Source organism: Castor canadensis, chromosome 5 (genome assembly GCF_047511655.1).
Source record: "Castor canadensis chromosome 5, mCasCan1.hap1v2, whole genome shotgun sequence".
Lineage (NCBI taxonomy): Eukaryota > Metazoa > Chordata > Mammalia > Rodentia > Castoridae > Castor > Castor canadensis.
Window position 1 is genome coordinate 176,833,916 of NC_133390.1, and position 71,441 is coordinate 176,905,356.

The window sequence follows — 71,441 nt, forward strand, 5'->3', positions numbered from 1 at the left end:
AACATACAGCCTATTTCCTCTCAGGGCCGAACTTGCATTGCCCTTGGGACAGGTGAAAGCCAAGATATTTGACAGTGTTTTGGCAAATCTGGGTCTTTTTCCTAGAGACTTTGTATTCTGCCTCCCATAAAAGAGAAAGGAGAAGGCATGTCCCTCCATACAGTCCTCCTGAGTTGATACAGCCAGCAGGTCATCTATGTACTGGAGGAGAGTGCAGCTGTGCTGGTCAGCTGAGAAGGCTTTTAGGTCAGATGCCAAGGCAGTTCCGAAAATAGTGGGCAAATTTTTGAAACCTTGTGGCAACAAAGTCCAGGCTAGTTGCCCCTTTTCCCCACTATTGGGATTTTCCCATTTGGAAGGCAAAATAGGCTGTCTCTGTGGGGCCAGTTAGATGCAGAAAAATGTGTCCTTAAGATCTAGGCAGGTAAAAAACTTTGCCTCCATTGGAACAAGGCCTAAAAGCATGTATGGATTTGGAATTATGGGTTGCAAAGTGACAGTTGCTGATTTTATTGCCCGGAGGTTCCGCACTAGACTGAAATCCTCAGTCTCTGGTTTCTGGATTGTAATAAGGGGGTATTCCAGGATGACTGACAAGGTCTGAGGATCCCATATTTTAAGAGTGTGTCAAAGTGTTTTGAATTCTGGCCTGACCTTGTGAGGAATGAAGTACTGTTTCTGGCTGATGGGGGTGACTACCAGCTTTAGTTCCATCACTACTGGGGTGTATTTTGGGCCAGACCTGGGGGGTCATCTTCAGCCCATACACCCGGAATCTTGAAGGGAAGCTCAGGAATCTCAGGAGGCCTTCCCTCAGGAGCACAGAACTGCCATTCCTCTTCTTGTTCAAGTGTGAGGATTAGAGTCTTTGCCTCAGGTCCTCTCAACTTTAAGACTGATGTGCCATCTGAATTAAAGGTTATCTGTGCCCTCAGTTTACATAAAAATCCCTGCCCATCAGGCCCACAGGCCAATCAGGGAGATAGAGGAATTCATGCCTTACTTCATGACTCACAAGTTTGCATCATCTAGCCATTAAGAAGGGGTAGTGGGCCCAGTCCCTTTTAGCCCCAATAATAGTTGTATGTTTTTTAGAAAGAGGGCCCACTGGTTGGATCACAACTGAATGTTCAGTGCCTGTGTCCTCCATGAGATCAACAGGATGGCCCCCTATTTAAATTTGGACTATAGGCTCCTGGGGGCCCAGTAAAATGGAGCCTGGTCTGTCCTAGTCCTCCTCATAGCCTTCCAGTCCTGTCAGACTGACAATGTTTTCCTCCCAGGGGCTGGCTCCCCTGCAGGTGGGCTGATATTTTCCTTCAACACCTGGCCTCTGACTCTGGTCTGGGGGGGCCCTTTGGGAGTCCCTGACCCATTGGTGACATCCATTCTTCCAGTGCCCTTCCTGATGACAGTAGGCACATTGATTTCACCCTAGCACCTCCCTAGGGTGGGGGTGTCCTGGGGGCATTTGTTATGGTCCTTGGGGATTGCCTCTGCCTCTGCCTGGATTAGCTCATTGGGGCCCATCTGACTGTCCAGCAAGGGCCACTGTCAGCCTCCTGTTTAGCCTCCTGATCTCTATTGACAGAAACCTTTGCAACCACCTCCAGAAGCTGGCTGGCATTCATTCCAGTGACTCCTTCCAGTTTCTGCAATTTTCACCTTATGTCCCCCTGGGCCTGACCAACAAAAGCGTTAATCATCTACTGGTTTTCAGTGGCTTCTGGGTTGAAGGGGGTGTGCAAACAGAAGACTTCACACAAACACTCATAGAACTGGATGGGACTCTCATCTGGCCCTTGGAGGACTTCTGATATTTTGCTCATGTTCATCACTTTTTCCCTCCTTCCTTCATGCCTCCTTATACTACCTCCTGGTACCATTCAAGTCAATGGTAATCTCAGTCATCACTGGGGTCCCAATGGGGGTTGTCCTCGGGGAAATGAGCTTGAGGGTATGTTTGGGTGTTTAGGGTGCCCTCAGGGGCACGGTCTTCTAACTACTTTAGAGCTGCCAACTTTCTATGGCATCACTCTTCAGTATTGTATAGAGTCAGAAGAAGCTGTTGACAGTATGTCCAGGTGGGTTTGTGAGTCTGAATGATAGGCTGCATCAACTCAATCAGAGCCTGAGGTTTTCCTGTGAAGGATGGGGTATGAAGGTCTGTGGTGGTAAAGGGCTGATTGACAAATACCCATCTTCCTCCTTGTATTTGGCCTTCCTGGTCATAATATGTGGAGCTCTGGGCTTCCCTCAGGGGCGTCTGCAGGGCAGCAGGAATCTGAGGAGAGGAGGGGTCCTCACAGAGACTGGTTAGATGCCCCCAATCGAATGGGGGATGTGGAGTGAGAAGTGGTGGACTTAAAGAGGGCATGGGTTCCATAGGACTTGGGGAGGTCAAGGGAGTTGGAGTCCCAGGGGCTTCTGGGCCAGAGTTTACAGGTGTGACTGTCCCTCAAACTTCCCCATCCAATGTTGGAGGTGGGGGTGCAGAACTGGGTGCTGGTTTCAGAGGTGGATAGAGTAGCACATAGGACAGGGGTATTTCCTCGGGCTCCCTGGCCAGTATAGGCTCCTTTCTTTTCTCTCTACTTGGAAGTTGTGGCCACTCTGGCTACCATACTTCTACAGGCTTCTTCCAGACAGGGACTTAGTCATGTGGGCTGACTAAGGGCAGCATCCTGCCAAGAGTCAATATAGGGAAATTGATTTGGGTGCCCAGGCATTCCTACAATTACCCTATAAACTTCATTAACCCCAATTTTATCTACTGACCCTTCTGGGGGCCACCCTACACCAAGAACAGGCCAATCTACTTCACAAAGGGCCTTAAGCGTATTAGGAGTGAACTTAACTCTGTAGTTTCCATTAAATCTCTTTTTAAAATTTTTAACCATACACTCCATGGGAGTGTTTTTACTCAGATTCCCACCCATCTCCTCTTGTTACCAAATGGCAAGACAGACACAGAGGGGTAGGAGTTTTGGATGAGAGGTAAGGAGGCCTCTTCTCCGAAACAAAAGGGAGAACAATATGCACCCCTTATGGGTGACCAGGACATGGCCGCCCAGCCAGGAACTGCACCTACACAGGGTTCTCACTCGCTTCGTCTGTCTCCGGCTGCTCCCCTTGTGGGGATTTAGGTGTCTCTTTGGCTGTAGAGAGTCTGTATAAACCCTGCAACAGAGGCCCTGTTAGCGCTCACCCTTGATTGTGTGAATTCATCATGGACCTGAGGATTGCGACTCCTCACTGTCTTTGCAGCTGGGCTGCATCTCAGCTCGCACTTTCACGCACTCTCACACAGCGCAGTCGCACTTTCATGCACTCTCACACAGCGCAGTTGCACTTTCACGCACTCTCACACAGCACAGTACTTCCACTCTGCTCCCTGAACCTGAGAGACACAGTTTTACTCCAAAAGGCAGTTACTGGAGTTGCTGGGAGTTGATCAGACTCCTCTTCTGCCTCCAGAGGCAGGCCTGAATTCGAACCTGAGTTCTTACCAGTCTTGATGGGTGGTGCTCCCCTTGCTGGTTCCTGCACCTTACGGGGTTCTGTTGTGCATACGAGACCCTCGACCCAACTTGCCAGGAGGACGAGTCCCTTCTCTGGGTCAAACTGTCCATTGGTGCCTGGTGGGATCACTTCTCCCAGTGGTCCAGGGGGTGCATCCCGGTGACAAGGGACGTGAAAAACCACTGTCTCCACAATCTTGGCAGAGGGCTCCAGAAATGTTTTGGGAAACTCAAACAGAGACAGGGGACACTGAAGAAGGAAGCAATGTTTTATTGTGCTGGCACAGACTCCATGGACTCGTGTCCAAAGGCTGAGCCCCAAGAACAAAGGGATCTCACCTTATATACCCTTGCAAGCAGGTAACAGAGGCAAGAAAACAAGGTTTAACCCATATATGGTTACATGCTATTCTGTAGGCTACTTCACCCTAGTGCTAAGTGCCCCTCTTCCCCTAGTGCCACGTGACCATCTTCACGTTTGGATTCTTTAGGTTTTATCTCTCTGCTATGCCATCCCTTCCCTCCTGCTACTTTATCAGAGCACAGGCCTGTCTGTTTCTCTTCTGGCCCTCATCCCTGCTACAATCCCACTGGTTTCCACCTCCTACCCAAGGGCAGCCACACTTCTTTCAACTCCATACTTTGGCCTTTCCCATTGTGGACACCCCATGTGTGGAGGTACATGGTGTGTTTGTGGTCTGGCTTCTGCTCACAGGTCCCATCCAGACCTGTCAAGACATTCAGATTGTTCTGGTTTGGAATTGTACTACATAAAGGAAGAACATTCTTGAACCGCCCTGCTTTCAGTTTCATCTAGCACTCAAGGTTATCAAACTGTTCAGTGTTGCCTAACCCTGCTAACTGCAGGTAAGTCCCTGGGCCTCTGGGCGACCCTTGCACATTGCCTTTACACAGCAGGTGTTTCATGCACATCCGGGGGATAAAAAGGAAAGCAGCTTCCTCTCCCTGGAGGTCTGACTGCAGGAATCTCCAGGGACAGTGGCCACCGGGTTAAGCCCAGGCCACAGAGCATGGATTTGCATGCATTTGACTAAGGACTCCAGCAACTGCCAGGCAAATATTATGGAAATGGGGACCTTGGGCTCTGGGAGAAGAGCAACCAGACTAAAAGCTCAATCTGCAGCCACCTGCCAACTGGCTCCCACCCGCCCAGGATGTCCTATTTATAGCTGGCCACAGGTGACCTTGGCTCTCCCCTGACAGTCACCAGTGAGACATTCCTGGGGCTTCTCAAATGTCTCCAGTCACCCTCTCCCCAGGGTCCTGGGACTGGATGGTGCCGGATTCTGAGCGAAGCAGCCCCAGGCTCTGCAGACCCTCGCTGCCAGTGACCTGCAAGGACACCCCATTTCTGGAGAGTCTCAGCCATGGAAAGCCCCCAGGGAGGCACACTGTACTGAGGGGAACCAAGAGGGGACTCAGAACAGCTAATCCAGAGAGAGATGGGAGCCCACAACCAAATCCAGCTGCAGAAAGGGTCTCTGACAAACAGGGAAGTCTCTGTAGATTGCAAATTACAGCAGTGTAAGAATTGCACATGGCGTCTCCACGCCTCCCTTCTGTTCACCATCTGGGCTTCTGGTGCAGTGCTCTTGCCTGCCTGGCTGGGAAGGCCAAGAGCTTGAGCTGTGCTCCTGGCTGACTTGACCCCTGCCAGGTGGGCCTTGTTGCTTGAGGAGGGTCTTGGCAGGAATATGTCACACAATAGCCAGGTGTCTGTGGATGGCCAGGCTGCTTACATGTGAAATGAGGAGATTCACAGCTGAAGTCGGGTCCTACTGGGCAAGTAAGAGGACCTCCATTTGTGCCACTCTCCTCAGGTTTGCTTAGTCTCTCGTTCTTTGCTAAAGCATGTCAAACACTAATGTGACGCTTTTGAGGAGGTGTGATCCACACAGCAGCTCAGCTCTGTTCAACTTTGCATGTTCCCTTTCCACCTAGATGCAGTGCCTCCAGCCTGTCAAGGGGCCTCCCTGGGCCAGGAGGAGTTAGTGGTCCTGAAAGTGTGGTGGGGGTCATGACAGGAAGTACAATTCTGGCTGGCCTGGCTCGTATCCTTTTACAATGAACCAGGAGCAGCGCTGGCCTGTGCATCCCCGCAGCCATTACCACACTGGCAGGTCCCTCTATAACCAGAGGTGCATGTAGGGGTGGGCAGAGCAACCCCAGTCTCCCACCAAGCCGTCTTTCCTGATTCTGAGGCTGAAGAAAACAGTCTATGCCATTCCAGGTGCCGTCAGGGAGTCTGGTCTCCAGGATTTCGAAGACACCCCGGCTAGGGGACTCAGAGCAGAGAGCTGGATCCCCCTCTGCAGGAGGTCTGGCAGAAGCAGAGCCTGGGGATGAGACAGCTTATGTCTGTGCAGTGGAGCAGTAAAGGTGGGGGGGGCTCCTGACCCTAGGAGCTGGGCCATGGAGAGGGAAATGAAGGAAGGTCTGGCTGTGTAGCCTGTTCTGGACACCTGGACGGAGGAACCCTGGAGAACAGTGGATAGGACAGGGGCAGGGCTACCCAGTCCCTCTGCTTCCTGGCCAGGGCTCTGAGCCAGCCTCTTCCCACGCGGTGGCAGGGGCTGGGTGGGAAGCAGGACTCTAAAGCCCAGAGCCCTGGTGGGGCTTGTTCACCTGCTGAGGGGCCAGGTAGGACTTTAGCAGACACTAGCAAGCAGTGGGCTGAGCCTTGACTTTGGGGTTTAAATCTGGGGTGGCTTCTCACCAACTCAGCCAAGTCACTCCACCCTTGGGCCTCATCATCTGTGAGGCTGGTCCATAATCCTTGCCCACAGGGAGGAACATCCACATCTCTACCCCTCCCTAGAGACTTTGCATGTGCTTCCCCTCCCCCACGGCCCAGGATCCCCTCTAACATGACTTTCTCTTTTTGCTCAATTGCCAAATTCTCTAACCACCCTTCTCAGGCTCCCTGCCCCATCCCCGCCTCACTTTCTTCTGTGGCACCAACACAGACGCCCTTTGAGTCTCCTGAGCCCATGGCCTGGACGCAGGGCTAGCGCCGGCTCCTAACCTGGCTCTTAGATCAGCACTGCACTCCCAGGTGCTGCTCACACGAATCCTGTTTTCTAACTGGTGATGGATTGTTTGCCACTAGTAATGGGAGCTGTCACAAGTTGCCGGGACCCCCAGCCAACGGGGCAGCTGTAGCTCTCTCTGGAAGGCAGAGCAGGAAGGAGGACCAGGTCACTGGTGTGCCTGTGTCCTACTCCTGCTTCAGCCCGGGGAACCCCAGGACAGGACAGGACACTGCAAGCCACCACGGCGGCCCATGGAACCCAAGTCAGTCACTGTGCAGGTAACCTACGTATCGGGAGCTTCATGAAGCTCACTGCAGCCTCAGCCACCTGCAGCAGGAAAGGGATGTGTGGCAGGACAGCTCGCACGTCACCGTCACCGCCATGGGTTCCATTCATGTTTCACCTGCTCCACATTTGCCTCTTCCTCTCGGGAGGGAAGTCGGCGCTCAGCCTTGGCTGCAGTCGCCCTCTGTGGCTCTGTCTCTTTTCCTGTCTGTCTTTCTCTCACACTCTGTCTGTCTGTGTCTCTGTCTGTCTGTGTCTCTGTCTGTTTGGCTGCCTGTATCTCTCTCTCTTTCACTGTCTCTCTGCTCTGTCTCTGTCTCTTTCTATCTGTCTAGCTGTCTTTCGCTTATACTCTGCCTCTCTGTCCCTGTCTCTCTCTCTCTCGCTTTGCCCGTCTGTGTTTGTCTCTGTCTCTGGCTCTCTTTTTCTCTTACTGTCTCTGTCTCTAAGTGCCTATGTCTAAGACTATGTTTTTCTCCATCTCTCTCTAGCTCTCTTTCTCTCTCTTCCATCCCTGGGAAGCTCCTGCCACCCTGAGCCAGGCCCCTCCAAGGTTCTGGCATAGCCGGCATGACTGCAGCTTGGCACTAGAAGCCTTAGTTCCCTGGGGAATCTTACTGCACAGCCACACATTAGCATCCCTTGCTAGGGGGCCTTGACAGTGAAAGTGATAAAATTTGTCAGAATTAGCCATGTGCATCTGCCACAGACTCTTGGAATTTTAGGTGATTTTTTTTTTAGTATTAGTCAAACTGAAAGGCACAGTGAGTTTGGAAGATGTGATGGTCTTGTCTATAAAAAGAGTAGGGAGATCCCCGAAGCAGCGTTAAGTTCCTTTTTCAGGTGTCTTTTACCTGCTAGGTGCTTTTAGCAAATGTTACAACTAGGATCCCTCCAGGGATCAAGCAGGGGTGTACCTGGGGGAGAGGACTAAGCAGGAGACAGCAGGGACTGGAGTGACTGGGGTGACTGGTGACTGCCTGTCCTAGAGCGGCAGCCATGATGCAGGCCTGGGGAGTGAGACCTGATGAGCCAAGAGGAACAGGGGATCAGACTTTTAGTGTGAAATTAGCCAGCTTGAAAATGCCAGTCACTCATTTGATTAAAGAAGGGGTAAAGCAGTGGTGGCCAGGCCTGGCTGGCAGGTGGCCAGTGGTGCCCCTGTCCTCATGTACAGTTATTCCCTGCACTGCAGTATCAGTGGCAGTGGCAGGGCCAGATGTTGCTGCTCTGTTTAGAGATAAGGGAACAAACTTGGCACGGGGGGAGTGGTTGGGTCAAGGTGCTGTTTAGCAGAATGGGACTGTCGGGTGTCTGCATCCTGCCTGCTCCTCACATCCTGCAATGTCACCTTCCATCCAAGGGACCACCCAAGATGGATGGTTACCAGTCAATGTGGCCCATGTGACCAAAGGCATTTAGACATGGACAGGGGCTGGAGGACCACTCTGGCCTCTCCTGGCCCTGAAGGTCGGGGAAGAGCCCTGGGAGAAGTAACAGCAGCTTCTGGGAGCTGGAAAGGCTGGCGATGGCTTCCTCCCTGGAGCCTCTGGGACTGGCCTCACCCACACCTTGGGGACCATGTTGGACTCTGATGCGAGCTGCTGAGGCTGTGCTACTCATCACAGCAGCACCACACTGAGTGAGCAGCATGGCAGGTGGGAACCTCGGCAACCCCACGCCAGAGCCACGGTTGTAGCTGGGATGTGAACCTGTTGCCTCACAGAGAACCTGGGTCTTCGGGGACAGTCCTGACATCCATGTTTGGAGAAATATAGCCTTCTTCCTAGGGACACACAGGGGATCAGCTTATCAAACTCATTGCCAGCCAACAGCTGTCAAGTTCTCTGTGGACAGGACTCCTAGGTGTCTCCAAGGTCCTTCCCCACTCAGTGACAGGCCCCCAGTCATGAGCAGGTACTTGCCCTGCTTCCTGTGGTCAGGGAGGGTCATGTGACTGGTGTGAGGCTACTTGGGGTGCTCCTAGAGAGATGGAGTGGGCTGGGATGGAGGTGCCATCCTGGACCACGCAGACAGGCGTCACCTTGGGAAGGTGAAGCAGTGGGCCTGCCGGGAGGGAGGCTTCCATGAAAAGCATCTTTTTTTCTCCCCAGTACTGGGGATTGTACCTAGGACCTTGTGCTGGCTAGGCAAGTGCTCTCCTACTTGAACCAAACCCGTAGCCATTCTGTTTGTTTTTCAGACAGGATCTCCCTAGCTTTGCCCATTGTGGCCACAAACTTGAGATCCTCCTGCCTCTGTCTGGTATTACAAGCATGTGCCATCATGCCCAGCTATGAAAAGTGTATTTGAAACAGAAGGCGTGCTAGTGGCAGGCCTGTTCCCTTTATTATTTGGCTTCAAGTGACAGAAAACAAATGAAACAACCAAAATCCCCAACACCTTAAACAACAACAAAAAAGAGATAGGAATGTCTTTCTCCTCATATAATCTTCTTTCCTGTAGGTGAAGTCTGTGGGGCAGCATTCCAGGACTGGTAGGGAGGCTCCACAGAGTCGTTAGGATCTCAGGGCTTAACTTGTGGCTCTGGCATCTTCATGGTCCAAAACTGTTGCTTGATCGCCAGTCACTGTGTCTTCTTTTTTAACTATGAAGAAGATAGGAGCAAAGGAAGATGTCCTTTGCTTCTTTTAAGAAAATTTTCCGAAAACTTGTTCTCACTTCTCCATGTCACATGACCATACAGGGAAATATGGTCTTTTCCTGCGATGACCTGAAAACTGGGGATCTTACAACTGGAGCACAAGAGGGGAATGGACACGGGTGCAACCCAGTCTCTGCCGGTCTGCAAGGTCAGACCTGTTGGATGGCCTGACAATAGGCAGGAGCGTGTGTGACTGTGACATCAGTCATTCCACTTAAGGTAGCTAGCTGTGTGACAGGGGTCAAGCCACTCCACCCTCCAGACCCCTTTCTGCTCATTTTCAAAATAACTGATGGGAAGCCAGGCAGTGGTGGCTCATGTCTGCAATCCTAGCTACTTGGGAGGCTGAGATTAGGAGGAGATCAGCTTGAGGTCAGCTGGGCAGAGAGTTCTGGAGACCCCATTTCCAAAATCAGCAGAGAAAAATGGATTGGAGGTGTGGCTCAAGTGGTAGAGTGCCTGCTTTGTAAGTGTGAAGCCCTGAGTTCAAACCCCAGTCACACACATCTCACACACACACACAAACACACACACACACCCAACAGGAACGAGATGGTCTCTGTGCCTCTTTCCTCACATTCTCTGTGGCTCTGGGAAAGCTGTCATGTGTAGCTAGAGACCACTGCCCATGAACTGTGGTGACACTAGAGGCAGATGACTGCGTGTGGAGCCAGACTGGCCAGGTTCCATGTCCTGGGGGCCCTGGGACTGTCCTTCCAGCCTGAGTGAGGCAGGGACCCTCCTCCTGGCCAGACTCAGGCTGACTTTGGAAGGCAGCTACGTTCACTACATCAAAAATGTCGATGCTGTCTTTGGATGAGCCACCTGGAGCAAGGGCTACACTCATCGCAAACACCAAAGACACAAGCCCACAGTTCCTGCTGCTGCTGTACAAGTGACAGAAACACAGCCCAGACACCACACACTTATCCAGCGTGGCTCTGGAGGTTGGAAGGGTGGCCCAGACCTCCCTGCACCAAAGGCGAGGTGTGTGCAGTGCTGTCCTTGTCCCGATGGAGATTCTGCAGAGACCACCTCCTACTCACTGGGGCAGAGACGGTTTAGGCAACCATAGGACTGATGCCATCTTTGAGGCAATTTTTCTGTCTGTCCCAGGCATGAACTCCAGGGATGTTGAGTGACATTCGGACACTTATTCACAAACAGAATTGTCATTTGTGACTTTGCTGCACACTGCCCGGGGTCTGGATGTTTTTAAGTTGCCCACGGGGCCAGCTGTGGGCTGAGTGGTGAGGGACTTTGAGCCTGGAGTTGTCCAAGCTCCCCTGGCCCAGACTCGGCCATGGGCTCATTGCTGCTCCACGCAGCTCACCAAGGCCAGCCTGCTCCAGTCACCATGCTGAGGAGGTCTTTGGCCCCCTTGCATTCTGGTCCCTTTTCCCTGTTCCCTTCAGCAGGTCCCCCATTGTCACCAGCCCCTCCTGCCCTGAAGCCCTCTGAGCTACCCAAGTCCCTAGTGCTCCAGGGACCACCTACCTGACCTCCACTTGGAGCTCGTGCATGAACTGGGTCCCGCTGGCCACCCTCAGTTGTTCCACACCACTTGTGGCTGTGGTGGCCTTGTCCTCACATACAGCCAATGTTGATAATGCTGGTAAAAACATTCAGAGACTTCACTCAGCACTTACTAAGTACGTAGGTCAGAGCTGAACCGATTTCTCTCTGGTTTCCTGACCTCAACAGCTGGAGAAGTGGCCTGTTTACAGACAGGGAAACTGAGGCACAGAGCAGTGACACAGCCCACTTCTTATGTGAGCTCAGAGGTGGTCACTAGTATGGTTTTCCTCACCAGTGGGAGGCAGTGTTTGGATCTGTGGCCAGGGTCCTTATTACGGCTTTGGTCTCAAATGTTCCCCAAAGGCCAGATGCTAAAGGTTAAAGGCTTGGTCCCTGGCTGTGGTTATTGGGAGGTGGTGGAACCTTTAGGAGGTGGGGCCTAGTGGGAGGAAGTGAAGTCACTGGAGGCGTGTCCTTGAGGGGGATATTGGACCTTGGCCCTTTCTTTCTTTTTCTCTCCTTTCTGGCCACCATGATATAAGCAGCTCTGCTCCACACACTCCCCATCAGGACATGCCACCTCAACACAGGCCAAACCCTCTGACACCTGAACCAAAGTAAGCCTTTCCCTCTCTTGGGTGTTTTGTCACAGTGATGGAATGCTGACTGACACACTCCTCTGATTTAGAGTCTGGGCTCTTTCCTCTGTCACCTGGATTTTAACCCCTCCTCCTATTTCTTTATTGGCACTCTGCTTTACATGAGTGTAGGACACATTTGGAGGTGGAGAGAGATGAGAAAAAGTCTACCCTTTCTTGCTGTGCCCAATAGATTGTCTCAAAAAGCCACGAGGCTGCACTGAGAGGGACGTTGCCTGTCAAGTCACGCTTGGAAAGGCCCATGCTGTGAGGTGTGCTACTTGGAAATATCACTTATTGTTAAGTTGCTTGTGCCATGGGCTGAGAAGTTAAATCCCCCATGGGTAAATGAAGTGCTGTTGGTTGAAAGAACAGCCTTGCATCTCCGCCCCTTCCTAAGTAAGGCTCAGAACACCAGGGGGACATGTGACAGGTGGAGCCAGGGGCGATCACATAGATACTGACTTGGATCAACCTTTTGGTTCACCATTAAATTCTATTTATTTATTTGTTTTGAGACAGGATCTCATTCTGTAGCCCAGGCTGGCCTTGAACTTGTGATCCTCCTGATGCAGCCTCCTGAGTGCTGGGATTGCAGGTGTGTTTCACCATACCTGACTTTAAACTCACTTAAAAAAATGAAATAGATGAAATAGGACAGTGCAACAATAAGCGGAAGACCCTATCTCGTGCCAAAAAAATAGGAGTAGAAGTGATCACATTAGTGACATGTCAGTAACGATGTCACTGCCAGGGAAATCTCATCCACGAGGCCAGGGAGACCCCTCCCTTTCCCCACATGGGGTGAGCACCCGTGGAGTAATGCAGCAAGCAGATTCAGACTCAAGTCCACCCTGGAGGACACGCCCTGTGTGCACCAGGACCAAGTAGGCAGTCCCCTTCTTTGGCAATAACCTGAACCTCTGTCCTCACCTATAAAACAAAGCTACCAGGAGGAAGGGGACAGCACCGTGTCCCCCCAGAGCTGTGGCATGGATTCAATGAGGTGACATCAGAGAGAGTTAGAAGACCACCATTCTCTGAGAAATGCTCAAAAGTGTTACCAGTGACAATGGTTATATTTATTATTACACCTGATGTACATCGATGCCAAGTGGCACTGGCTTTCCACTTACTGTATGCTTATTGTATTTAAAATGAGCACATTTGATTTGTGTGTGTGTGTGTCTGTGTCTGTTTCCTTCTGGTGCTGGGGATCAAACCCGGGCCTCACACATTCTAGGCACATTCTATCACTGAGCTAGCTGCATCCCCAGCCCTGATGGTATTCGATTTCTTTAAAAGTGAGTTGAAGGCAAATGTCAGAGCTGCTGGTCCCCAGATGTGGTCCAGACCCAGAAGTGGTATCAAGCCCCAGGCAGAGAACAACAGGGAGGTTAACTCAGGGAGGTAGCTTCTTTGCTTTTTTTTTTTTTTTTTTGGCAGGAGAACACTAGGGATTGAACCCAGGGTCTCATGCATGCTAGGCAAACACTCTTCCATGGAGCCCCACCCCAGGAGTGAGGCAGCTTTTATAACCCACAGCCTGGCATCTAGTAACTCAGTAGTGTGGATGCCGGTGTGGAGAGCCTGTGGCTCTGTGGAGAACAAGACTTTCACCTGGGACCCCACACTTGCTCCCGTGGGTCTCTGGCCGCTGCTCTGTGTGCAGTCTCCACCCCAAGCCCAGCTGGTATTTTTAGCACGCAGGCACCCTGCACAGCCCTGCATGCTCTGACCAAATTTAGCAATCTCGGGAGTCTTTGCTGGAAGGCGCAATGAATGGAAGGCCTCCAGCCCCCAGCCATGCACGGAGAGCTTCGGGCGTGTGTGCAGGGCTGTCTGCCGACGTGGGGAAGCCCGGGGATCACGGGCAGTGAGGGAAAGCGAGGTGCAGAAATGAGCGTGTGTGTCACATCCACATAAACCTCAAACCCATGTGTGCCCCAGTCCACATGCCAGGATGTGGGTTGGAAGGCATCTGACAGGCTGCTGATGGCGGGCGAGGGAGAGAGGGGAGTGCGGAGGTGGGTCACCCGAGGTCACCAAGGTCACCCTGGAGCCAGCTCTTCCTTTGCCCCTTTGCAAAACCTTTGTTTACTGTTTCCCTTGTTAAAACAAGTGTGTATTTCTTTTGCAATGGAAAACCTTTAGCATCAAAAAATTAAAAACAACCGAGATTGAAAAGTGTCAAAGGAGATGCTTATACAGAACTTCCCATTGACCTGTGCCTTCATGGGTCTGTGACAAGTGACACTTATGTGTTTATCAGCTGGACATCTACACCCTTCTTCCCTAATGCCATCAGATGTCCCCCACTGTGACACTGTGGCTCTACCTGCAGCTCCAGGGTGGGGGTGTGACCAGGGCTAGCCAATCAGACAACTGCATGCCCCTGGCACTGCATATTGCCGGGAGCCAGAGGCCGGTGTCTTCTAGGGTCCCGGGGAGATGGGTGCAGCAGGGAGCTGCTGGTGGCCTCGGTGGACACCAGGAGGGAAGCCCAGTCAGGAGGGCTGGGGAAGATGTAGATTCAGCATCCTATGGACCTACCGTGCCACTTCCTGTCACACAGGCTACTTTATTCTGGTGGCCTGGACCAGACTGAGGCAGGGCTGTCTCTCTACAATGGAAGAAGCAGAGGTGTGCGGCAGGGGCTCCCATCACAGAGGCTGATGGCCAAATTATCAGGAATTGTGCATGTTTGTGATTAAGTTCTCATTATTATGAGATCTCAATTATATAAACTTATAATTAAAGCAGTTATTTTGGAGATGAAGGTAATGCATCATTGTACAAACCTTTCTGTGTTCCTTGCCTCTGAGGTTTTCTCACTGCATTGTGTCCCTAGGAAAGAAATACTGACACACACCTCCTAACGAGGAGTCTGTGGAATCTGTGGGATGACAGAAGTCTCAGTTTGTGAGAGCATAAGCTGAGCGTGTACAACTATCATCACAGCTGCTCAGATGGCATCCCCAAGGTGAAGCTTATGGCATGAACTACTGTGCTACTTAACACTCGCTCAGTGAGTGCTAGGTCAGCATGACAGCAGCCATGCGAGCATTTGCAAGAGGGAAACTGACAAATGCTGCCCATGAGCTCCCCCTGCCCCAAAACTGCTGTGACACACTTACCAGCAAGCCTGTGACAGGAGGCTGGTCACAGCACAGAAGGGGCAGGAGGGGCGAGTGAGCAGTGGGGAAAGGGTTTACTCACATTTTCTCTCTCTTGGTTTGCACAGCAGCCGGCATGGGCCCTCAGCTAATGTGCCCTGGTTGACTTGAAGAAATCAGGGTTCCAGAAGTCAATGGCTTTGCTAAAGGTCACCTCGTGGTGGGGCAGGGACCTGAGCACAGTTAGAATCCACTCCAGAACTTGAGGTCACCTTGGAGCCAGCTCTTCTTGAACAGCGTTGTCATCCTGTCCTGCAACAGCTGGGCAGCACTGCTCTGCATGAGCACCCCTAGCTCCCACACTTCTGTACCTGCACCCTTTGCTTAACGGTCTGATTTGAACACTCATTTCTCCACAGCTGGCACCCTGGTGTGATTTTTGGGAGGGTGTAGGCACAGAGTTTAGGAACACAGAGCCCCAAGTTGATGAGGGTCTGCCTTTTCCCACTGTCTGCTAATACTTAGTCATAGGAGAATGTCTTACTTGGGAGGAGCCTGGCTTGGACACTGGCACATCCCGGCCTGATGCTCCTTGGACATCAGTATCTAACCAGAAGCTGCAGGCACTCAAAGGGTTCCTAGAATTTCCCTGAGTGGAAAGGGTCAGTCCCCTCTGACCCACTGGTCTCTGAATGTGATGATGGCAGAGGTTTCTTCTATTATTTATTTAAGATTAATTAATAGTACAAGACAGTTTCATGTGGAAATTCCATAGATGTGAACAGCTTGTTTGAGGAAGTTCATCCCCTCTATGATATTCCCAAACCCCTCTCTCTTCCCTCCCTTTTAAAAGTAGTTTTTGGTGGGTTTCCCTATGTTATCTCCATATATATGTAAGTGATATCCTTTGATCCTCTTCACCCACTGGAGCCATCTCTACTTCCCTTTCCCCACCTATTGCCCCCACTGCCCCTGACAGTGGCCTCTTTCCACCAGAAGTTCCTTCTAAAATGACTGAAGTTAAACTGGGAAGTACCCAGTGGTGTGGGGAGGACTAGGGATGTCCCTAGCTGAGGGACAGTTGTTGGGTGTGGGAGAATCTCTGATCCAGTCAAGTTTCCAAGAGAATCCCAGGCCTGCTGAGGGAGGGTGGCAGGGTGAGGGGAGCCCAGGCTCCCTGCCCCATCTTTGCTCTAGAGCACCCTACTGCCTGAGTTTTCACAGTCAGAAGGCAGCCTGCCTTGGAAAATGCCACCATCCGTGAAGCAGGAAGAAAGGGACAGCTTTCCTTCTTCTTTCTGAGCTAGAGGAGAACGTGGAGCTGTGTATGAGGAGGGTTTGTAGTTTCTGCTGTCACTTGCTACCATGGGATTGAGGCGTATCTGGATCTGTTCCCAAACAGATGAGGGCAAGTGCTTATGCTAAGTCCCCTTTGATTCAGGCCTTGGGGCTAGGTCAGCCTTGGGGAACAGGGACAAACTAACCTTTAAAAGACTGGAGATGCTGGGAGCATGTGTCATGAGGTCTCCTCGACTTGCCTGTGGACCAGCTGGATCCAACTGAGCTGCTATTCTGAAGAAAGGTTCAGCAGAGTGGGCTGGACATGTTCACAAACAGCCTGGGAAAATTGTCACACCAGGGCCCCAGGCAGCTGGGGTGTGTTGGCTAGGAATCACCATTGCCAACCCCTCCTTATTTAGACTGAGTAAAAGCCAAATGACAAGTGAGACAACATGAAAGGACCCTTAGAAAACATCAAAATGAGCCCATAAATCCACGGGAAGGACAATACATCATGTCCAGGCAAGGTCTATCTTGAATGCAAGGTTGGTTCAATCCCTCCACGTGCTCCACCAGCCCAGCAGACTGTAGACAAAGCCCACAGCTATCTTAAGGCAGAAAAAACACCTGGCAAACTGTGACATCCATTCACAGCAAACTCTCACCAAACTAGTGGCAGCAAGATGTCCTCAGCGCGTCAAAGTACACGCACGAAACCTATGGCCAGCCTTGTGCTTTCTGAGAGCACCCTGTGCTCTTCCCTGACTTGGGAACAAGGGAAAGTCAAGCACTGTCATTCTCCCCACCACCCCCACTCCATTCCAGAGTCTTGCTGGAGATCCTAGCAGGGCCACAAGGCAAGGCAAACAGCAACCAAAACAGAGACACATACCTTGGGAAGGGAAAAATAAAACTGCCTCTGCTTGTAGATGGCATGACTGCACACAAAGAAAACCCCAAGGAATCCACAAAGAAACTATCAGAACTAAGAGGTAAATCCAGCAAAACTGCAGGATACATGGTCCATCTATATCCATCACCTGTGTTTCTCCATGCTAGCACAGAACAACTGAGAATTAAAATCTCAAAAGCAGTACAGTTTATTATTTTACCGACCCCTGCCCCAATCCTGGAAAACTTTGATATAAATCCAAGATCAGCTTGCTGAATACTACAAAAGAATGAAGAAAGAAGTCAAAGGAAACGTAAATAAATGGGGGGATTAATTCCTGTGTTCATGGATGGGAACACTCAGCATTGTTAAAGTATAAAATTCTGCCCATACTGACCTAGAAATGCATCCCTCCAAAAGTCCCACCAATAATTTTTTTTTTGCACAAATCAGCAAAGAGGATTTGAGAAATTGTATGGAAAGGCAGAGAATCTAGAATAACTGGATTCTAAAATGAATATAATTCTATAACTAAAATGATTTTGGAAAAGAACAATATTGGAAAATCTGAGTTACCTGATTGTGGTGTTTAGCACAAAGTTCCAGTAATCAAGGCCATGACAGAGGACAGGCTCCAAACAGAAAGGACCCCACATGGTCAGTGCATGTCAACCAGCTGCAAGGAAACCCAATGAGAAAGGATAGGGGCTTTCAATTGATGGTGCTGGATCAATAGGTCATCCATATGGGAAAAACAAATCTTGACTCACACCTCACACCATAAGTGAAATTTGACTCAAAATGGATCAGAATGAAGTGTAAAACATAAAATTATAAAACTAGTAGAAGGGAAAAATCTTCCTGACCTTAGGTTATGCAAGAATTTCTTAGATATGACACCAAAAGAATGGCTCATCAAAAAAAAAAAAAAAGGACAAATTTAGACGTCATCAAAATTTTTAAAAATCTCCTCTTGGGCTGGAGGAGTGGCTCAAGTGGTAGAGCACCTGCCTAGCAAGCTCGAGGCCCTGAGTTCAAACCCCAGCACCACCAAGAAAATAAATCTCTTTGAAAGACACTGTTAAGAGAATGGAAAGACTGTGTCGAGAATGTTGAAACAACTTTCAAACAATCCAGAGTAAAAATAGCTGAAAGAGACAAAGATATTTCACAAGAAAGACATGCAGACGGCAAATAAACCCTTAAAGAGCTTTCCAGAATCATTGGTTATCAGTGGAGTGTGACTGACCCCAGCGGTGAGCTCCACTATGCCTATTGGGATGGGCAAAATTGAAAATCAAAGTTGCACCTGACCATAGCAAGGTGTGGTGAGTGTGCGGAAGAACACTCGCAGTGCTGCTGCTACCTGGCTGGTGGAAGCACAGAAGGCCGAGCTCACTTCGGAAGCAGTTTGGTCCTTACACAGTGAGACCTGTGACCGGAAGTCTCGTCCCATCTGCTTAAGAGAAATGCAAAAACGTTTACACAGTGCCTGTATTGATGTTGCTAATGACTAACCAGAACTCTTCCAAACCGGAAGCAGTGCAAATATCCTTAAGGGGGTGCTATGGTATGGATCTGAAGTGTGCACCCCAAAGGCTTGTCCTATTGGGAGGTGATGGGACCGTCAGCAGGTGGGGCTTTGTGGAAGGAAGTGAGGTCATGTCTTTGAAGGAGATGTTGGGATCCCAGCCCAACTGTCTCTCTTTGCTTCCCAGCCTCCGTGAGGTGAATATTCTTCACCACACGCTCCCACCATGATGTGCAGTGCTTCCACAGGCCCAAAGCAACGGGGCCATGGACTGAAATCTCGACACCATGGGCCAAAATCAACCTTTCCTTCTGTTAGGTTGATGATCTCAGGCATTTGTCACAGTGATGGGGAGGAAACAAAGACAGTTGGCGAGTGGACGGACAGCATCCACACACTGGTGTGTGACTCAGCAGCACAAAGAAAGAACCGTGACCGCCAAGGAGCAGAGAGGACACTCAGAGTTGGCACACTCCATGCATCCTGCACGATTCTATAGCTGGATATTCCGAAAAAGACAAAACCATAGAGACAGGAACCGAACCAAGGTTGCCAGGAGCTGGGAGCTGGTGGGAGCTGGGGTGGGATTTGAGGGGAGAGGCCCTGCCTCTAGGTTGTTAGTGGGGGTGCAATGGCAGAGCCCACGGACACCTCAAAGGGAATTTCACAAAACATTTAAGTTAAAAATATGCAAGAAAATCTCCCTGTTGGAAAACAGTCCCAAGAATAATTCTGGTGCCCAGTCCCTTAGATAAAAAGCTGTGTTCTTTCTCACTAATTTCCATTGGGCCAATATTTGGGCCAATATTTCCTTCTCTTGACTAATTTCTGATTCTTTTTGGATTTTTTTTACTGCCAGCACAGTTGTCCACCCAAACACCTGAAGTCATTGCCTGTCACAGTGAATGGCAGGAATGAGTTTTGGAAATCACTGGCTACTCTTATCCTGAAACGGGTCTGTCTTACTGGAAGTGGAAGTCCAGACAGGGGAGGACACAGTGGGTTTGCAGAGTCAAGGACTTTTCTCCACTTTTCCCAGATGGTGGCTTTACATGTCCCTGTGCCCTGCAGTGCAGGATGTGAAACCCTGTGCAGCCAGATCAGCTTTGTCTCTGTCAGCTCATCTGCTGTCACCTGAATGGTCAATGGCTGTGGTCACACTGTGGAAGAGGCCGGCAAATTCCACAACTCAGGTCACATGTCACACACAGGTCCTCTGTCTTCTTCTGTTTCTCTGGAACAAGGCCAGGTGACAGACCACTGGAAAGAGGCCACAGTGCCCTTTCGGGTAGAACCTCCCAGAACAAAATGTCAGGGGCCTGGCCAGCAAAGGGATCTTCAGTTTTCTCAGCATCTGTGGATGGTAGACGGGAGGGCAGGTGACCCTGGAGCAAATTCTTGAGTGCCACTCCAGATTCTCATTCTGTAGCCTTGGGGAAGGCAGGGATGTGTCCTGGAGACAATTCTTTTGACAAGCTCTCTGTAGGATCCTGACGCCCACAGAGGTGCATAGCTGTCAGTGTTGAGGCAGCTGGGACATCTGGCAAAAGAGCTGGGCTCACACCCCAGGATCGGCGGACGTGATGAAGGCCAGGGTGTCATGTGGCCAGATATAAGCAAAGCCATGGATTAGGAGGGTATGTTTGTCCACTGACACACAGAGTGACCAGTGACCAGCAGAGTGAGAGGTGCACACCCAAGTGAGGGACCCTGCGGCTCTGCCTAGGGTGCCCCTAGAGCAGGAAGCTCCCCAAAGGACTGGGTGCTGCCAGGGGACCAAAATGAGCCCGATCAAAGCCAGATTCTCACCCTATCTCCCACCTCTGCCTAGCCCTGACCTGCCTTGAAGATGCTCTCCCCTGCGCCCACCCTTCCTGCAGAGGCAGCAGATCACCACCTGCAGCTCCCCGTGCTCCTGCACGCCTAAGAGTTCCTTACGAATTAACTGCACGGGCTGTGGCGTGTCTGTGGGATCTGCACATGCAGTAATCAGACAGAACCTGGGGAAAACACACCGTACTCAATCGCAGACCAGCTTCCTTTCATCATGGTTCCAAATCGCAGGACCTGAGGACCATAAAGAGTGGGGTTAGTGGCCACAGTCATTTTTAGGGAGACAGCTTGGTTTTGATGTGTGGGGCTGGCCTGTCTGTCCTGGAGTCAATGTGCAGAGAGCCAACTGCTAAACTGGCCGTACCAATCATGACTCCCAAAGTCATCATCCAGCAGCTGAAGCCTCACTTCCCACTGCAAAAAAAAAGGCTGTATCTGGATTGGCTTTTGGGGTTTTATGGACTCAAAGCCCTCAGTTGAGTCCATCCATTGGGGAAGGGTCCAACTTCCCCACCTCTGCTCTCAAATACAAGCTCTTTCTGGAGTTGGTTGCAGGGTGGGGGGCTCTAGAGCAAAAGCCCTGTTTTAAAGTGATCTTGAATTCCCAGGGCAGCCATGTTTAAATCTTTCTAGGCCAGCAAACCTGAGTATGCCTCGGTGAACTTTTTTTTTTTCTCCTGATTAAAATTATTTAACTGACAAAATGTTTGTTTGTTTTTTTTTTAATCTAGTTGAAAACTCCTTGGATCTCTTTAAAACTATTTGTCACTACTCACAGATGTCCCAACACTGCAGCCTGTGTCCCCTTTCTCAGGGGAACGGCTTTGCTTGTGAGGGTAGTGGCTTTCTACTGGGCGTGTGGTTCAGGTTTCAAGAGCTCTAAGTGAAGGTGCTCCCAGGGGAAAGCAGAGAAAAAAAAAATCAGCTTTCTGCCAAATATAGTGACCGATGCTGACGATTTGAAGGCCCCTCTCCTCCCCTCCGGCCTGGCCCAGGGGTACAGGGGTACAGGCACATGCACTAACCCTGTACCACACCTCCAGCCCTATTTCACTGCTTTTGATAGCTCAGGCCTTGGAGTACAATTAGTTATTATCAGGATGTGGCTTTTAATCAACGACCTTTGGACTCAGATGCAAACTGCCATGCTTCCACACCTTGTTAACAGGAAATGGCAGTGACAGCCAGTCATGTGTCCTTTCAGCTCTTTTGGATGCTCCTGAGAGAACAGCTGACTGAGGGCTACCCGCCTGCAGCCTTTCTGCGAGATCTCATGGTGGGCTTCCACACTGGGGCTCACTTAAGATTTTTACAGCACTTTTTGTCCGGGTGCTTGTGTAGAACCCCACCTGCACTGTGCAGGAGCAGAGGAGCAGAAGTATGGGCGTCTTCCGAAAGCCTGAATTGTGCAAACGCTACAGATGATTCACAGGGCCGAGCCTGGGATTCAGCAGCGATGCAGGGCTGCAATCTGCGCGAGAATCCTGCGTCTGCCTGATACACCCCATAAAAACAAACCTCGGGGAAAGGAAGGGGAAGTGTGCAACAGCGGCTTCGTGTGTCACCCGTTCTAAGGCTTTAACTGAACGTGTGTGAGTAGAAATAACACCTACGAAAGCCAGAGACTCATGAAAAGTGACACGTGTGGAGGCTACTCAGAAAGACGAGCAAAGGCTGCCAGGAAATTAAACGTGTACGCTGCAAGACTCACCGGGAACTAAGACGTTCTTGCCATTTCACAAAGGTGGGCGGTCAGCTTCATCAGGACATGCCACTGCACCCACCTCATCGCCGGCCGATCTCAGGACCAGAGACTGTTAACACACACCCGCCACCTCTCAGGTTTGTTTAAAAACATCCTTTATACAAGAGAGCTGTTGTCAAACAGTGCTGTCATTTAAATGCTGTCTCCTGGCAAAAGAGACTAAACTGGGCAAGAAACGCTCCTTCTTGTGGCCAAGAATAACTGTTGGCTCTCAGGACTGTCTTCCTGGGAAGCCTCTGGAAGGCAGGTCCCTCACAGAGCACCCTGACTCGGGGCCAGGGGACGCAGCCCCTCGGCCAGGTTCTGTAAGTCCTCTGCACCCTCTAAGGCCGTTTACCATTAAACACAGGCACCTTCTACTTCTCTGTTGTTATGGCACAAAGGGAACAAAATTGCCAGGACTCAGCTGTAACTGCACTCCAGAGAGTGAACCTGTGCCCACGTTCCGAAAGAAGGCGACGCCTGCCCTCTTGTGGGCCTCATGGGCACTGTCTCTATCCCAGAGCCAGATGCACCAGAAAGGGGTCAGCGTCCAGGTGTTGGTCAGGCTCCGGGCACAGAACAGAACCAATGTCGACCATGCCAGGTGAACCCTCTCTGTATCATCTCCTACACAGGGGTTACCCACGTGCAGTCTCTTGTAGAGACTGGTTTTATAGCGTTTGGAGACCAACTTGCATTTAAAAACCACGTTTCTTGTATTATCTATCCCTAAATTAAAAAAAAAATCAATTGCCATAAAGTACACATAAAATAAAATTTACCATCTTAGCCATTTCTGTTTGTCTGAGGCAGAGTCTCACTCTGTAGCAGAGGCTGGTCTGTATCCTCCAGCCTCCACCTCCTGAGTGCTGCAGAGGCAAGGGTAGGTCAGGGAAATCGAGGCACAGGAAACAAGAGCCAGCCACTCAGGATCAGCGAGTGAGCACTGCATCAGAAATGGCTTGGATCACTCAGCACGACTTTCTTTGCTTTAAGCTTCACACTCCCTCACCGAGCTGAGGGGACAGTTAAAAACGAGCAGCTCTCTCCCTCTGACCTGTCCTAGTCACCCAAAGGATTACTACACTGGAGGAATTGAGCAAGAATATCTTAGAGAAAGACGCTGATCCTTGATAAAATGACTCCTTTGATCACAAAAGCATTTGCAAAACAATATGTGTCTTTTTTATGGTTTTTACATTTACTCACATTGTTTGGGCCACCTCCCCCCCCCAATATTTGTCTTAAGGACAGACATCTGTCTTGAAAGGAGCATCTGATGAAACATGACCTCTGTTTAAAGGGTCATCTTTGTCACAATGACTCGGGTTTGGTATATTGGCCAGACTCACTACCTTTGGGTCCAAGTGATGATGTCAGAACAGTGCAGAAGCAAGAGTGAGGTGTCCAGAACAAAGGAGCGCACTCGTTCCCAGGAGTTTAATCCAAACCCCCACCACTCTGTCACTACAAACTCCCCTGACAGCGGGAGCGCTCGGCATGTCCCTTCCTTTGCCCACGCCCGGGCCCACGCCCGCGCCCGCGCCCGGGTTCTGGGTGTGTGCTGTCCTTTGCTTTGCTTTGCTAATACGCTTGCTTGTCTCTACTTCAATGTGTCCTAAGGTTCTTTTTTTGTGACATCACAAACCTCTCCACTGGGGACCTACCTCGATCCTGGTGACACTGGGATTACAGGCCATTTCTGAGTTTTTTGGGATTACAGGCCATTTCTGAGTTTTTTGGGATTACAGGCCATTTCTGAGCAGACAATTCAGTGGTGTTAGGTGTCCTCACTACAGTGCAGCCGTCACCCCCATCCACCTCCAGGTTTTTTTTCTTTATTTGGCAGTACAGGACATTGAACTCAGGACCTTGTGCCATACCCCAGTCTCTTCCACTTTCATTGTTTTTCAAACAGGGTCTCACCAAATTTACCTGGGCTGAGCACATACCCTCCTGTCTCTGCCTTCCACCCAGAACTCTTTTCATCTTGCAAAACTGAAACCCTGTCCCCACTAAATACCAACTCTCAATTCTTCCTCCTCCCAGACCCTTGCCACCACCATTCTATTTCCTGTCTCTGCATCTGACTCCTCCAAGGACCTTCCATCAATGGAATCTGGCGACATACTTTGGTGACTGGCTCATTTCACTGAAAATAATGTCCTCAAGGATTAACCAGGTCATAGTGGGATTTTATTCCTCTTTAAGGCTGTATAGTGTTCCCTGTGTGTACAGAGCACATCTCATTTATCTCTTCACCAGTGATTGACTTTGGTTGGTTCCACTTTGGTGAATAATATGACTGTGAAGGTGAGAGTGGAGTCTTTGAAATCCTGGTTTCAATTTTTTGGGGGTATAAGCCCAGAAGTGGAGATCCTCTGGGAATTCTATTTTGAATTTTCTGAGGAAGAGCCACACTGATTTCATGGTAGCAGAATTATTTTATATTCATGCCCAGAGTGCACAGGGTTCCAGTTTCTCCACATCCTCACTTGACAAAGAAGACATTTTTAAAGACCACCACTCATATATAACAAAGATAGCAATTTTAAGTCATTTCATTTTATTGAGTTATGCAAAAAATCTTTAGAATAAAAAAAATAAGAAACTACACAAAAATTCAAACCATTACAATGACAGCACACCACAGACACAAAATTTAAATCTTAGTATGTAAACTGAATTCATTTACTGGCACAAAGAGAGCGCAATGTCCTTCCTGCTGGAAAGTCACTTCCACTTGGCCACAAGGCACAAGGCTCTAACTTGGGATATGTTTTTTTTTTTTTTTTTAACAGATCAACATTGTAAGAATTTGAATTTGGGGCTTACCAATGATTTTGAAATATGGGGGCATGGGAAAGGTCACAGCAGAAGTGAGCTAAGCAGAGGACACCTCTGGCACATGCCAAGCCCCTACTGTCACCTAAGCCACTCAAGGCAGGTCACTCGTGCTGGGGTTGTGACTGGCAAAAGAGGGGTTCTCATTATTGCTGGTTTAAGAAAAGGCACAGATTTCTTACAAGAATACATTTTCATCACATTTTTTTTATGTTTCTTCTCCCTCTGCCAATAATTAAAAATTGTAAATAAAATTGTTTTAGCAAAATAAAAGATGTTATAAATTAGAGTATTTATGAGCAGTAATGGTAACATCAGGGCAATTTCATACCTGCCAAAGAACATAATTAAAAGAGAATGCAAAATGTGAAGGTGAACCCTGCTCAGACCCCAGGCTGACACAGATGGCTCGTCATTCCCTTCTCATGTCAGCTTTCATTATCCACTCAAATTTCTCTTTTATATCTTTAAGGTCTTTTGGGTTGGATTTAGAACTAATTAAAAGCACTATGGTAGCTTTAAATTTTATGGAAAATTCATTTGTATAAAAAGGATATAAAATCAATCTGTAGTGTTTAAAATGATAGTATTAGGAACATCGTGGGTGTGTGCAATTTCACGTACAGCTCTCTAGTACTGTGGAAGCAGCAGCTGGTCTAAACTCCTACAGAAATAACTATTCCCCAAAACTCATTGCTCCCTCCTTGGGGGCCACCCTGCTGGTAGCAAGGGAACTAATTCATAGGTGTGAGGTGTTCCCTTCTGATTTAAGTTTAAGCCTTTAGTCAAATACCTACAACTTTTGTTTTTGAGATATCCGGCCCCTAATGGGCAAACGACTCCACACCACTTCTCTAACTTGGGAGAACTAGTGACCATCTTGTCATGAACGTGTTTCAAAGAAGATGCTAAGTGTTTCTACCTGGCTTTAGAACTAAAGAGTGTAAGGTGGAGAGGCTGTCACTTATCCATCAGGTTAAGGATCATCTCACAGGTCATGGCTTCTGGCAGGGACCCGCTCCCAGCCGAGCCGTCTTCACAGTGGACAGGAGACATCTCCCCTGGGAGCTGTGTCCCCCTCATGGTGGTGGCCTCCCCGGCAGCAGCGTCTTGGAAAGAAGACACAGGGCAAGGAAATTCAAATGAAAGCAGAGACATGTGAGCTGGTAAACGTGCAGACGGATTTTGGAGACAATCATCACTTGAGTTTTACGTGGCAGTGAGTGTGAGGAAGCGAGAATATGTGGGGCTGGAGATGTTCTGATGTGAGCTGTCAGCTCTAAATCAGGGATGCCCAGCCTCCACCTGAGAGACACTGGGCCAGGGAGTCCTTTGTGGGGCCTCGTGGGCACTAGAGGAAGAGACCATGAAATGCCCACGGCACGCTCCTGCTCACCCAGCCTTGTTTCACAGTCCCCAGAACACTGCTCCCAGGACACCTGTCCCCTCGAACACAGACTGAGGACTTGTTCTGGTCAAGGTCCTGACAAAGGTGAGGCAAGCAGTGGGATGGGGGGCATGCTAGGGCTGCAGGAGCTGAAGTCCGAGGTCAGGTGACTCAGATGCATGGGTGGAGCAGCCCACAGGTGGCCGTGGGTGAGTCTGCAGGAGAACGGTGGAGGTTGAGGGATGAGCTTTCCATTTTGGATGGACTGAGCCTGGGGCACAGGAGAGCAGCTCCTCTGCTGAGGAACGCTCTCTCTTGTCCTCAGAGCAGGAGGGAGGGAGCTCCAAGTCACCAGCAACCCACCCTAGGCATCACCGGGACCACAGAGAGGGTGTGGGCGGACTGTGGGTGCAATGTGGACCAGGTGTAGGTGTATGACACAGGTGTGTATGGTGCAGGTACCCATGGCACAGGTGTGTGCATGCTGTAGGTGTCTGTGTGAGACTCAGGTGTGCATGGTGCAGGTGTGTGTGTGGCACAGGTGTGTGAGGCACAGAGGTGTGGTGCAGGTGTAAGCAGGGTATGAGAGAGAATGTGTGTTGTGTGCGCACATACACAGGTGCGTCAGTCAGCATGTGGACATGGCTCAAAAGGACCCATGTGACAGGGCTGTGCCCACCCAGGTTCTCATGCTTTCTCCTTCCACACCACTGCCATCTAAGAGGAGAGCTGTTCTGCCTCACTGGCCACCAACACGGCCCAACATGGCGGGGAGCGGTAAAGAGCCCGACCACGGCCAGGTGTTCCAGGTTTGGGTGGGGGGACTGCCTCAGACTGACCACTGGGCAGATGCATATTTGACCCCTGCACTCAGTTGGGAAATCACTGCCAAATTAAAAACTAATTTATTTAAAATGAGGTACCGTCATCCTTTCCTGCTTCTTTCGAGAATGTCTGCTTTTTCTTTCTCATTCGCCTTCCTTTTCCTGAGGTGCTCACCCTCTTTTCCTCCAATACACACTTCTCAGCGTGTCGGTTCATGTTATTCTGTGGGAGAGATGACACATCACACAATGAGCGTCTGTGTCCCTAACTGTAGTTCACAACACATGGTTTATAGACTGACAGGACAACAGCAGGCAACATTACCTTTTATGATCTCAGATAAAAAAATAATCACATTTTTCAGATGACCCTTCCTACTGTGTTTAGGTCTAGAAAAAAAACTAGCTTGTTTTCAGTTTTTTAAATAGAAGTCAGTAAGAGAGGCAAGACGGTGGGTTGTTGATAGATACCACTTTCCTGAGTCTCTAAGAATTTGAAAGAAAACCTCAGGTTTGTGGCTGCAAGGGTAGGTGGGCAAGTTAGTATGCTAAAAAAGAGGGTGCCCGTATAAGGACAACCTGTAGCTAGTGTTACTAACTTCTAACTAAGCTTCTAAAAGTGCAAAAATCCACTGTGGACTCATGGACATGGACTGGGACCTGCTCCATTTGCACCCAACCTGAGTTCTGCTGTTTGTTTGGCTTTTTTTTTTTCTCCATCTGGACATGAACTGCTTCCTGCTCACCAGGACTACCCTGAGTGCAAAATCACAACATGAAGGGACAGTAGCTGACCACTGACCTGAGTCCCCTCTAATACAAACCAATCAGGTGAGTTAACTGTTTTCAGTCCTGAGGGCTGCGCAGGCCAGCTCAGTGGGTGGGAGCAAATTAAGCCGACCTCTGAGAAATCTGGTGACTAAACTGGCTGAATCGGTACCACCCCCTACCCCACCAATTCCAAGAAATCCTTTGGCTAAGTGGGCAGATTGAAGACTCCCAGACTGGCCTGACAAGGGTGGGAGAAAGCCACTTAGTCCAGCATCTCTATCCCAAGGAGGGGCAGGGCCAGCAGGCTAACTGGCTAGAGCTCAGCATCCAGGTCTGGATCCCAAAACAAGGAGCTGGCCAGGTAGCTAGAGCCCTAACTTACCAGCCAACCCAGCAGCGTACACACACACACAAGTGACAGGGGTCATTCACCCATTACTCCCCAGGTGAAATGTTGTCCTGGAGGACTAGGGGGGAAAGAGCAAAAAGCTCATCACTGACAAGGTTTCCTAACCCACTAGCTGTGCTTGGAGAACTCGCAACTGAGAATGTCTGCTTTTTCTTTCTCATTTGCCATAATGGCTAACTCACACACTCTGAGCTGCCTAACTTCACTCCAGCAGCTTTCCTAATCCACAGTCCCCCTGGGGACATGTGAGTAAATACAACAGAAGTACGGATGAAACACTGAGGACCAGAGACCAGAGGGGAGCATCCAGTGTACAAACAGAGCACAGAAGACATACATTCTTCTCTGTAACAAGGAAGAAATTCAGACTTTGAATGTTTTTGTTTTCTTTTGTCTATCCCTCATATATTGCCAACTTTTTTCACCTTATTCATTTTTAATTTTTTTCTCTTTTTCCCTTCACTTTTCCTATCTCTTGCTTACAAACCAATCAACAGGTGGTTTACTCTACCTCCTTCTTGCATTACTCTTGATCTGTCTATCCTTCCATCATCCCTGGAAATAGCACCTTTCTCACAACAACTGAACTGTCCCTCTCACAGCAGGGTCTTGTTTACTTGCAGCCCTCCCATCTTCTCTCCCCCTTCCATTTTCCTTGTTCCTTATCTCCTTCCCACTCTCTTTATTTTTAGTACCCTAGGTTTTAACTTGCAAAACAAGTTTTATTTTTCTAACTCCCTACCATACAAGAATTCTAGTCTTCTTTGTATATAACATGACGGGACAGAGAATACTGCAAAGGTATTCTGCTTCATGTACGTACCTGGACTGGTATTGATGAGTTTGTGACTGCTAAGTTTTACCCCCAGAAATAACACAACTTAGCTAATAACCAGTCCTGCTAGAACACAGAAAATAATTCAAGGGAAAGACTTCAGGTGACAAAAACCCCCAACCAGCTAATAAACTGCAGATGAGAAAATCTCAAAATAGAGGCACAAGAACTATGAAAAGGCAGGGGAATATGACTCCTCAAAAGGTCAACAATCATACAACAGAGGATATTGGATAGTGAGGAGGATGGAACCTCAATTTCTAACTCAAAATAATGATGGTAAGAACAATTAATGAGATTAAAGAAGACATGCAAAAACAAGTCCATGAGATCAAAGAGACTGAATAAACAGCTAAATGAGTTCAATGAAAAGGCAGAGAAGCAAATGAATGGACTCTAAGAGTATACAAACAGCTTAATAAATGCAAGGAGGATGCAAATAAACAGCTAAATGAAATAATGAAGACAATATAAGACATAAAAGGGGAATTTAATAAGGACATAAAAAGCCTCAAAAAATCCAAATTGAAGCTCTGGAAATAAAAAGCGTCTTAAGTCAAATAAAAAAACTCAACGGAAAGCCTCTCCAGCAAACTGGAACAAATGGAAGACAGAATTTCAGGGCTTGAAGACAAAGTACATATAACAGAAACAAACCAGATGAATACATAGAAAAAAATAAAGAAATACAAAAAGAACAGGCAAGAATTCTATGTCTCCATTAAAAGATCAAACCTATGCATCATGGGTGTTGAAGAAGAGGTGAAAGCAAAGGCATAGGAAATATATTCAACAAAACAGTAGAAAACTTCCAAGATCTTGAGGCCTCCAGTGCTCCAAACAGACACGACCAAAATAGAAACTCTCCACAGCATATTATAGTTAAAACATTAAGTATAGAACAAGGTTAGAATTTTGAAAGTTGCAAGGGAGAAATGCCAGGTCACCTATAAAGGCAAATCCATCAATGTATGGATTTTTCAACAGAAACATTAAAAGTAAGGAGGGCATGGAATGAGGTTATTTCAAGTAATGAAAGAAAATAATTTCAAACCTAGATTACTCTATCCAGCAAAGCTATCATTCCTAATTGAAGGAGAAATAAAAACTTTCCATAATAACAGAAACTAAACCACTAAAACTATACTCCAGAAGATACTGAAAGGAATTTTACACGCAGAAAATGAAGGTAAATATAGCCAGGAAAGTATGGGAATAACTCAATCTCACTAATGAACAGATATGTGAATGGAGAGTAGTAACACTAAAAAAAGCAACAAAATGGCAGGAGTTATCACATACCTTGCAATACTAACACTGAATGTTATAGTCTCAACTCTCCAATCAAAAGACAAAGATTGGTGAGCTGGATTAAAAAGTAAGACCCCCAAATTTGTTGCCTGTAAGAAATGCATCTCACCGACAAAAACAAACATTGGCTTAGGGTGAAAGGGTAGAAAAAGATTTTCCAAGCAAATGGACCCTGAAAACAGACAGGAGTAGCTATACTTACATTGGATCAAACAGACTACAAATCTAAAATAGTCAGAAGAGACAAAGAAGGTACTCCATACTAATAAAAGGATCAACACATAAAGAGGAAATGGCAATGGTTCACTGAGGTGTGCCAGCTTCATTAAACGAACACTCCTGGACTTAAAAGCACAGATAGACCCCAACACACTGATAGCGGAAGACTTCAATACCCATTGCCACCAATGCATAGGTCATCCAGACAAAAAAATCAACAAAGAAACCTCAGAATTACATGATACCATAGACCAAATGGACTTAACAGACATCTACAGAGTATTTCATCCAGTAGCAGCACGATATACATTCTTCTCAGCAGCTCACGGAACTTTCTCCAAGATATATCATATTTTAGGACACAAAGCAAGTCTTCTCAAATACAAGAAAACTGAAAATATCAGACACAATGAAATAAGACTAGAACTCAGCAACAAAAGAAACTACAGAAAATATTCCAACACACAGAGACTGAACAACATAGTGGGTCACTGAAGAAATAAGAGGTGGGGTGGGAATAAAAAAAGTTCCTGGAATCTAATGAAAATGAAAACACAACCTACCAGAACCATGGGACACAGCAAAGGCAGTGCTAAGGGGTAAGTTTAGAGCTATGAGTGCCTACTTTCAAAAACAGAGATCATAAATGAGCAACCTGAAGCTATACCACAAGCTCCTAGAAAAATAAGAACAAGCTAAACCTAAAATTAGTAGAGGAAAGAAATAATAAAAATGGGGTCTGAAATCAATGAAACAGAGACCAAAAAAACTATACAAAGAATCAATGAAACAAAGAAAGTTGATTCTTTGAAAAGATAAATAAAATTGGCAAACCCATAACCATTCTGATTAGAAGGAAAGACCCAAATTAATAAGATTAGAAATGAAAAAGGGGATATCACAACAAATACCAATGAAACCCAGAGGATCACAGGGAACACTGTGAAGCTTGTATTTAAATAAACTGGAAAATTCAAAAGAAATGGATAGATTTCTAGATGCATTTAACCAACCAAAATCGAACCAAGAGGATATAAGCCACCTAAATAGATCTATAATAAGCAATGATATTGAATAAGTAATAAAAAGTCTCCCAATGAAGAAAAGCCCAGGACCCAAAGGATTCACTTCTGAATTCTGCCAGACCTATAAAGAAGACTTACACGCCAGGCGCTGGTGGCTCACACCTGTAATCCTAGCTACTCAGGAGGCAGAGATCAGTAGGATCGCCATTTGAAGCCAACCTGGGCAAATAGTTTGTGAGACTGTATAGTGAAAAAAAACCTTAACAAAAAAGGGCTAGTGGAGTGGCTCAAAGTGCAGGCCCTGAGTTCAAATCCCAGTACTGCCAAAAAAAAAAAAAGACTTAGAGCTGTGATGTAGCTCAGTGGTAAAGCACTTGCCTAGCATGCAAGGCCCTGGGTTTGATTCCCAGCACCAAAAAAGAAAACATACCACCACCACCAACAACAAAAGAACAACAAGAAGAAGTAATACCAATATTCCTGAAACTCCTCCAGGAAATAGAAAAGGAAGCTACATTACCAAATTCATTCTATTAAGCCAGTATTATACTCATTCCAAAACCAGATGAGGATGAAACAAAAAAAGATAACCACAGGTCAATCTCGTTAATGAACACAGATGCAAAAATTCTCCACAAAATGCTGGTAAACCAAATTCAACGACATATCAAAAAGATCAGACACTACGATCAAGTTGCTTTTATTCCAGGGATGCAGAAATGGTGCAATATATACAAATCAATAAATGTAACATAGCACAGAAGCAGGAACAAGGACAAAATCACATGATCCTCTCAACAGACACAGACAATGCAGTATGACAAAATTCAGCATGGCTTCAAGATAAAAGCTCTGAAGAAACTAGTAACAGAAGGAATGTTCCTCACCATAATAAAGTCCATATAAGACAGTCCTATAGCCAGCATCATGCTAAATGGGGAAAACTGAAACCATTTCCTATAAAGGCAGGAATGAGACAAGGGTGTCCACTCTTCTCACTCTATACAATATTTGTACTAGCTAGACAAATAAGACGGAAGAAATAAAAGGGATTCAAGTAGAGAAGAAGTCATATTATCCCTATTTGTAGATGACACCTAAAAGACTAAAAATTCCAGCAAAAAACTCTCAAAGAGAGTTTGTCTTTACTCTGAGCAAAGTAGCAGGATACAAAATGAACATACAAAAATCATTAGTTTTTTTACGTACCAACAATGAACAGACTGAGAATGAAATCAAGAAAATAATCTAATTTATAATAGCCTCAAAAAACCCAAAATACCTAGGAATAAATTGCATGAAGGAAGTGAGGGACCTATATACAATGAAAACTATAAATCACTGAATAAAGAAATTGAATGCTGTGAATATGGCTATATTACCAAAAGCAATCTACGTGTTCAATGCAATTCCCATCAAAATGCCAATGAGGTTCATCACAGCGACAGAAAAGCCAATCCTCAAGTTCATATGGAAGCACAAAGACCTCGAATAGCCAAGGCAATCCCGAGCAAAAAGAGCAATGCAGGAGGCATCACAATACCTGACTTCAAACTACACTACAGCGCCATAGCAGGAAAACCAGTATGGGACTGGCACAGAAACAGACATGAAGACAGTGGATCAGAAGACCCAGACACAAACCCACAGGTGCAGTCACTTGATTTTTGTTGAAGGAATTGAAAATGTGCATTGCAGAAAATGTCAGTCTCTTCAACAAATGGTACTGGGAAAACTGGATATTCCCCTGTAGAAGACTGAAATTAGATCCCTGTCTCTCACCTTGTACTAATACAATTCCAAGTGGATCAAATATCTTAATGTGAGATCTGACACTGCTACAGGAAAGAAGGAAAACACTGGAAGCTGTGGGCACAGGCAGTAGAGCTCCAAAAGGTCAGGTAATTAAGAGAAAGTTTCACAAATGGAAACATGCATCTATGGAAAGCATACATGGAAATGTCACCACGAACACCCTGGATAACTAATCTGTGCTAATAAAAATGTTTAAAACAAAAAGAAGTTGTAATTTATTTTTCTAAAACACTTCTATACCCTTTAATGTGAGCACTCGTATTAAGCTGGAAATACAACACATCCACCAAATTTTACAGCAATGACAGACCATGGAGATGGCCTGTCCTACTGGCTGCTCCCCTGACCCCACTGAGCTCCAAGGATACAGATGGCAGCTGCTAAACCTGCATGTGACATTGAGAACAGAGGAAAGCAAGGATGTCCTAGCCAAGCCCATTGGTGACATTCTTGTGTAGTGAACATCACAATTAAAATCAGCTGCAAAAGAGAATCTTGCAATATGTGGCCTTCTGAGTGTCTGGTTTCTCTCAAGGTGCACTGTAGCAAGAATCAGCTCTTTGCTCCTTTTCATGGCCAAGTATTTCATCGGATGGACAGACCATATGTACTGTAGCTATTCGTCACTTGATAGACATCAGGATAATTCACACTTTTTGGCTATTTGGAAAGTTCATGTGCAAAGCTGAAAAGCGATCTTGGCTCTGAATTTGCTGATTATGTAACCCTGGCCCCTAAAGTTTTAGTCTGACCTTGGCCTGTGCCTGGCAGGACCGTCCTGCTTCCTGGCGGGAGGGTGGAGTTAACAGGTAAGCAGGCAAGTGCAGGTCACCTCAGTCCTCCCACTTGTGCTTAGCCATTGGGGTTGGCCTGCAGCAGGTTTCATCAGAGCACAGCCACAGTGGTCACTTACAGACTGTCCGTTAGCGGCTGCTCTGTGGACAATGAAGGATTTAAGGTGGGCCAGAGGCCATCTGGCCTGAGAAGCTGGGGACCTTCCCTCTGGGGCCCTTGACGAAAAGTTTGTCATCTTGTTTTCCAGGATGATTAGGAATAAACCGAGTCTCTTGGGAGGTTAAGAGCTCCTTTCAGAACATGAAGGAAGCCATGGTCTGTTCCCTGGTGAAATGCATACGTGACCACACAGTGGCCCCAAGATGCCACCATGCTGAGGGCTGAGAGCTCCTGACACAGCTCTGTATTAACAAAACACAGACATGAACACTCATGGCCTTTAAAAGTAGCTGGGCTGGGGATGCAGCTCAGAGGACAAGCTGTTGCCAGCAGGCGTGAGGCCTAGTTCCATTCCCAGCACCATAAATAAGCAATAAATAGATAAATGGTTGGGTGAAGGTTTTAGGTCAACCTACATTTAGTGCAGTCTGGACTTCAGAGGGTGAATGAATGTGACAAACCCAAGCCTAAAAGAAAACCAAGAAGCCAGCACCGAGTGTACACCAGGGCCCTCACTGGGAGGGACAGCGTCTGGCCTGTGACATTCTGGGAGCCAAACTGTGCATTTGTGTGTGTGTGTGTGTGTGTGTGTGAAAACTTTTACTTTTAGAGAAGTTAAGTTGAATTTGAGATCCAGATAGGCTTTATTTTTAACAGCTTTGTGAAGATGTGGGCCAGGTAACAAGACGATTCACCTGCTTAAAACATGGTTCTTCCAGTGTTCACAGACCTACTTTTATAGCATTTTGTTACCCCCAAAGGAAACCCCATACCCCATCAGCAGCCCTCTGACCACCCCCTCACTCCTCCATCCTGGCAGCAGCTGACCGATTTTTTCAGTGGAAAACAGAATCTTGCAATATGTGGCCTTCTGTGTCTGGTTTCTCTCAAGGTGCACTGTAGTAAGAATCAGCTCTTTGCTCCTTTTCATAGCCAAGTATTTCATCGGATGGACAGACCACATGTTCTGTAGCTATTCGTCACTTGATGGACATCGGGATAATTCACACTTCTTGGCTGTATTGTGAATAGTGCTACTGTTAACATTTGTGCGTGAGGTTCCATGTGCCATAAACGTTTTCAATTCTTTTGAGTATCTATCTGGAAACTGGTCATTTGGTCACTCATTTTTTGAGGCCCTGCCACTTTCCAAGGTGACTTCAGCATACAACAATCCCATGAGTGATTTATGAGGCCCCGATTTTCCAGTCTTCATGGAGGCTTCAATTTCTGTTTCCATCACGACCGATGGTGCTGCACGGCCTTCCACATGCTCCTCAGTGATCTGAATGGTTTCCTTGGAGAAATGTCTGTTTAGGTATTTTTGACTGAGTTGTAGCTTTTTGTTTTGTTTTATTTTGAGACAGGGTTGTGCTGTGCAGCCCAGGCTGACCTGGAACTCTCAATCCCCCTGTCTCAGCCTCCCAAGTGCTGGCATTACACGTGTGAACACCACGTCCAGCTTGCCTGTTTTCAATTGGGTATTTGTCTAATTATTATTAGGCTGGGAGAGCTCCTCACCCATTCTCAATACCAGTCCAGATGTTCTCTCTTGAACGGAAGAACCGTCTGGAGACTTCCGATTGTCCCAGGGGATGGTGTGAGGCCTACTCAGTCTTCTCTCTGCTTCCGTTTCTCACATGGAAAGGCAGCTTCTGCCTGAGGTCTCCACTGCCACCACCTCACTTCTCACTTTGATTCGGTTGTGACACTGTTCTGCTCCAGAGCCACATGTAGACCTGAAGTTTTGTGCCAACAGGGTCAAGCTTCCCCGGCTATCCCACTCTGACACTCGGGAAATGCAGCTAGTTACCCTGTTACTTCCTTTTAAGAGAAAAGATAAAGCTTCCACCACAAAAAGTCAACTCCAGGGCGGGGGCTGTGGCTCAAGTGGTAGAGCACCTGCCTCACAGATGAGTCCCAGAATTCAAATCCCAGTCAACTCCACATAACTCAGAACTTTATAAAACTGGGATGGAGCACAGACCACCCATGGATGCGTTGGTTGCAAAACGTCCACAGGTTCTCTGACGCTCTTGAGCTTGCACTGGATTATGGATTTGTCCTAATACATAGAAATGACCTGTGTCACTTTAGGACTAGAACATCAAGACCCTGGGTTTCCTCCTCCTCTCCCTTTTCTGGTCCCAACGATACCTGAGTAGCTCCATGGGGAGGTCTTGTGCCCACAGCTACTGGGAGCATGGTGGAGGATGATCCTCGGGCCGGCCCGGCACTGCCACATCACAGCCCCTGGGCACATTCTGCCAGCAACCTGATGGACCCGAATCAGAGCCACCCAGCCGACCCCCCCCACCCCGCCACTGCCTAGTTCCCGACCCCTGGAAACCAAGAGCGAAGTTTTGAGGAGCTATACACTATCTAGGAAAATACAAGCCTGCACAGGCAACTGGGGTCTCAGAGCATCTGAGCCACGTGTGACAGCCATGTTTCTCTGGGAAGCTATGTCCTACATTGGGTTCATAGGAGCCATTTAACCTCACCCTTCAAACCTGAGGTTGCCCCAAAATGACTTGCAAGATCCTGTGGCAGGGAAGACCACCTACTCACCAAATCCTTCAAGTTTCTCGGCTCCAAAATGCTAAGCATTTTGTGCAGTGCAGGAGGTGCTTGCTACCTTGAGGGCTGGTCAGCCCTCCTGGAGTGGCCCTGGCTTCTGGGATGGAGGGATCTTTTCTGGGATTTGCTGCAGCTGAGGAAGCTTACCCAGCGGGAAAAGCCTTTGCCACACTTAGGGCATTTGTGCACAGTGGGGACGAAGCTGGCGTCGTGGCATCTCTTCCAGTGCACACTCAGCAGCTGCTTCTGCCGGAAACACTTGGGGCAGGATGGGCAGGTGAAGGGCTTCTCTCCCGTGTGCGTGCGCACATGGATCGTCATATGCCGCTCCTGGAGAAGGGGAGGAACACGCTGACCCAGGGAAGAGCTCCAACATTTATCCTACAAAATGCTCATCCTCCCCCAGGACATCGTATGCCAAGCTAGACACCCGGAGCCCATCTCCAAGCCGCAGGAGGGTCTCCTCGTGGTGTCTGAGACAGGCTGGCACTTAGCCGCCACTGTCACAGAGTTCTCGTCACTAATTCCTTCTGGATTTTCAGGCCTGCGGGAGAGCACACTCTGGAAGTGACAAGATGACCATCCCGGCCCCTCCCAGGACGCCGGGTATCTGGAGGATCATCACATAGGAACATTTGTGGTTACCTGGTTCATGGGGCAGGGCGGGGTTGGGGGGAGGGCGGAGGGGATGGGGGACAGAGAGAGCCCGCAGACTCACAGGTCTAAGGTGGAGAGTTTAAAGCAGCAGATGTGTGAGGCCAAAGTGTGTTAATTATCTAAATAGTTTTCCTTCCATCTACATCCCATACAATGATGTCAGATATTAGCACTGATTTTTAAAACATAATGGTGAAAATAACTGTTCTTAGCAAAGATGCAACCTAAGGTTTAAAAGAAGACTTGTAAGAACTTGGGAAATCAGGACCAAAACCAGGTGTAAAGCTACCTAAAAGCACACACTTGCTGCTTCACTTCAAATGCTGCGGTTTTTCTAATTAAATGCACGGTCACTTCCACATTGTGGTCACTTCTGCATTACGGTTACCAACTTAATTGGTGCTCTTGCTTCCCATCTCTCTACTCTGACTCCTGCAGCACATCCACTCCACCCCCCACCTACACATTTCTCATTCAGTTTCCAGGACCTTGTCCCCCGAGTTCCAGCTAGGAGCCTGGCTCTCCAGGACCTGGCGCTGGGATCCCCCAGCTGGTTCCAGTCTCAGGCCCCTGGTTGGCCTCCTCACGCCTGGCTGCTCTCTGCTTCTCACGCCCCCCTCCTATTTGGCCTCCAGGGCCTGCTCTGCTCAGTCTGGGTCCATAATGCCCCCTCTGCTTTAGCAACTCTGATCTGGAGCCTCAGAATACTCTAATGTTCAAAACCTACCTGAAAACCCTTTTTATCAAAGCATTCCCTACTTACGGCCCACACTGTGAACCATAGTAGCCTTGGCTAACCCGTGGTAAACCTGTCACACTAGCTCCAAGCCCTTGGAAGTATCCTGGGGCCACTGTGCTCTTAAAGATTACAGCAAGCCGGGTGTGGTGGCTCTCACCTGTAATCCTAGCTATGTGGGAGGCTGAGATTAATTCGAGGCCAGCCTGGAAAAAACAGTTTGTGAGACTCCATTTCCAAAATAACCAGAGCAAAATGGACTGGAGGTGTGGCTCAGTGGTACAGCGCTTGCTCAGTGTGTTTCACGCCCCGAGTTCAAACCTCAGTCCTCTCCTCCCCCCCGCCAAAAACTTACTGCAGACTCCTAAGAGCTTTTGTTCATATGGTGACATGTAATATTTACTGTTAAAATTCCAAAAAAGTTTTTTTGAAAAGTTAAGAAAATCAATTCATTTAAAAATGATCTAACTGCATGCTAATTTACTTCTGTAAAAGTAGATTATCTTTCTTCAAATCAAAACAACAAAAAGCAATGTCTTTGTTCGTAATTAAAAGATGGCTAGTTAAGATATAGGTTGCAGAATTTAGGTCTACTTATATGCAAAACTATTCACAGTTCTCTGGAGTTCAACTGTCCTGTGTCTTCATTTCCTGAGCCTGGAAACTTCCTAAAAGAACCCGGGTGGACCCCAGCTGGGCTTCTGTCTGTCCATCTGTGGGCTGGGCTGAGGGCGATAAGGAGACCTGGACTCCCAGCACACAGTTAGGAAAGCAGGCAGGATTTCAACTGTTTTTCCAAATAACTGTGGACACTGTTCTTGGCTGTGACACCAAAACATAAGTTTAGTTTGCAATGTTGAATGTGAAAACATGCCAGTCACCTTTGTCCCCCCATTGCGGTAAGATGTGTTTATCTGCCTGGGGTGTTGCATGGCTCTTCCGCCCGTGCACGACCCTGTGACATCACAGACTGGTCACTGGGAAGGTATGGCTGTACTGAGCCATGAAGATTTTGTGAAGATAGACATCACACAATATATAAAAAAACCCAGCTTTCTTAAAATCACCCCCACCTATCAGAAAAGTCTTTAAGGACTAGAAAACTGTAAAGCTCAGTGGTGAATACATATTTTCCAAAATTCTAATTTCCTTTTGAAAGCTGAAATTCTAACAGTGGGAACACATTTCCCTTAAAGGGACAAGATTACATTTTTCTTTGTCAAGAAAACATCTTCCAAACGCCTAGTCACTACATGTATAGAGTTCACCTACCACCTGCTCTTTCCATTGAAAATGGTGACCATCCCAGGAAAGTGGCTAGTTGAGCCACAAATTTAAACAATCCCCCAAGGCTTTCACTGCAAGATCCTGAGGCTTCTGGAGGCAGCAGCAGTGCTTTCCGACATTTCTTGTCACACAGGACATTAAGGAGAAAGTATTCAGGATGAAGATTTAGTAAGCTCACAGTTCTACTATGTCACCAAGGGCATTCTTGAGTGACATGGACCTTTGTTTCTGCTGCTAGACCACAGTGACAGCCAGTCCTGTGGAGTGTCACTGCTGCAATCGGTATGAAGGCACCTACACTGCTCTGACACCAAATGACAAAACAGCAAAAAGGGTGAGGACTGCTGGTATGGCTCGAGTGGTGGAGTGATTGCCTAGCTTGCTCGAGGGTCTGGGCTCAACCCCCACACCGCAAACACAGAACAAGAAAAAGGGCAAAGTAACGGGACACCCTGGCATTACTGGGACAGTGGTTTAGCTGGTTGGGCCATCTGGTCTCAGGGCCTTGGGCTGTGAACACTGCTGCCTTTCCCTGCTGGCTTCTGGCTGCTCCTAGTTGTCCTGACCAGGAAACAACTTTTCAAAGTGACAGAACCTACTCCAGCCTCCCTCCACCCAAATGTGCCTTCCCGAGTCCACCCGAGCCCAGTACCTGCTTGCAGGCATAGCCACAGTGCTCGCACTTGAACCTCTTCTCGTTCTTGTGGCCTTTCTGGTGCTGCAGGAGGGCGTAGCGCTCGTGGAAGACGGCCGTGCAGTAGCGGCACTTCATCTCTGCAGTGCTGTAGGTGTGCAGATTACGCATGTGCACGTCTGAAATGGGCAGAACAGCACAGTGGGGGCTGCAGCTGGCAGTCAGGCCGACCCCACCCCCATCCATCCCACTCCACCCCAATCCATCCCACTCCACCCCAGGTCTCTCAGCCTCAGCACTACAAATGCCAGCCTGAGCCTTCCACGCAAGGTGGGCAGACGTCCCCACCTGCAGGGTACTCAGCAGTGTCCCAGGCCTCCACCCACCATAGACCTGCTGTACCCGGAGGGGAGAGGGGATGACAAATGCCTCCAAGATGCTGGCCCACGCTGCCCAGGGGTCCCAGCATCTCAGCTCAGAGCTGCTGCTGTCACTCCTTCAAGCTGGAGTTGGAGGATCTGTAAGTTTGGCCCTATTGGACCCCAAGTATGCATTTAACAAGCCCTCTGAGAACTTCAGCCCCGAGTGGAGAATTTAGGAAAATACCACTTTTTTTTCACAACAAAGATACAACCTGTATTTCTGACTTAAAAACTTGAGTCCAGATGTTTGCTGGGAGTCAGTGCCGTAATTCCCCACCTTACACCTGACCTGAGAGGGAAACAAAGGACCTGACAGGGGACACTCCCTCCTTGCTCAACTGGGTCTCGGCGTGGTGGCTCAGTGGCACCGTGTGAGGTAGGCAGCTCCCATCTGTGTGATGGGGAGCACCCTGCACATCTGACTCAGATACCCCAAGAGTGCAGTTTCCCAGAGCAAGTGTCTGCACAGCCTCCGACAGTCATGTAGAGCATGTCAGCCCCCAGCATGTGACACAGTGTACTACTTTGTTGAAGAGTCAAGGAAGTCTCACATTGGTCATTCTCACTGTGGAGGCAATCCGCTTTCAGTATATTAAAAGTGTATTCTTTTCCTCAAGAATTTTACTTTTACTACTTAAAGAAGTCTCACATCCTTTGCTGGCAAGTGGCTCATTATCCTTGTGTCCTACTGAGTCCCACGGGCTGCTTGGTGGTGTGCGGGTAACCAAGGCAACACTGACAGGAAGTTCTCGATGAAAAACAGAAGCTAGGTTCTGTCAACGCCTTCACCTTTTTAAAAATTATTTCAGAACCGTTCATCCTGTCTCTGGAATTTCTCAGGACAAAGTGAGGGAGTTTTTACTTTTGTGAAGATGTGTTGAGTGTCACGAAATCATACATTTGGGAAAGAGAGAAAAGGTCACAGAAGAGAGAGGCCTGGGATCTAGAAACAGGGTGCGGCTCCCTGGCCCAGGCTCATGCTGGCCGCCCACCCACAGGCTCTTGAGCGTGTGAACTCTTAGCCACAGTAATTCCACTCCTGTTCTGAGCTGTCCCTGTGTCTGGGGTGCTCACCAAGGAGAAAGTGACTTCATGTCACAATCTGCATCTTCCTGAAGTGAGGACTCACGTACTCTGGACTCTTGGTTCCCTGAAGGTTGTGTGCAGGGCTTGTTGATGTGATCAGAGAGAGGCGGGGACACCTGAACTATGACCCACCTGCCTACTCGTACCCTGGTCATGGGACCCTCCAACAGGTGGCTGTCTCTGAGCTCCACTGTTCTCATCTGTAGTAACAGGCCCAGCGTGGACTAAAACAATACTGTGAAAGTGTTTTGAGCACAAATATCCCTGACATCTCACATGTATAGGAACAGGCTTAGACCAGGACCCTGACATCATTCTGGGAAACAGCACTTATTCAGCTGGGCCACCAGATGGCACCACAGGACCTCTGAAAAACACTCGACCCCAGGAATAGTTCCTGGGGACCAGAAGCCACCTCCAGGGCTCTGGCAGGCTCAGCGGGTTGGCAGGCCCCAAGGGTTGGTCATAGATAATATGGCCCAGGAAAGAGGGTTAAACCAGACACTCACGCAGGTCGCTCTTCCTTGCAATGATGGTGGCACAATGGGGACACTGGAATTTGGGGACATTCTCACTGTGCTTCTGTGTAACATGTATCTTCATTGTCCCGCTCTGGGTGAACCGGGCGTGGCAGACTGGGCACTCGTAGGGCTTCTCACCTGCGACATGGACACCAGATGAGCCTGTGGGAGTGGCTTCACCCCTCAAGCCCGGTCCTCCCTGGTCCTTTCCACAGGACATCTGGTACTGGGGACTTCTGTCCCGTCAACCCCCTCCTCATAGGTTTAGGTGTCTGACTGGCATCCAGCCCCTAAGTCAAGTCACACAGCACGATGTGAGCATAGCAGGGTCCTTGTGGCCCAGAACTGCTCCCTGACGCCTGGGGCACCCTGCCAGCCTGGGGTGGGTATGACTGCTCATCTGTGAGTTATGTAAGTGGAGAAACACACACAAACAACCCCCCACACATGTTCCTCACACGGCACACGAAACATGAATACGTCTGTTGTATGTTGGACGGTGAATTAACTGGCAGACTCTTTAATCACCGTCAAGGCCACAGAGCCAAAGGCTCTACATGGCTTGTGTGTCAAAGGGAGCTGCTGCAAGGTCATTATGTGTCTTCCTTGTTGCTAACAGAGGCTAAAGTACAGATCAAAACACCATGGCAAAAAGACCTGAGCAGGCTGGGGGCATGACTCAAGAGGCAGCATAGCTGCCAGCAAACCCAAGGCCCTGGGCTCAAACCCAAGGCAGATAGGAGCTGACCTGAAGAGTACATTCTAGAGGCTCAGATGCTTCCACAAGCAGAGCTCTGCCTTCCGGTCGGGCTGTGTGGGGCTCTCACCTGAGTGTGTCCGCATGTGACGTTTCAGCTTATAGGTGTCCTTGCTGGCATAGCTGCAGAGGCAGCACTGGAAGGGACGCTCGCCCGTGTGGGAGCGGATGTGGCGTTTCAGTTTGCTGGCCTGGGACACATGGGGGACAGGAACTCAGCACAGGCAGGGGCTTCAGTTAGACAGCTTCACAGGAGGGGCTTAAGTTAACCAGATTTGAACATCTGGGTATGTTTTTGCATGCTGAAAACACGAAGACCCCTTTCCCTCCCGCTCTCTGTTGTGGGCGAGGCTTTTTCCTTTGATCCGTGTGTAGAAGGCCCTTTTGGGGACAATGAGCAGCACTGTCCTCACTGAGAGGCTGGCATTCAACTTTGCTTTACAAAGGGAGAAGTGAAACCTTGCCACTCAACACCATATGTGGTTTTATTTCCAGGCCACATAAACTCAATGGCAGCAGAGTTTAGCTCGCAGTGCGGTGGCACAAAGACCAGAAACACCTGGCTGGGGGCCGGTGGCTCACGCCTGTAATCCTAGCTACTTGGGAGGCAGAGATCAGGAGAACTGCAGTTCAAGGCCAGCCTAGGCAAATAGTTCTTGAGACTCCCCGCTCCCCATCTCCAAAATAACCAGAGCAAAATGGACCAAAGACATGGCTCAAGTGGTAGAGCACCTGCTTTGCAAGTGTGAAGCCCTGAGTTCAAACCTCAGTTCCACCAAAAAGAAAAAAAAAAAAACGGCCAGAAAACCTGCTTTCACATGAAGTATCTTAAGCATTAGTTGTCAAATGGGGAGGGAGGGGAAATCCACAAAGGATGTCGCTATCTGAGTCTCACTGGCCCAAGAGCAGAGGCAGGCGGATGGAGCCAGGCCTCCTGTGTGAAGTATGTATCTCTGCGTTAGTGGTTCCTTCATAAGAAGTTCTAATTTGATTAATTCTGTCCCCCAGACCATTAGTTAAATGGCAAGCATGTCCTCCAGCAGTCACTCCAGCTGTCCACTGCCTTCTAGAACTGCTCCCGCTGCGTGTGCTCTCCGCCACCGCAGGCCCCCATGTGCACTTTGCAGGAAGTAGGGTGTTAGGCCACGTGGGAGCTGTGGATCTGGGAGGAAACGCACGTCCACCCGGCCCGTGATCTCAGGAAGGCTACACCACATCTGCCTCCCCCATACGTGGAGAACACACCTAGCCTCAAAGAACATTCAAGAACAGAAGGAGGTGGGGGGGTGCTGAAAGCAAGACTGAGGCCCAACACTTTAGCTAAGAGTCGTAGAAGAATGGTGGATGTCTGTAAGTATTTTAGAAAGCCAAGCAAAATAATTTTTAACACTGCAGCACACAAGGCTGCAGTAAGGTGAGAGGCGAGGCTTCCAAGTGGGATGCAGGCAGTGGAGCTGGCCTATCTGGCTCGGTTCCTCCCGCCTGTGTTGGAAGGGATGGGATGGGAGGGCACGGGCACCAGTCCCCATGCAGACCAGTGGGCCAAAAACTGCTGAAATGGGGCAAGGGCAGCAGCAGAGGCCCAGCACCCTGTAGACCGTCCCCAGGCTGCACGGGGGCTCTGATACTAGGGCAGGGGTCTCAAGGGGTGGGAATTCCAGCTGAGAACTGGTGGGACACCAACAGAAAGTGGTTCCCAGCTTAGGGTCCTCAGCTGGGACCCTAACCTTCTGCCTGTGCTGCCTTAACCTTCTGTGTGTGATCTCACACCACCACCACAACCTTTAACTCAGATGAAAAACAGTCTTTAAAAATAGCAAGAGCTGAAAAACGTTCTTGGAGTCAAACTCTGCCTGGTCTGTGAAATCTCATTTATGAAACAAGGTTGCCTCATTACTAGAGTCAAACTTTCGCTGTCCCCTTTAACTCAGTCCCCTGGAGTGCAGTTCATCCCCTTCCCAACTGGGCTTGCCACCAGGGCCCAGTGCGCTCCCAACACAAACTGACTGGCAGAAGAGTGACAATTCACGTGCCATTGCTTAATTTAGGGGACTGGCGAGCCAGTCACAAGTAAAGTGACCTCTTTTAATGACCGTGACCTGGAACTGAAGTCTGAGGGGCCTAAGAAAGCCTGACACCGGACATCTGACTGAGAGGCACTATAGTAAGCTCAACATCTCAGCAGAACCTCTGATGGGGTCTGTGCCACGTTGAGCAAATATATTTTGATTCTGTGCACTGAGTGAGACACAAGATAGACCGCATCAGCAGGTCTGGGAATTATTTCTTGTCCACCAGTAATTTTATTTGTGACTGGTACAACTTTAAATACTATTACCACTAAGAAATAATAAAAGAAAAATAGAAATCTGATTTTCGAGTTTAAATTTGGAAAACAGAATGCATATTATTGCCTGCACAGATCTAAAATAAATCCTGTCTTTAGTAAAACTGGTTCTGTGCCAGGTTCTACCGGTAGAGCTGACCGCAACTCTCACAGTGATTTTTCTTTCACCTTATTTTCACTTTTTTTTTTTGGTGGGACTGGGGTTTGAACTCAGGGCCTTGTGCTTGCAAAGCTTGCATTCTACCACTTAAGCCAAACCAAGAGTCTTCTTTTTTTTTTTTTTTTTTTTTAATTTTTAGTTTTAATTTTTTTGGTGGCATGGGGTTTAAACTCAGGGCTTCACCCTTGCTAAGCAGGCACTCTTACCACTTGAGCCACTTCACCAGCCCTATTTTGGGTTGAGTTTTTTCGCGATAGGGACTTGCAAACTATCTGCCCAGGGCTGGCTTTGAACCATGATCCTCCTGACCTCTGCCTCCTGAGTAGCTGGGATTACAGGCGTGAGCCACAGGCACGAGCTGGTGGTGATTTCTCACCAAGGAGCCATGGAGCCTAGGGTACCAGGTGGACTCACCTCGACGCTTGCATACTTGCACATGGAGCATTTAAAGGGCTTTTCGTGAGTGTGTTTGTAACGCCTGTGCCGCACGAGCTCTCCACTGGTGACGAACGCCATGTCACAGTCCCCACACTTATATGGCCTGGTTCCTGAAAAAAAAAATCACATGGCTTACACCTTTAAAACAAGATGCACCCTCAGAAATTTCCAAAGATTTTATAACTTTTGAATTACACTCCGTTTCAAAATGCTTCAAAAATTAAGAAGCTCTTGAAATTGCAAATACCCTAAACGTGTAAATTCAGTGCTTTCAACTGAAATTCAAGAAAAAAAGGGTAAAAGTAAAGTATAAAGTAAAACATGACAGTAGATCCCTTATCCTTGGAAGATATGTCCTGAGATGCTGTATGGATGCCTGAAACTGCAGGTGGCCCCAAGCCCTAGGTATAATAGGTTTTGTCCTAAACATACATACCTATGATAAAGTTTAATTTATAAGTCAGAAATTAACAGACAACAGAGAGATTAACAACTAATAAAATAGAACATAAATAATATCCTATAATAAAAGTTATTTAAACTAAAGAACTGTTTATTTTGGGGTTTTTTTTTTTTGCAGTGTTGTGGATTGAACCCAGGGACTTGTGCACGCTAGGCAAGTGCTCTAACACAGAACTGCACCCCCAGTCTCGGGAATTTTCCCTTCGATATTTTGGACGGTGGCTGACCACAGGTAATTACCAGCATGGGTGAGGGCTCAGCGTACTCCCCAGGGGAACCACCCGCCTGCCACCTGACCTGTGTGGGTGTTGACATGGTTCCGCAGCAGAGTGACGGTGCGGAAAGCCTTCAGACAGAGGTGGCACACGTGGGGCTTCTCACTGGTGTGAGTTTTCACGTGGCGATTTAAACTGGAGATCCGGGAGGAGGTGAACATGCAGACACCGCAGCGGAAGGTGTGTTTCGTCACTGCTGCACACACACAAGACATTTGTGAGGCCTTCATGAGCAGTTCAAATTGGAGTAACCTCAGCCCAATGTGGTCACTCAGCAACAGGACACACTATGTATGTCCCCTAGCTGGTCAAGATGCGTGGCTGGGAAGAGAGGGACTGGGCGTAATGGTGTACACTTGTAATCCCAGCATGCAGGGGCCTGCAGCAGGATCATGAGTTTGAGGCCAGCCTGGGCTGCATCACAAGGCCCTGTCTCAAAAAACAACAGCAACGGGGAGGACGGAGAGGGAATCCTGAGAGCAGCAGGAGAGCAGGGACTCATCACAGACCAGGGGCACTCGAAAGAACAACAGCTGACTTGTCACTGAAGCTCTGGCAGCCAGAAGGCACTGGGACAGCAAGGTCAAAGTGCTGAAAAAAAAAATCCGTCAAATAAGAGAAGTATGTCACTGGCAGGGCTGTTGAGGCCCAAGAGACTCCCACAGGCTGAAATGAAAAGACCCTGGAGAGTGACCTGAGTCCACACAAAGACCTAAGAGTATTCAGGCAAGTACACAGTTACTACTATAAAACCAGAAAAGACAGCAGCAGACAATAATTACAAAGTGTGTTGACAGGCACACAGGACACAATGGTGACTCCGTGACTGTGACAGCAGAAAGGGGCGGGGAGCAAAATTATAGAGGAACAAGGGTTTTAAAGTACATGACTGAAAGTAAATTGGCATTATTCTGAGGTAGACTGTTGTAAACTGAGATGCTAAATCCAATTCAAGGGCCACCACAGGGAAAAATATATACAGTTATATATATTTATAAATATTTATATATGCATAAATGATACACTAGACAGGCATAAATGGGGACTGAGGCATAAAAGAGACACGGAAACAAGGACACGTGTCCTTCCTCATCAGTGAGAAGGCTGAACTCTCCAATCGAAAGGTGGACATTTGCAGAAAGGATAAAAAACATGACCCACCCAAGTGCCTTGCACTAGAGACTCATTTTAGATTCAAAGACACAAACAGGCTGAAAGTTAATATGGAAAAAGAGAATTCCATAGAACGAGTAACCAGAAGAGGGCTGGGGAGGCTCTGCTAGTATCAAACAGTATAGACTTTAAGACAAAAACTGCCATGAAGGCAAAAAGGCATTGTACAAGGATGAGAGGGCCCATCCATCTTGGAGATATAATCACTGTAAACATATACACACCTAACAACACAGCCCCAAAACACCTGACACAAAGACGGACACAACTGAAGTAGGAACAGACAGGTCAGTAACAACTGGAGACTTCAGTACCCCACTTGAAGCAATGATGGACATCAAGATAGGCGAGCCTGCAGACAGGCTGGACATCTGCAGCCCCCGCCCCCAGAGCAGAACACGAGCCCACAGTCTCTTCAGGAAGTGTGGAAGATTCTCCAGGACAGACCGTGAAACAACGCTCAGTAAGCTAAAAAAGACAGCAATCCTGTGGACAACCATGGAACGAAACGGCAAATCAGTATCACAGGAAATGAGGAAAAGCCACGAGTGTGTGGAGGCTGAAGGACACAGCCCTGAATGACGAATGGGTCAAAGAAGAAGTCACAGGAAAACTGACGTTCTCTGAGATGAGTGAAAGTGAAACACAGACGCCAAAACTTGGGCAAGGCGCCTACAGCAGGGCTCAGAGGGAACACGTTAGCTGTAAACACCCACGTTTTTAAAAAAGAGAAATATTTAAGATCAATAACCCAACTTTAGACCCTGAGGAGTGAGTAAAAGGAGATACAACTAAACCCAAAGTCCTAGAAGGAAATACTGACATTAGACTGGGCATAAATTAAATAGAAAACCAAGAGAGGAAATCAGCAGAAACAAGGCTGGTTCTTTGAAAGCGTCAACCTGACACACTTTTACCCAGACTCGTGACCCAGGGGAAAATGAAAACTCTCCATCAGGAAGGAGGGGGAGACGTTTCTACTCACCTAACAGAAAAAGGACTATGAGGACACCATGAACATTTATAGATCAGCTCGTTAGATAATTTAAATGAAATAGAAAATTCCTAGAAACACACAAATTATACCAAAACTAACTCAAAGAGAAACAGAAAGTCTGAGTCAACCTATAACCGTAAAGAGACTAAGTCATTAATTGAACAACTTCCAAGAAAAAGAATCCCATGGCCAGACCGCTTCACCGATTACCTCTACTGAATGCTGAGCTGTGAACAACAACCCTCAAACTCCTCAGAAAAGCCAACCTTGTCACGTGAGGTCATATTACTCTAATACCAAATCCACCCAAAGGCATCAAAAGGCAAAAAACAAGATGAACCACTATGGACCAGTAGCGCTTATGAACACTGATGCAAAAGTCTTCAACTGGTGGTTTGGAGGCTCAGCTACTTGGGAGGCAGAGACAGGGAGGATTGAGATCCAAGAGCAGCCTGGGCAAAACAGTTAGTGAGACCCCATCTCAACCACTAGGCCGAGCATGATAGTATGCTTCTGTGATCCCAGCTATGTGGGAGGTATAGGTAAGAAGATCACAGCTGAGGCCTGCCCAGGGAAACAAAAATTTTAAAGACCTTATCCAAAAAATAAAGCAAAAAAGGGTTGGGGCCTGGCTCAAGTGGTAGAGCACCTTCCTGGAAAGCACACACCTATAAAAACATTAAATATGGAGTAACCATACAATCCAGCAATTCTGCTCCTCAGTGTATACCCTCAAAACTGAAAACAGATGTTCAAACAAGAATTTGCGCATGAGTGGTTACAGTGGCACATACAAATGGTATGTCCATACAGTGGAATATTATGTAGTCATTAAAAATGAAGCAGTACTACATGTCTAGCATGGATAGATGTTAAACTTTGCTAAGTGAGAGAATACTGATATAGAAGGCCAGGGGTGTATGTGTCTGATTCCATTCACATTAAATGTCCAGAACAGGACAATCTAGAGACAAATAGTAGACTGGCGGTTGCTAGAACCTGGAAGCCAGGAGTGGACAGTGACTGACAATGAGCAGAGGTTTTTTTGGGGGTGACAAAAACGTTCTAGAATTACAGTGGTGACCAATGCACAAAACTGCAAATGTTCTAAAAGTCTGAAAATAAGCTAGAGATTGGAAATTTGGGGGTACATCTCTCGATTAAATAGACGAAGCTAACGTAAAGTAGGAGCTGTAAATTCCATCTCCAGGTATCACGGCAGGAGACCTAAGGGGAGGAGGGATGACCATGTGGCTGGCCACAGCTGTCCCTTCCACACTGAGCCACCTGTTGCCAGGAGGGAGGGAGCAGTGGCCAATGTTCCCAGGTTTTTAAGGTGAGCTAAAAACTCACCTTCTTGATAAACAACTGAGAAACTAACATTTCTAAAAAAGAAGTTGTTTTTGAGGGTCAAATTCATCCTGAGGGCTGCTGGAAAGCAGCTGCACTGTGATTTCGGTGGCATGTCTCAGTCCTCCGAGGACCTTCTGCCTCTGATCACCATCCCCAGGGACTCTCCCCACAGAGCCATCTGTACCCACAGGCAGAACACGCACTTCCTGCAGCCTGGAGCCAGGACCCTGATCTTAGGGCATCCCAGGCCTCCTCCTGGCCTCCCACTGGAGGCTTTGCTGCTCCTGGGCCTGGAGCCTTGCTCTGCCCTCTCTCCTGGTGGGCAGGGCTCATCACCTGAACTGTGCTTATCTGCCCCCCTTCCAACACTCCCCGGGCTGCAAAGGAGAGGGCAGGGACCAGGGCCTAGCCTTCTTTTATGCACACAAGACTTTGTGGAATATTTTTTTACTGTGCTTTTAAAACGGTTGTGTGCAAAATGCAAAACCCACTGGGTTTTTTTCACAGTTCAGAACATTGGTTGTACATTTCCCCTAGTTCTGGATGTTCCGAAAGCAACTAAAAGTCAACCACTTAAAACTTCAATGACAACTGCTTCCACAAAGAGCAACAGCAGCGGCTTGGACAGCCCTACCTGCTGGCTTCCTCTGAGTGTCCACAACTTCAGCTTTCTCCACGCTCGCCGGCTTCCCTTGAGGCTCTTCCACGTTCAGGTTGGAAATTGTGAGAACGACCTCCTCTCTTCCCCCTTCTCCTGGCTGCCGAGCCTCTACCAGGAAGAACTGTTCTCCTGCTCTCTCAGCCAGTCCCCTGCCAGGCCGCAGGTCCTCCTGAGCGTCCTCAAGCTAACCGCAAAAAATGAGTATTCACACAAACACAGCACTATTAATGACTATCGCAGTAAACTTGTCTTGAGAATTACCAAATATATAAAGAAGAGTAAAAAAAAATTTACACTATGCATTGCAGGGCTGAGGGCGTGGCTCACGTGGGGGTTCAGTGCCTGCCTTGCAAGCGCACAGCCCAGAGCTCAAACACCAGGACTGCCACAAATAAAATAATAATAGTAGTAAAATATTATGCATCACAACCCAATTTGTAAGCCATCATTACTTAACACTAGGGTTTTGGAGATGAAACATAAAACACCATGCACCTTACAGGATTCCAGTCAGTGTAAATTTTAAAACTCTTGTTTTTTAAAATAAAGGTCTCCCATGGTTTTCCTGGCACGTTTTGGTTTTGTTTTGTTTGTGGGACAGACTGGTTTTTGAACTCAGGGCTTCATGCTGGCAAAGCCTGCACGTTACCACTTGAGCCACACCTCCAATCCATTTTGCTCTGGTTATTTTGGAGATAGGGGGGAGTCTCATGAACTATTTGCCTGGCCTCCAACCACAATCCTCCTGATCTTAGCCTAAGCCTCAGCATAAGCCGTGGGCACCCATGGTAAGTATTTTAACTGTGTTTAATTTTAAACTGCAAAGTAGCTTGTCCATATGTAATACTGCACAAAAGCCAATTTAAAAATAGTTTTATTTTTGCTTTTGTGGACAGAAAGGGGGTTCCTGCTTCAACTAGTGGTACCTTAGTCAACACGGGGCTTTCAGCCAGGCTCCCGGCTAACTCAGGGCCCTCATTGCTCACAGTCACTGTCACGTTCTCCTCCAGCAGGTGGAACTGCATCACCTCTAGCCCGGGCAGCGGGTACAGCTGCTCCTGGACACTGATGGCCACGCACGGCTGCACACCCTGTGGAGCCTCCTGGCTAAGCCACAGCAGCGATGGGACCACCCTCTCGCCCTCCTGCACCATCACTGGCACCTCCTGGGGGTGCGATGCGCCCAGCCAGCCCAGCTCCTGCAGCCCCATGTCTGGGGAGGTAAGGTGCACGGCCTGTAGGGTCAGAATGTGCTTCTCGCCCTCGGGGACCGGCAGCAGCTCCTGCTGTCCTTCCAAGGGCCTGGCCTGGAGGGTGGTGTGGCTGCCCCTGGCCTCCACCTCGCCAGGGCTGGGATGGTTCTGTCCTCTCCGCAACCCGTTCTCCTCTCTCTGCACCTCCAGGCCTTTTGTGGGCACTAACTCCAGCTCTTTGATTTTGGTGAATTGCTCAGAAGGGATGGGGTCCTTGGTGGCTGCCATGGTGGTGTGGCCTGATGGAGAGAGAAGCAAGCAATCTTCAGTAGGGCACAGAGGAACCGGGGCTTAGCAGGCTTGGGGGTGACCAAGCTGGAAAAGGTTCTTGCCTGGAAAGGCTCTGAGCCTGGTAGGGTCAAACTATGCTGATGAGGCCTCGGCCTGGCCTCGGAGGGGTCAATTGTAGTGGGGATTTAGGCCTAAACAGGCTATTGTCCGACATTCTAGAACAAAAGGTTTGCACTAGCAGGTTAAGGGCTGGTGCATGTTCTGCCTGCCCAGGTGCAGACTTGGCGGTCAATGCACAGTGTCCTGCACCGGCGTTCCACCGTGCACAGCTCTGGGCCTGCACCGTGGAGCCAGGCAGGCTCTGGGCCTCGTGGCCTCTGGCACCCCTGATAAAACCATGCCTCAGGTCCGCCATGTGCACCTGCTCTGGGCGTGGCGGTGCCGTGCGCACGCCCGCCTTCCCCGCTGCCTTCCACCGCCATAGCCCGGACCCTCCCCACCCCACGTCCATGCGAGCAGCCTGTGGCCTGCAGGAGGCCACAAGTCCACCCGGGGCGTCCTCACCGCCGGAGGCGTGGCCGGGGCACAGCCGCCCGCGCGTCCGCGTGGTCCGCCTCGTGCTTCGTGCGCTGCAGCCGCCACCAAGGAGAGCGCAGTGCGCAGGCGCGCGCGGGAAAGGGGCGGAGACTGGAGAGGTTGGAGGGGACGGGGCATGGGGGAAGAGATCGAGAGGGCGCAGGGCCCAGAAGGGGGCGCTGGAGCCGGGGCTGGGGGACGGATGTAGAGGGGCGCTGGGGGTCCTGGTTGGGGGGATGGATGATGGTGAGGAGGGGGAGCAGGGCTCGAAGGGCGCGCTGGAGTCCTGGGGGTGGAGTGGGGTGGACGATGGATAAGGAGAGAGAGGAGCTGCTGGAAGTGGGCACTGGAGTCCGTGGGGAGGATGGATAAAGAGGGGGAGAGGAGCCCAGAAGGGGGCGGTGAGGGCTGGTGGTGAGTGAGGGCGGGAAGTTAGGGATGGGGGGGGAGGCTGGGGAGACCTGCGCATCCCTGGGTAGGGTGTGGGCTAAGGAGGGAGGGGGACACGCGGCGGTGTGAGGAGAACCCACCGATGACCCCAGGACACGTGGGGGCGCCAGGTGGGAAAAGCAGGAGGCCGGAGGGCGGCGGGTGCTGCGCGGAGAAGGGGCGCAGGTGCCTGGGCGGTGGCGGCAGAGGCGGGGCTGGAGCTCTCCACGCCCTCCACCTTTCCACTTCGCAAAAATCTCTCCAGAAACGTCTCGCGTGGGCAAGTGGGAGGCGGGGAGAAAGAGGAGAGAGAAGCGTGGGCGGAGAGCCGAAGACTCAGAAGTAGGAGACGTTAAGGATCGTGTGTAGGACTGGGAGTGGAGCCCTGGGGTCCAGCCCTAGTACCAGAAGAAAAATTATGTGCATTTCACCTCAGTAAGTCATTTAATGAAATTAATCATTTTGATGGTCTCCAGAAAAAGTTGGAGTCATACTTCAACTAGATAAAAATGAAATGCATGTCTGGAGCCAACAGGTGAATAAAATAATTTGCAGTTTTATCGATTTAAGGGGAAAGGTATGGTTTACAACGTCCCAAATTTATAACATTTCGACATTTTAATGACATTTTTCTTGTTTGCTGGTTGTGAATAAATATATTCATATGACTGGACAAAAGTCAAAGGAGAAAGCAGAATTTGGGGGACTGTGTCCAAAACTACCTGAGAAGTGACCTGAGTGGCTTCCATTTAAACTTATCTTCCAACAGCCAGGCGTGGAGCGTCCTCCATCCTCTGCCAGGCAGTTTTCTGTGTCCAGGACAAGTGCTTTCTGTGTCAGCCCATTCTGCCCACCCTTCTCTTAGCTCTTTGTATCTTACTTGCATCGTACATACTTAGAAGATTTTTTTTCGTTTCCAGTAGTACAAAGGATAGAACTAAATTCAGTTTTAAAAGAAACTCACATGCCAGCAGTAATGGATTTGTGAGTTAGGCTCTTGGATGGGAAGTTTCAGCACCGTGTCTGAGGTTTCTATCACAGTACATGTGCTGTATGGGGAAGAGAAATATCTGAAGGTCGCTGGGAGAATAGTGTGTTATAATAACTTCTTTTAAATCATTTAAATGGGTTTTTCTGCTTCAACAATCACCTATTCACGAGCAATTTTGCTTTATTGTTGCAACACTCACAGAGCTAGAAAGATTTTTTTCAGGACTTACAGATTCATGTTTAGAAATTTCAAAAACTAATTAAAAGCACATTTTAAAAAAAAAGACCTAAGGCCAGTGTGTGGGAAAATATGGGAAGGGGAAACTGAGTTTGACTTGGAGGGGAAAGTGGGAATTTTAGAAGAGAATAAATAAAGACAGAGAGACAAGCTTGCAAGAGGCCCAGAAGGGCTGCAGAGGAATCAGCGATGGCCCCCAGTGTTCAGATTTTGCTTCCCTGCCTGGGTGGCCCTGTGTTCCTGGAGAAGATGATATTGTGTGGGGAGGGATACACCTTCCTGATGACAGGCCCAGGCAGCTCAGGAGCCCGTACTAGAAAATAGCTGTGACCCTATTTGCACGTGAGAGCAGAGCCATGTGAGATGTTCCATGTCTGCTTTGTAGATGAAGGTAAACCATGAGGCCGAGTTGTCTGCATGAGGTTTAAGACGGAAACATGAAGTCCTGGCCCACAGCCTCCCTTACTGCTCAGACTGGTTCAGTCCCTCCTTGGTCTCCTCAGGCTCCTTTCCACCATTGCTCCCACAATGCCCTGTCCTGCTCCATGCAGACACCTCTCCCAAGTGTCCCCTGTGGTTTAAGTGGTCACACACAGTAAATATAAAACCCCTTTGAAAGACAGTGCCCGCCGGCACAGCAGTGGGTAAGAACTGGTGGTCTTTAAAAGACATTCCCAGTCTGCTCCCTGCTTCCAGAGTAAGTGCCACCAAGAGTCATCACTTAATGTTTTCCTGGCCTGCTGGCTCGGGTGTAAAATCTTTATGAGCCATTTGGCAAGCACTGAAACAGTTGAGGTTCCCAAGAGAGAAAGGAACTGGTGGTTACGTGTTTCTTGTTTATTGCCAAAAGAAAGTGATATATAAAATATTTTTATTTAATATCTCTATGGTATAGACAGTTAATATACATTTATATCTTAACATCTACTCTAATGAGATATCAGACATGTTTACATATGACGAGCATCATACATATTTGTGGTTCCCCTCTCTGAGTGTGTGATGGCGTGGGGGGAGCAGGAATCTCTGTCAGCTTTGCTGACTCTATCCAGAGGACTGGGACAGGGCTCTTGACAGCTGTTGGTGGAGCAGCTTAGGGCTGGTGTCAACTGTTCCTTAGCTGCACTTTCTCAGTGCCTGGCCACACAGTGGGATATGGTTGTTTGCATAGCCTGTGACCTCAAGGTACAGAAGAATCATGGTGGGTTTGTTCTTCATACCCTGCAGTGATATTTACCTGAACCATTTAGTGACGTCTCTGACCTCTTCAAGTTGTTTTTGGCGGTACTGAAGTTTGAACTCAGGGCTTTGTGCTTGCTTGGCAGGTGCTCTACCGCTTGAGCCATGCCCCCAGCCCTCTGACCTCTTGGTTTTAAGAAACTTTGATGAGTTTTTTACTCTGACAGTTGTTCATTCACACAGTAGGTATTTAGTTTATAAATACTGAGGTCTGTGCTGCTGGGAAACAGTGCACAGAGAAGGCCTTTCTGAACTGTGGTCTGGCACCCAACACTTCCAACTTGGATGCTATGGGTGTCATTTCCCAAGATGCATTGTGCATATGCGTTAAGGTGCAGAGAATTCACCACACCAGGCCAGGAGGGAGCTCTTCTAAGACTCTGAGATGTGTTAACCTGGCCGTGCTCTGCTTGGGTCTATGGAAAGATCTGGAACATCACTAAGTACTTTGTCAGATATCAGAGTTGGACATTAGACACCCAGGTTTTCTTCTGCGTGATTGGTTGTTTCTGTATTGATGTTTTTATCACTTTGAAGGTGGAGTAGCAACTGGCATGGAAACTATTATTTAATCCACTCTTACATGAAAGTTTGGTTCCTTTGTGTTATGAAGATAATTTGTACCAAAAAAGTAAATAGATAGTTCAGCTTGATTTTGCTCCAGATGTTCCTGGCTCACTGTGATTTTTTGACCAATGCGTTGCACGGGAGTGTCCATTTTGGACCGTGTTGGGTAGCCTGTTGGGTAAGCTTTGTTTTTATACAGATCATTATACTTTGAACTTTGATATGAACCAGGAGGGAATGTACTTTGATTAAACAAGCGGTGCAGCATTGCTCTTGGACTTGGTCACCAGGTGGGGAGTTTGGGGACAAAATGAGTGACAGGAGAGGATTCTTAAAACTGGGACGTTCACAGGAGGACTTGAAGAGCAAAAGAATGGGTACTGACGGTTAGGTAAGAGTGTACCAGGTGTTCCAGAACCTTATCATTAAAATCTCTCTGCCCTGCTTACAGAAGTACTTGGTAAATGAATAAAAGCTTTGTTACATTCAGTCTAATTATGTGAAGTCTGAAAGGAAGTGTCAAGGGACAGTCTTGAAAGGACTCCTCCAGCCCATGAATAGTGGCTAATTTGGGTGGTGGACTCAACGTGAAGACTACTTTTTTTCCCTTTGCACAATTTCTTTAAATAGTATTCAGAAAAGGGGGGGATAAATATCTGAACTGGGAAGATTATTTTGGATTATTCAGGTGGGCCTGTGTCATCGAAAGGAACTTATTACCAGGAAATGATAGGGTGAAAGCCATGAGAAGATGTGGCCAAGGAAGCAGAGGCAGAAATTGGAAGAGAAGGTGCTGCCAGCTTTGAGCACGGAGGAGGGTGGCGATAGCCAAGGAAAGGAGGCAGCGTCTAGAAGCCAGATAAGACAAAGAAAGGGACTGTCTCCTGGAGCCTCCAGAAAGGGCATAGCTCTGCTGACACATTTTACACTTTGTTTTTTTTTCATTTTTCTTTTATTATTCATATGTGCATACAAGGCTTGGTTCATTTCTCCCCCCTGCCCCCACCCCCCTCCCTTACCACCCACTCCGCCCCCTCCCTCTCCCCCCACTCAATACCCAGCAGAAACTATTTTGCCCTTATTTCTAATTTTGTTGTAGAGAGAGTATAAGCAATAACAGGAAGGGACAAGGGTTTTTGCTGGTTGAGATAAAGATAGCTATACAGGGCATTGACTCACATTGATTTCCTGTGCGTGGGTGTTACCTTCTAGGTTAATTCTTTTTGATCTAACCTTTTCTCTAGTTCCTGGTCCCCTTCTCCTATTGGCCTCAGTTGCTTTAAGGTATCTGCTTTAGTTTCTCTGCGTTAAGGGCAACAAATGCTAGCTAGTTTTTTAGGTGTCTTACCTATCCTCACCCCTTCCTTGTGTGCTCTCGCTTTTATCATGTGCTCAAAGTCCAATCCCCTTGTTGTGTTTGCCCTTGATCTAATGTCCACATATGAGGGAGAACATACGATTTTTGGTCTTTTGGGCCAGGCTAACCTCACTCAGAATGATGTTCTCCAATTCCATCCATTTACCAGCGAATGATAACATTTCGTTCTTCTTCATGGCTGCATAAAATTCCATTGTGTATAGATACCACATTTTCTTAATCCATTCGTCAGTGGTGGGGCATCTTGGCTGTTTCCATAACTTGGCTATTGTGAATAGTGCCGCAATAAACATGGATGTGCAGGTGCCTCTGGAGTAACAGTCTTTTGGGTATATCCCCAAGAGTGGTATTGCTGGATCAAATGGTAGATTGATGTCCAGCTTTTTAAGTAGCCTCCAAATTTTTTTCCAGAGTGGTTGTACTAGTCTACATTCCCACCAACAGTGTAAGAGGGTTCCTTTTTCCCCGCATCCTCACCAACACCTGTTGTTGGTGGTGTTGCTGATGATGGCTATTCTAACAGGGGTGAGGTGGAATCTTAGTGTGGTTTTAATTTGCATTTCCTTTATTGCTAGAGATGGTGAGCATTTTTTCATGTGTTTTCTGGCCATTTGAATTTCTTCTTTTGAGAAAGTTCTGTTTAGTTCACGTGCCCATTTCTTTATTGGTTCATTAGTTTTGGGAGAATTTAGTTTTTTAAGTTCCCTGTATATTCTGGTTATCAGTCCTTTGTCTGATGTATAGTTGGCAAATATTTTCTCCCACTCTGTGGGTGTTCTCTTCAGTTTAGAGACCATTTCTTTTGATGAACAAAAGCTTTTTAGTTTTATGAGGTCCCATTTATCTATGCTATCTCTTAGTTGCTGTGCTGCTGGGGTTTCATTGAGAAAGTTCTTACCTATACCTACTAACTCCAGAGTATTTCCTACTCTTTCTTGTATCAACTTAAGAGTTTGGGGTCTGATATTAAGATCCTTGATCCATTTTGAGTTAATCTTGGTATAGGGTGATATACATGGATCTAGTTTCAGTTTTTTGCAGACTGCTAACCAGTTTTCCCAGCAGTTTTTGTTGAAGAGGCTGCTATTTCTCCATTGTATATTTTTAGCTCTTTTGTCAAAGATAAGTTGCTTATAGTTGTGTGGCTTCATATCTGGATCCTCTATTCTGTTCCACTGGTCTTCATGTCTGTTTTTGTGCCAGTACCATGCTGTTTTTATTGTTATTGCTTTGTAATATAGTTTGAAGTCAGGTATTGTGATACCTCCTGCATTGTTCCTTTGACTGCGTATTGCCTTGGCTATTCGTGGCCTCTTGTGTTTCCATATAAATTAACAGTAGATTTTTCAATCTCTTTAATGAATGTCATTGGAATTTTGATGGGAATTGTATTAAACATGTAGATTACTTTTGGGAGTATAGACATTTTTACTATGTTGATTCTACCAATCCATGAGCATGGGAGATCTCTCCACTTTCTATAGTCTTCCTCAATCTCTTTCTTCAGAAGTGTATAGTTTTCCTTGTAGAGGTCTTTCACATCTTTTGTTAGGTTTACACCTAGGTATTTGATTTTTTTTGAGGCTATTGTAAATGGAATTGTTTTCATACATTCTTTTTCCGTTTGCTCATTGTTAGTGTATAGAAATGCTAATGATTTTTCTATGTTGATTTTATATCCTGCTACCTTGCTATAGCTATTGATGATGTCTAGAAGCTTCTGAGTAGAGTTTTTTGGGTTTTTAAGGTATAGGATCATGTCATCTGCAAATAGGGATATTTTGACAGTTTCTTTACCTATTTGTATTCCTTTTATTCCTTCTTCTTGCCTAATTGCTCTGGCTAGGAATTCCAGTACTATGTTGAATAGGAGTGGAGATAGTGGGCATCCTTGTCTGGTTCCTGATTTTAGAGGGAATGGTTTTAATTTTTCTCCGTTAAGTATAATGCTGGCTGTAGGTTTGTCATATATAGCTTTTATAATGTTGAGGAACTTTCCTTCTATTCCTAGTTTTCTTAGAGCTTTTATCATGAAATGATGTTGGATCTTACATTTTACACTTTGACCTCCACAACTGTGAGAAAATAAATGTGTGTTGCTTGAAGCCACTCAGTTTGTCATGTTAGAGCAGCCAGAGGACATCCTTTCAGGAATCCATGCTCTGGTTCCATCGTCTTGGAGCTGCTTCCTGCACAACCCCACTCTGCTGCCCACCACAGGTGGGGCCCAGAGCACAGTTCTTGGACTTTCTTCTCTGCACCTCACCCAGCAATCTCACTGAGCTCCATGCATGATGACTCCCACTGGGACAGCTGCCACGACTCCAGACTCCAGGAGCCCTGCCCCTCCCTGTCCAGTCAAGGCATCTAATGGACAGTTGTCCAAAGCAGAGTCCTTGATCCTGTCCTTGCCGAGTCCTGCCTCACCCAGTCTTCCCACTGCAGTTAATGCAGAAACTTCCAGATGCTCCTGGCAAACACCTCAGAGATTCTTCCCGTTCTCACAATGGTGTCGACCTCAAAAATTCTCTCTGGATCTGACCCCCTACCCCGTTCCCTGCTCCCATCCAGATCTGTGCCAGTTTCATGTCACATATGCACTCATATTGCATCAGCCCCAGGCCGAGCCCTCACATGGCCTCCAGGTGCCGGGAGAGCTGGCACCCACCCTCCCTTCTTTCTCACTTGACGGCTGACTCCTCTTTTCCCTTGCTCCACCAGGAGGTCCCTTGCTGCTCTTCAAACCCTCAAGCTGGTTGTCTCGTGGGGACTTTGTACTTGATCTTCCTTTTCCCTGGAAGGGGCACAGTGTGGCAGCTTGCCCTTCATCTCCCACAAGTCTTTGTTCAACTGGCCTGTCTCTGAGGCCTTCCCCGACCTCCCTATTTGAAATGGAAACCCACCTCCCTTGGGTTGCTTCCTTTCTGCAGTATTTAAGAGGTGCTGGCATCTCTTGCAAAGTGGATTGTCCCTGCTCTGCTAGCAATGACGTTCTTGAGTCAAAGGTCCTTCCTGCCTCCTGTCCCCCCTCTCACCTCTGCGCCAGATCAATGACTCACACATGGGGACTAGCAGCAAACACCTGCTGAGTGTCTGATCAACCATGCTAACAGCTGAGAATTCATAGAGCCTGAATGGGTCTGTTTGTCCCTAAGCTAGGCCGTTTGTATCAGGACAACCTTAGAATTCAATCTTAAAAGAGTTAAAACTTTCCTGTTAAAAAATAGAAAATAAATAGAAATAATCTTTTTCTAGTAAAAATTGGAAGGCTGGATGTTATAATAAAATACAACCCCAAATTAAAGCTGAGAATATGTTCTAGGTGGATTTCTGCTGAAGTACCATTGCCTTTCTTCTTCTTCTTCTTCTTTTTTTATGCCAAACTGGGGATGGGACTCTGGGCCTCCCGCTGGCTAGGCAAGTGCTCTGCCACTTCAGCCCCATCCCATTTGTTTTTACTTTGTTTTTGAGATACGGTCTCGCTAACTTTGTTCACATCAGCTTTTGCTTCTGGAGCACTAGAGTTACAGTTGTGTGCCACCACACCTGGCTTTTTATTGACACATGTTCCAAAATAAATTGCCTAAAGAATGAGAACTCAGAACCATGGGACTGGGAAGGGGAAGCGATGACTCTTCAGTAAAGCAGGATGCACTCAGGTGGAGAAGAGGGCTCAGGGAAGAGCCGCCGGGTGCTGCTCTCAGGAACAGCAGAACTGTCTCCTCACTTCTGCAACCTGAGGGCCGTCCTTGTCCTTCCTTGGAAGGACAGAACCAGCAGGTTGACAGCAGCCAGGCAGTTGGAATGAGAGGAAGCTGGAGATGCCATCACACCTAGCTTCCCAGGGGTTACTCTCGGGCCAGAAGCAGGCCCAGAGCCACCACACCTCTCCAGAGAGGACACTGCTTGGCCCAGCTTGCCTCTGCATTTTGCTCAGCCACAGAGCTGTCCTGCTTCAGGAAATCATCACAGGAACTTTGAGTGTCCCTGTGGTGACAGTTCCGGGCATGCTGAGACTGGCAGGGAGCCCAAAGTGTCCTTGTCTGCCTCCCCCTCGATGTGAGGACTCCCTTTAACCAGTGCGCACCCCCGTGAGGCTGGTGAGCAGCCCCCCCCTTCAGCTGGCCTTTTCTTTTTCCTGGTGTCATTCTCCCACTTCGTCTCTTCTTCCTGGAGTCCCCTGCCCCCTAACAGGCCAGCAATGCCAAGCATTTGACTCTCAGCTTGAAGAACCAAACAAGAGCAGGGCTGTGATCCACGGGACAGAGACAGATGGAGGTAGGCTGTGGGTTCCTATCCCTGACTTCACGCCCATGCTGGATGTGGGCACAGATCATGGAATGATGGACTGATTCTTCCAAGTTGGGGCCAGTTAAGGGTACAAGTCACAAGGGGACTGTTTCAGATGCACACTACTTTGGAGAGAGGGGACAAAGGGCAGGCCATCTGGCTAGCAAAGGGCTTTGCACACGAGCTCTGGACAGAGCTGAACTGAGTCTGTTTTGGGTGGATTCCTGGTTCTCCTGCCTGCTTCCCAGGCTCTACACCTCAAGCCTGCTGTCTGAGCCCCATCTCACTGGGAGGGAAATGGAGGAAGTGAACACCAGCTTCACCTTGGGAAGCCATGGGGCACCGCACAGCACTAATTACTGTTATTTCCAGACCCTCACTTGAGAAAAGCAACCATTTAATAAGTTAATAAAGCACTCCAAGTGTCACCAGCCAGTTTTCTTGCTTTGTAACAAAAACAACGACAACAAAGACCACACGAAGGCCAGGGGAGAAGTATCTGGGGTAAAGGTCACCTGACAGCATGAGATGTACATGTGTTTTGTGTGCTTCTTGAGAACCTGACATTCCTTTTAATCAGTTGCCTCTGTTTAAAAACTGGGGAGATTTGACTTGCACCCCTCGATCCAGCTCTGCTAGGAATCTGTGGGGAGCACCGGCCTGGTGGTGGCAGTAAGCTGAACCAGAGAGCAATCCCCCTCCCCCACAGAGGACCAGTCCCTCTCCAGTGGCCAAAGTCAGTGACTTGCCTGGTCCCTGTGGGCAAATCACTGTGCAGCCTCTGTCCTGGATTTAGAAATACATCGTTTATTGAAAACGTAGGTGCCTTGGAGCACCTGGTCAAGCAAGTACTGCCACAATACACTGGGAGACTGGGCTGCAAATGTGGACGGTCTGGTGCTTCCCTCCGCCTATGCCCCATCTCTCTGTGTGGGCACCCTGCTTCCCAATGTAGTCTTGACGCTGGACTCTCCGGCTCTGCCTGTCCCCTTGGCAGAAGCTTGGGCCCCTGACTTTGTGGAGCAGTACTTTGGGTAGGCTCTCTTCAGGGTCAGGGTTCAGGAGCCCTAGGCCCTTCGTGCTGAGATAAGATAGGCCTGGACCTCCCTGTGAGTCTTGCCAAGATCCTGCAGCTCCCAGTGAGGTCCCTGTGTCTTACTCCAGGCTGAGGACAGGGCCGCACGTGGCTCTCACAGGGCAGGTCGAGGCATTGTGGTGGGCAGCTCTGCATCCTGAGCTACATGGATTTACATGGGAGAATTCCCACACACGTGTGCACCTGCGAATGTGGGTACACCAGGGAAATTGAACACACACTGGACTGTGCCAACTTCAGCTTCCCGGGTTCAACACTAACCTATAGACAGGATAGTACACTGGGGACACCAGGTAAGGGAGGGGTCTTGGGGTTTCCTTCCATTATCTTTATATTAACAAAAACATTTTGTTTTTGCAGATAACTCCACGTGTGGAACATCTCCTGCCCTGAAATGCTGTCCTGCTCTGCAGTGACTCAAGGAGATGCAACACCAGTTCCTGCATTTATCTTCTACACCACATGCACACACCACACACACCACACACACACACCACACACATACACCACACACCACACACACCACACGCACACACACACACACACCACACCACACACGACAGATACACCACACCATACACACACACCACACACCACACACCACACACACCACACACCACACACACACACCACACACCACACACCACACACATGCACCACACACACCACACACACACACACACACACACACACCACACCACACACACCACACACCGCACACACACACCACACACACCACACACACCACACACCACCACACACACCACACACCACACATACACCACACCACACACACATACCATGCACACCACATGCACACACCACACGTGCACACACACACACCACACACACACACACCACACACCACACATACATACACCACACATACACCACACACACACCACACCACACACACCACACACACACACACACCACACACACACCACACACACACCACACACACCACACACACCACACACACACCACACACACCATACACCACACTTAACTGCCTCTGTGTCGAGAGTGCACCCCAGCTCTCTGGAGTTTCGCTGTCACGATGCTGTCAGCATGACCCCGCATGACCTTGCTCCTCTCTGCCTGAGTGATGTGGACACTGTTGCAGTCAGAACTTTCTCCTTACCAGAGTCTCCTTAATGGTGATGCTCACAAAGGACCCACTTAGTCTGCATTGTTTTAAACAGCCTGGACTGGCACAAAACAAAATCAGTTTTGGTTTGCTGACCTTGAAATTTTGATCTATAAGGAGCCCACGATGTTGGTTCCCTCTTTTCTGACTGCATCATTTGTTTTACAGCATCTGTGTTCCTCAACTCCCAACAGCAGCTCTGTGGCCTTCTTCCTCCTTGCTGTCCCTCTCCTCCACTGCTCCCCAGCTACAGACTCCCAGCCCTGCTCACACATGCCAAACACAGGCCTACTTCTGGAGGGCCTCTTCCTTCTGGGGTAGTCATGGCCTCTCCTTCCCACCAAAGCTGTGTTTTCCATCCCCTGTACCAGCTTTCCTGCAGACAGTCTCCCCTTCCCCACATAGGGCCACTGCCACACCATGCTTTCAGTCTCTTGTCTGACTTTTATTTGTGCCTTAGTTCCGCTGGGGATGCAGATGCAGGAGGGCAGGACTTTGTCTTTCTTGCCTCTGCCCCCCAGCAGAGCCTTGAATGGTGCCTTCTTGCAGTCACCTGTGGAACAGACTTAAGGTTTTGAATGTCGTACACTTTGACGTTCCTGCAGTGACCTGAGCCTGCACTGCTGGTGTTTCTGACCTTACCAACCGCAGAGGAGGCAGCTGCAACTCACCAGCTCAGCCTTCTCAGTCACTGATTGGTGGACTCTGTGCCACAGCGTGTTCCAGACCTCTGTGGTGCAGACAGGGAGGCAGGGGGCTCGGTCACCTCTATGGTTAATGTGTACTGTTGTACTCTCAATCTGGCTGTCTACTTTAGCACCCTTGGCCTCCCTGCTTCCTAAGAATGTTCTCTGGCCTCTCCAGCAATCCGTCAGGATGTTATGGACTAAGCTCCCTTTCAGCAATTGGACTGGACTTTAGTTGTTTTGGAAAGATGAATTGAGAGGTAATTTTCTAATTGCTTGCAGTTGCCAAACAAACAGAGACAAAGAACTGCTGAGTCTTTGCCTTAGCCCAGATGAGCCTGCACTGAGGCGGGAGCTGCTCACTGGGCCTCAGTGTTGAATGTAGGGAGCCAGCAGCTCAGAAACCAATTAGCTCTCTGCTTCTTTTGCTAATGCCCGGACAGTGCCCTGCTTGAGAGTGGAGCTCAAATGGGGCCAAGGCGGAAGTTGAGCTAGCAGAACTGATGAAGGGACACGCTCCAAGGACTCCTGCATTCTTAGGGATATCGAAATGTTCATCTTCATTTGATGAAACACTTCTGAGTGCACGCTGTCAGTGGCAGTGTTAAAGATGTAATGTCCAGAGACGCCTATCCAAGATAACAATAACCGAAGATGTCGCAGGGGATGGGGTGGCATGGCGGGGGCGTTGTTCCTAGTTTTAGTCAGCCAGGGAAAGTTTTTCTGCACAGTTGCTGTCTGCAAAAGTGGCAAACTCATACCTGGTGATATTTATAAGGTCACTTTTGAAGTTTTCCTTCAATTGGTTGTGTGACATTTTGCTTTGTTTATGTGTTAAATTTGGTCATGGGTTGATATCACAGGGCAACCAAAGTCACAGAAGGCTGAGGTGCTGCTCCTTGGGTTTAGGCCTGGCTTGCAGCTTGAAGTTCAGAAGTCTGATTTTCTCAGGACTCCACAGGGACAAACACTACTCAGAGAGGAGTACTGGGAGCCAGTTTCCTAGTTGACAATAAAAACATTACTGCCCAAGGGAAACAGATTCCAACCTGCCACCCAGAGTGCCCTGTCCTTTGCAGCTCCAGGTAGCAAAAACCACGGTCCTTTAGGGATGGGACTAAAGGGATGGAGAGTGAGGTCTAGACTGGAAGGCTTGTCCTAGCTCCACTTGACTTTCCCAAACCTTCCTGAGTCTGTTTCCTCATTTGTAAGCTAGAGACCATGCCGTCCACCGTTGGCCTTCTGGAAAGATTAAAGGGTAATCCAAGGGTAATCTCGGCAGACTACTGGGGCCAGGAGTAAGGACAGAATGATTACAATGGGACAGACAGACGTGATGATGAGGGCCATGGGTTTGGAGGCAGCCTGTGGATTCTTGTCCCAACAGCATGACGTGAAATAAGCTGCTTCAGATTTCTGAAAGCTGCACCTGGTCAGAGACTGACGTAAGTGTTGCACACGCAGCTGTGTAGAAAGCAGGAGTGTGGTGGCCATGGCACTGTGAGGCCCTCAGGACGGGCAGCTAATGGCCTCTGTTGGTAGGCACACTAGAGGCCGTGTGGGGAGCAGTAGAAATAGCTAAGCAAACACCAGCAATCAAACAACCAGGCAGCGAAGGTTGCTCCATGAGCAGACTAGGGGACAAAGGGGTGGACGGTCCCAGGCGCTGCTGACGTCGTGGGCTTTTGTTCAAAACTGTCCTGTGCATTGAAGGGTGTTTAGAAGTATCTCTGGTTTCTACTCACTAGATACCCAACTGTGACAACCTAAGCTGCTCCAGGACACTGCCATTGTCCCCAGGCAGGGGCAGAGCCACTGGTCTAAAGGGAGATGTTGCCAGACCCCGGGGACCTGTGGTCGCTGCACACATTGTGTGAGTCCTCTCTGTTCAGTGGTTCAGTTGGGGTCTCCGGTCTCCAGACTTCATCTGCACTCTCCTTCAGCCACGCGGTGTGACAAAGGCTGAGTGGAACCTGGAATATGATCCACTGAGACAGCAAGGCTGGTCTCTGCCTGCAGGGACTCCTGGACCTTCCCCCATCCCCTCCTCTCATGTAGGCACAGTACTGTGACCACATGACCACCTTCCGAGCCACACTGCCGTCTGCAGTGGGACCCCGATGGCCCCAGAGAGACAGCCCTCTGCGGTGAAAGCCCCCTTGCAAGAGCACTTCTCCCCTCGCACAGGGGTTTGTAGTATTTACTGGAATCATGGCCTTGAGTGGATGGATGAACCACCAAGGGCATCAAGTTCCTGAGCTAAAGGGGGCTGGTAACATATTCCCTGAGGCAGTGCTAGTCGGGGGGTTCACCGAGGCATCCTGAACTGCAGAGACGCTGGCCACGGCCTCTGGGTGTCGCCCCAAGAGTGTTTCAAGGACTGCTCTTTCCTGCACGCCGTGTGTCTAGACTCTTGTCTGGATGCCTACATTTGTCTGCATTAACGTCGATTTGAAATGCTGAGTTCTCTCCAGCGGAGCTCAGTGGTTTGGAAATCTACATCACAGCCACTGCAATTGAATGAACGTCTGAGAAGGCCTGGCTGAATGAGAAAAAGTTTCAAATTATTTTCCAATTAAAGAAAAGATACTTTATTACTTTCAAACCCAGCAAGACCGGGGCTAGGAGACGATGACTTCATAAAATTCTTGAGGGAAATATCGAGAAACAGATCAGAGTGATTCAGAAGTCTATTTGCACGTTCCATATTGATTACTCATTTTATGTCCGCAGACAATCCCCACCGAGAGACTGTCTCCATCCCCAGCCCCACCTGATGTGGTTATAAAACGTCCTGTGCTTTTCAACAGTTTCAACAGTCACCAGAAATCCTGTTGACAGAGTTAATTTGCTTAGCAAAAGCCTTTCCTTAAGATCTTAAAAGGTGAACTTTAACCCGGCTTCTATCAGAGTCACTGTAAATTAGAGGCAGCCATAATTGATGAGGTCTACTTGCCTCGATTGCGATCTGTGTACTAAAGTAAGATTGCCTACACTGCTGGCAGGGTGTGACTCTGTGCTCATAGATACCTCGTGTTATTTAATTGGGACACCCAATTTTCATTCTGTGCTCTTTTACCTATTGATTCTTCACTGACAATTTCAAAAGGAAATTTCGCTTCAATTTTCACTTACACCAGCTCTACTGGAAGGCACACAGACGCAATCCATAGATCTGGGCTCCATTCTGGTTTTGTGTCTGACAAACCGTGTTAATTTCTTTAATATTCAGGCTCATTATTTTTGAGTAAGCCTCAATCTTCCCACCTCTCAAGTTGTAAAGATTGAACTTAGGAAGCTTGGAAACTCACAAGCAGAAACTAGAAGTGCTTCACACAGAAGATGTCAACAAGGTCTCAGCTCTGCGGGTGGACATTGATGGACTGTAGTACCAGAGCTCAGGGGTCTTTAAGACCAGGTACTGAAAAGCAGAAATGTCATAGGAACATCTTACACAACTCATTGCCATTTAGAGATAATGTCAGGTTTTAAGAGAGACACCCCATACTGCTAAGGAAGATGCATTGCCCAGCAATATTTGGTCTTTGATTACTCCATTCCAAGACTTAGGGCCAGACAGCAGCTACCCCACAAGTAGCATTATTTATGTAGCACTGTTAAAAGAGAAGGGCCAGAAATGTTCTTCACAGCAGTCCTCAAATGGAAATAACCCAACTGCCCATCAACTGAATAAACAAAATGTGCTTATTTTCGCCCAATGGAATATTAGTCAGTCATTAAAAGAGACGGTGTGCCGACACATCTGCAATGCAGATGAACCTTGAAAACATTACCCAAGTGAAAGATGCCAGTCACGAACGACCAAAGGACAATATGTTATATGACTCTGTGTACAGGAAAACTTCCATAGATGGCAAACCTATAAGAATGGAACGTGGATTGGTGATTTCCAAGGGGTTGGGAGAAAGCTGAGAATAGACAGTGGTGAAATGTTCTAAAAGTGGGGTGACAGTTGCACAATTCTGTGAACTTACTAAAACCCACTGAACCCTCTGCACATTTCAAAGGGTAAATTGCATGTGAAGCGTAGCTCAGACAGAGGGAGAGAGGGAAAGGCAGAGAGAGAGAGAGAGGAGTTAGCACAGTGAGGCTGTGATCCCACGGTGGGAGTTGGGTGTCTTTAGATCTTTATTTCCAATACTAAAAACGCTGTTCCCGGTGCTCAGTGAGTGACGGTCTATGCTGGGCGTGTTTTGATGGTTTTCACGGACGGCTGATTCAGGAGGAACAGGCTGTGTGTGGCTACCTGGCCCGTGCTTCCAGGCTGCCCTCCATGTGCGTGTACCGTGGCAAAGTCCTTGCCTTAATCCACATTGTGCATGTGAACTTCACGCTCCTAAACGCCGGGGGTTGGAAAGGGTTTGGGTTTAGGAGTCCAGAGACTCCTTGGCAGGTCTCCGAACCTTCTAGAGCCTCATTTCTCACCTAAATGTTAAGGAGTTCGGTGGAGTGATTGATGGTGCTTTTCCAGTTCTTCAAACCCAAGTTTCCAAGATTCTCCTCCATCTTCTTTCTTCCCAGCGTCTCTCCCCAAGCTCCCCACTGGCCACTCCTTGCCAGGACTCATTGTGCCACAGAACTCTAGATGCTTCCTGCATTGGGATTCCTTTCGGTGAGGTGTCCTCCACACAGATGTCCCCGATTCTTCTTAAAATGTCCCTTATGATTCTGAGGATACCTAGGAGCCCCGTGCTTGGGCCACCTGAATCTAAATGTTCCCTCCATTTCTAGACTCTTATGGTGACACAGTCATGCAGTGGAGTCCAGGTTACAAAGGGCTTTTGTCTTCGTCCAGGATCTGCCCGTGGGACCCATTTATCACCTTAGTTCCCTCCTTGATTCCTGTTTATCTCTCCCGCTCTCATCCCGGGAACTGGAAAACACCTTGCACAGCAGTTCATCTGATTAAGCTGATTGCTTGAGTGAAAAACGAGGCCGTGGGCTGGGAGCCACAGGTAAGTCTGTTTTGCTGTGCCAGGATGGCTTGAGGGTTGAATAGATATTGCCGCCTGAAAGTTAAGGGTGAGGAGGCTGGGACGGAGGGAAGAAAGAACGGCACAGGAGTGATGTGGAAGTCAGTAAAGGTTAGGGATGAGTCACAAGACGAGGGAGGAAAGCAAGTAATAAAATAAGTGCTTGATAGTGGGTTGCCAGGCAGACAGTGGGCTAATACTGAAGTGACAAGTGAATGAGGCAGGAAGGCTGAGCAACAGGGAAGAGTGGGCGACATGGAAAAATAAAGAAAGAAATAATAAAAGCCAACACAGAGGGGGAGCGTGGAGGAGTCTGTCACTTTGTCTTAGGAGAAATTAAGAAGCCAGACAAATTATAAGTGCACTTGCATTTGGAAATATGATCAGACAGTCTGGGAGCCGTGCTCTGGATGGGGGGCTGGCCATGGTGGAGTCCTGTGGGTGCCTGGCTCTGATGGGCCTGGGACAGTCCAGACTTGCCCAAGTTTGCAGGTGTCAATGAAGTGCAGAAATGAAGTAGCTGGGTCTCCTTGATTGTCTTTCAGAGAGAGAAGAGAAGGACGGCTGACATTACCAAGGGGCCGGGGCTCCTGAGGATGGCCTCTGCAGCAGGTGCAGTCCTAGCTCTCTGTTTCAGATGAGGATACCGAGGCAAGCCACCTGCTCCAGGGCACACGCACAGCCAGGACTCTTACTTCTGATCTCCCTGTCATCTCCCCCCAGACCTCCTTCCAGCCCCTTTGTAGGTCAGTACAAGGGCCACAGTTCCAGGGAGGTTCTCAAGGACCGCCTGGAGCTGAATGATGTTGATTTCATTGATGCTGCCACCAAAAGGGGAAGATTGTGTCCTCTTTAGCATTTGGTGGCTTTTACCTCATCTCCATTGGAAGTGGCTCCATTAGGTTCTCACTCAAAATAACATCATTTTCCAAGCAAAGTGTGTGCCTGCGTGTATCATGGGAAAGCACTGCACGTAGAGCTCTGCCACACACACCCTGCAAAGATGAAGTTCGAGTTCATGCAGCAGCTTAGCTCTGGGGCTGTGGTAAGGGAGAGGTCTAAGGGCAGCGGCTCCTCCCCCAGGCAAGCTCCAGAGATGGTGTGAGCTATGTGACCAGGTTAGCCATACTGTCCTTCAAGGTTCTTTTAGAAGGTTCTCTGCAGCTACCAAATGCCATGACCCAATGAAGAGAGGGATATTATCTTTGAAATCAGTGCATACCTCTGAGTGGGCATACTTGGAGCATGACCCTCTGTGCTACCCATGGACAGTCCTCACAGAGTCCGTGCCTGCCTCTGTGGTC

At 48.3% G+C, this 71,441-nt stretch overlaps 1 protein-coding gene and 1 long non-coding RNA gene across 4 annotated transcripts in view; one reads left to right on the forward strand and one right to left on the reverse strand.

Moving 5' to 3' along the window:
- Nucleotides 1-25,518: 25,518 nt before the first annotated feature.
- Ctcfl (CCCTC-binding factor like) lies at nucleotides 25,519-52,501 on the reverse strand. Its single transcript, XM_020152655.2, has 10 exons — nucleotides 51,947-52,501; nucleotides 50,994-51,204; nucleotides 46,859-47,029; nucleotides 46,076-46,209; nucleotides 43,225-43,345; nucleotides 42,386-42,535; nucleotides 40,387-40,547; nucleotides 37,202-37,384; nucleotides 27,235-27,358; nucleotides 25,519-26,033 (listed from the first exon to the last, which is right to left on the reverse strand). Exons 1-10 carry the CDS (start codon nucleotides 52,499-52,501, stop codon nucleotides 25,885-25,887), a joined length of 1,959 nt encoding a protein of 652 aa, XP_020008244.2. The 3' UTR covers nucleotides 25,519-25,884.
- An 11,960-nt stretch (nucleotides 52,502-64,461) lies between these two features.
- Nucleotides 64,462-71,441, forward strand: part of LOC141423435 (uncharacterized) — an 8,372-nt gene continuing 1,392 nt past the window's right edge. Inside the window, exons 1-4 of one of the 3 annotated variants that reach the window (XR_012448324.1) lie at nucleotides 64,462-65,403; nucleotides 66,892-69,776; nucleotides 69,896-70,119; nucleotides 70,683-71,441. The exon at nucleotides 70,683-71,441 is cut by the window's right edge and continues 1,392 nt beyond it. This is a non-coding gene — a long non-coding RNA (uncharacterized lncRNA). Of the gene's footprint in view, nucleotides 65,404-66,891; nucleotides 70,120-70,682 lie in introns of all 3 variants that reach the window. The other 2 variants (XR_012448323.1, XR_012448322.1) reach the window with 2 other exon arrangements.

Coding starts and splice junctions, on each gene's coding strand:
- Ctcfl (XM_020152655.2), bottom strand. CDS start 52,501: ATGGCAGCCACCAAGGACCCCATCCCTTCTGAGCAATTCACCAAAATC. Junction 47,030..50,993: donor CACTCAGAGGAAGCCAGCAG/GTAGGGCTGTCC, acceptor TGTGTGCAGCAG/TGACGAAACACACCTTCCGC. Junction 40,548..42,385: donor TGCAAGGAAGAGCGACCTGC/GTGAGTGTCTGG, acceptor TGCCCATTTCAG/ACGTGCACATGCGTAATCTG.